This window comes from Humulus lupulus, chromosome 1, assembly GCF_963169125.1.
Source record: "Humulus lupulus chromosome 1, drHumLupu1.1, whole genome shotgun sequence".
Lineage (NCBI taxonomy): Eukaryota > Viridiplantae > Streptophyta > Magnoliopsida > Rosales > Cannabaceae > Humulus > Humulus lupulus.
Genome location: NC_084793.1, coordinates 191207792 through 191279880, shown reverse-complemented (window position 1 = coordinate 191279880; position 72089 = coordinate 191207792). Strand labels below are relative to the sequence as shown.

General features: G+C 39.9%; 2 protein-coding genes across 8 annotated transcripts; one reads left to right on the top strand and one right to left on the bottom strand.

Moving 5' to 3' along the window:
* The first annotated feature begins 21359 nt into the window (after positions 1 to 21359).
* LOC133801826 (E3 ubiquitin-protein ligase RGLG3) lies at positions 21360 to 26046 on the top strand. Of its 4 annotated transcripts, none has more exons than XM_062240074.1 (12): positions 21360 to 21551; positions 21878 to 22065; positions 22869 to 22953; positions 23036 to 23176; positions 23264 to 23377; positions 23626 to 23723; positions 23823 to 23902; positions 23984 to 24089; positions 24942 to 25069; positions 25152 to 25293; positions 25388 to 25444; positions 25685 to 26046. In XM_062240074.1, the coding sequence occupies exons 2-12, from the start codon at positions 21892 to 21894 to the stop codon at positions 25766 to 25768; spliced, it is 1209 nt and encodes a 402-aa protein (XP_062096058.1). In that variant the 5' UTR covers positions 21360 to 21551; positions 21878 to 21891; the 3' UTR covers positions 25769 to 26046. The 4 variants fall into 4 exon arrangements, with proteins under 4 accessions (XP_062096058.1, XP_062096045.1, XP_062096052.1 ...); XM_062240061.1 differs by having other exon boundaries at positions 21875 to 22065; XM_062240068.1 differs by having other exon boundaries at positions 21361 to 21551; positions 21890 to 22065.
* A 214-nt stretch (positions 26047 to 26260) lies between these two features.
* On the bottom strand, positions 26261 to 44696 carry LOC133801809 (DNA polymerase delta catalytic subunit). Of its 4 annotated transcripts, XM_062240048.1 has the most exons (30): positions 44300 to 44689; positions 44044 to 44154; positions 42038 to 42144; positions 41778 to 41937; positions 41237 to 41432; positions 40543 to 40678; positions 40278 to 40415; positions 39248 to 39325; positions 37903 to 37994; positions 37305 to 37371; positions 37096 to 37167; positions 36714 to 36800; positions 36042 to 36161; positions 35854 to 35952; positions 33461 to 33568; positions 32455 to 32550; positions 32218 to 32283; positions 31897 to 31953; positions 31711 to 31798; positions 31525 to 31604; positions 31197 to 31310; positions 30905 to 31019; positions 30649 to 30821; positions 30430 to 30501; positions 28989 to 29063; positions 28776 to 28865; positions 28478 to 28638; positions 27548 to 27621; positions 27353 to 27440; positions 26261 to 26867 (listed from the first exon to the last, which is right to left on the bottom strand). In XM_062240048.1, the coding sequence occupies exons 1-30, from the start codon at positions 44550 to 44552 to the stop codon at positions 26780 to 26782; spliced, it is 3261 nt and encodes a 1086-aa protein (XP_062096032.1). In that variant the 5' UTR covers positions 44553 to 44689; the 3' UTR covers positions 26261 to 26779. The 4 variants fall into 4 exon arrangements, 1 of the variants encoding a protein (XP_062096032.1); XR_009877000.1 differs by lacking the exon at positions 26261 to 26867 and having other exon boundaries at positions 27399 to 27440; positions 28468 to 28638; positions 44300 to 44695; XR_009876993.1 differs by lacking the exons at positions 26261 to 26867; positions 27353 to 27440 and adding an exon at positions 27867 to 27974 and having other exon boundaries at positions 28468 to 28638; positions 44300 to 44696.
* Positions 44697 to 72089: the final 27393 nt, after the last annotated feature.

Genomic DNA, 72089 nt, shown 5'->3' with positions numbered 1-72089 from the left:
GTGTCCCGCTCACGTCATGAGGAAAAAGGAGGGAAAGCTAGAACCGCGAATTGAAGTTTGCATGTTTGTTGGCTATCCTAAAGGTACTCGGGGTGGACTTTTCTATAGTCATTCAGAAAATAAAGTGTTTACTTCTACAAATGCTACTTTTCTAGAAAATGACTATGTCCAGAACTTTAAACCTCGCAGCAAAGTAGTTTTAGAGGAGATGGTTAAAAAATTGACTCCAACTAATGTTCCATCGTCATCAACACGAGTTGATGATGAAATTCCCACTCTTCACGTCCAACCGACGCAAGTCGATTTAAATGAAGAAAGTACCACGATTCTTGAGCCAACAGTCACGGAGCCTCGTCGTTGTGGGAGGGTTTCTAGGAACCTAGTTCGCTATGGTTTGGAAGGTGAAACCAATATGGTTGTTGGTGACACTAGTGATGATGATCCATTGTCTTTCAAACAGGCAATGGCTATCCCTAAAAAGGAACTATGGCTCGAAGCCATGAAACAGGAAATGGAGTCCATGTACTCAAATTCCGTCTGGGATCTTGTGGAAGCACCTAGTGACTTTAGGGCCATTGGGTGCAAGTGGATCTACAAGAAGAAACAAGGTGTTGATGGAAAGATCGAGACTTATAAAGCTCGATTAGTGGCAAAGGGTTATACCCAAAGAGAAGGCATGGACTATGAGGAAACTTTTAGTCCGGTAGCCATGCTCAAATCCATTCGCATCCTCCTATCCATAGCAGCCGCTCTCGACTATGAGATATGGAAAATGGAGGTCAAGACAGCTTTTGTTAATGGAAAGCTTGATGAAGTCATTTATATGGATCAGCCAGAAGGATTTAAAGTATCTAGACAAGAAGGAAAAGTTTGCAAGTTGAATAGGTCCATCTATGGATTTAAGCAAGCTTCTCGTTCCTGGAATCTTAAGTTTGATGAAATAATCAAAACCTACGGCTTTGAACAAAATATTGATAAGCCCTGTGTTTACCAACTGAAGGCAAATCAAATAGTTGTATTCCTAGTTCTTTATGTAGATGATATCTTACTCATTGGAAACAATGTTAAGAAATTATCAGATGTGAAGAATTGGCTGAGCACTCAATTCCAGATGAAGGATTTGGGTGAAGCAAGTTATGTTCTAGGTATCCAGATCATTAGGGATAGAAAGAACAAACTTTTAGCTCTATCTCAAGCAACTTACATTGATAAATTGCTTGAACGTTTCTCAATGACAAATTCCAAGAAAGGGCATCTACCGTCCCGCCATGGAATTCATCTTTCAAAGAAGCAGTCTCCCCAGACTCCTGAAGAGGAAGATGCAATGAGAAAATTTCCTTACACATCTGCAGTTGAGAGTCTGATGTATGCCATGTTGTGTACTAGACCAGACATCTGCTATGCAGTGGGAGTAGTGAGCAGGTATCAGTCAAACCCAGGACCGGAACATTGGATAGCAGTTAAGCATATCCTGAAGTATTTGAGACGAACTAGGGATTATATGTTAGTCTACAAAGGTGGTGTTCTGAACCCTGTAGGCTACACCGATTCAGATTTTTAGACTGATGTCGATGACAGGAAGTCTACTTCTGGAATGGTGTTTACTCTTGGGGGTGGAGCTGTGATTTGGAGAAGCGTAAAGCAGTCTGCAATCTCATATTCCACCATGGAGGCTGAGTACATAGCTGCGTCAGAAGCAGCTAAGGAAATAGTCTGGCTAAAGAAGTTCTATTCGGATCTTGGTGTTATTCCAGAAATGGATAAACCGCTTGTGTTGTTTTGTGACAATACAGGGGCGATAGCCAACTCGAAAGAACCTCGAAGTCACAAGAGGAGTAATCATATATAAAGGAAGTATCACATTATTCAAGAACATGTGGCCAGGGGAGATGTGAAGGTTATGAAGATTGCAACTGAAGACAATCTTGCGGATCCGTTTACAAAGACACTACCAGAAGCTACATTTGATAAGCATATCAAGGAAATGGGATTAGTAGAATTAAGGCATTAGTTTCAATTAGTGCAAGTGGGAGTTTGTTGGGGTTTTATGCCCTAATTAAAACTCAAATTCTTTGTAATCTCATTTTATTATCAATAAAAGAATAGAAATCATTTTTTTTGACTTGGTTAATCACTTTGCTCACATGTTTTATTTTCATGATTATTTGTTTAATATAAACTTCTATTAAATCCCGAGCATATAGCTAATCTTATTTATAGTGACGTAATCACAGTCGAATATAAATATGATTATATGTTCAAAATAAGTTAGTCCTAAGATTAGTCAGTGCACAAGATTTACACTGACTTGCCAATCTACGATATGATCTACTTACACATTACAATGTTATGTTCTTTCCAGAACATTAGCAAAGTAGATAAGATCGGATGTATTTGTTACATCGGACTGGACCTATATTGACAGTTGATAAGAAAAGAAAACATACCGTTATTATCTATTTTAGTCATATCATATAGTTAACCATAGGTCAATTCAATCTCAATTCTGAGTGGTTAGTATTCTAACTGATTGTATTATTTGAGTTCTTTGACTTGTTCGTTACCAGCTTACCCTATGGACTAGCCCATACTTACATCTTGGGAACTCTGTAGTATAATTGAGTGGGAGTGTTAATCATAGATATGAACATCTATAGCTTCTGATGAAGAAGTGAAACAATGGTTTCCTTTTAGTTTGGTTCAATCTCATTTCAGTAATTAAATTAGTTTACTGAAATATCATTTACAAGGAACTAAGTGTTTTAAGGATAAAATACAATGAGGGGTAAAACGGTATTTTAGTCATATCTCATTGTAGACCGTCTATAGAGGATTGAGTGACAATTATGGTTGTAACAATGGATAATTAATTGCGTATCTATATTTGTTATAAAGTGTTCTATGAATTCAAGAGTGCAATTTTGAGTCTATAGTGGAGTCACGAGGAATTAATAAGTTAGTAAATTTATTTGTTAGATTTATGATAACTTATTGGAGCTTGATTTCATAGGCCCATTGTACCTTGGATAAAATCATCTAGATAGTCTCAATTAATTGATTTAATCGTCAATTAGAATTATCAAAGTTGATCAGGTCAATTTTGGATAGTTTCACAGAGTTGTGTAAGTTTGAGAAGAAAAGAAAAATTATGGCTGATTTATTAATTAAGATAAATTGGTATCTAAATTAATAAATAAGTTTAAATCAAGGTTCAAATTATAAATAATTAATTTGATAAAGGATTTAAATAATTATTTAATTAATTAAATCAATAGAAAATAATACATGTCTTGATTTTAAGTCCAATGATCTTATAATCAAATGGGAAATTTCACGGGCCCATAGCCCATGATAATTTCGACCTAGGGCTTTAAAATTGCTATTATTTTATTGATTTTTTAATTAAATTAAATAGCCTAATTGAGTCTATAAAAGGAGTGCTTAGTGAGAAGTCATCAGTTAAGATTTCTGAGACGACATAGAAGTTTAATCACTGGCTTTCTAATAGTATTAGATTATCTCTAAACACAAGTCATTTTCTAAGCCTCTTTGTTATTTTCTCTTCTTCTCTCTATATCTATCTCATGTGTTGAGAATTGCCCACACTAGTCTAGGTGGTTCTAATGATACATTGGAAGATTGTGAAGAAAATAGAAGATCGGTTCAGTTTCTTTATAATACTCTGCGACAGAGAGGATACAAGAGTTAGAGAAACTGAAGGAATGACTGTTTCATTCCGCTGCATATACTGTAAGTGTTCTATTCTTTGTTTCTCTTTGAGTTCAATTTTAGAAACATGTTTTAGGCTATCTCGTATTAATTTGTTTAATATTAGATAAACATGAAAATAATTAAATATCATGTATAAGCTATTCTAACAGGTCTTGCCCTAACGGCCTGCACTCAGCGCTCTCAACGCCGATCCCGACCCCTTGCCGTACCCGGCTTCTTTCCATTCTTGGCCTTTGCCGTTCTCAGCCTTCGTCGTTCCCGGCCTTCGCTACTCACTCACAAACATGCATATCATAGCATAAAAATCACAGATATTCACAAATATATTAAGCATAAACAATAGGGTCGCGCCCTGAAATACAAACAATAGGGTCGTGCCTTTCTTTACGGGTACAACCGTTTTCTTACCTGTGTCCCGAGTAGGTAAGCCAATGCGATCCTGAGCACAGCCCCCTAATCTGAGCCTCGTTGAAAACCTAGTCACAACGCATTCATAATAATCATCCATCAATCCTTAAACCAATAAATAACTTTGGAATATTAATCTAGTCTCCAAGACCATGGATTCTACTAATCCGGGTAGTAGGATCCTTCCCAAGCCTTAACATTCAAGTTCCCAAGCTAAAAAACCCCATATTCCCCTTTCTTTCCATTTAGGGTCGCGACATGCCCTTTAGGGTCGTAGCCTGCTACTAGACAGAGGGCAAATCCCTCCCTGCTGAAGGACACGGGTCGCGACGCACTAAGCCCTGCGTCGTGGCTCCTGGGCAATCTCAGGCCTCCCTATGCCTTTTTGCACACACGGGTCGCGGCACCTGAAGTACAGGGTCGTGTCTCATGCCCTAGAAACCCAGAAATCCTCCATTTTCCTGCATTTTTCCCTGAGCCTAAACCATTAATTCTCACCCCAAACACCAATTAAACCCAGAATTATTCCTAGAATCCTTATTCACATAACCTAAACATCACAACAAATCCATAAACAACTCCATACACTCATCAAACACCCAAAACCAATCTTAGAATCCATTTCACATGCAAGCCTATAATTCTAACAGAATTCAGCAGAAACTCAAACAATTTAGTGCCAAATTTCTTACCTCTGTTATAAATCTGGCCTGAGTTAATTCCAAGTCTTCAAGCTTCAATCCTCACAAGTTCTAGCCTTGAATCCTCAAGTTCCTTCAACAAACTTCAAGCACCAAAGGAGAGAGGGAGTGAGCCAAGTATGAGAGAGAGAGAGTTGGGAATTTCCTTTTGTTTCCTTCTAACTCCTTCTAGAGTCTCAACAGCCTAAGTGTTCAAATCTATCCCTAGTCAAAATTCCAAAATACCCCTTAAGCTTATCTTAATCCTCAAGTGCCACTAAGGGAAATCTCGTCAATTGACACACCCCGCTAAATCCTTGAGTGTTCCTATAAATCCCTATTTAATCCCGACATGTTCAAATAATTGCTAAATTACTACCCGTTACCACCTAAATCATGAACACCAACTGTGTTCCCAAAATACCCCTAGGCTCCTCCCTAGCCGGGTATTCAACCCCATTGTGACTATTTAGCTAAACTGCTCCTTAGGACCGTCTCGAGTCTTGCATCACAAATATATCACCATTCACCTGTGGTATCAAACTCAATATACACATATATCACATTTATGCCCTCAACGGGCTAAAATTACAAATACGCCCCTAATAACCAGATGGGGCCCACATGCATATTTAATTCACCTAAACATGCATTTCTAACCACATAATCATTTAATTCACATATTAGCATAATTAAATCAATTATTGCCCTCCCGGCACGCTAACCAAGACCCTAAGCCTTATTACCAAATTTGGAACGCTACAATGTTATTTAAAGTATGATACAAAATAAAGTGACCAATTATGTTATAAGTGTCATAAGGTATTAAAATGTCATGAATTTAATGTGTCAATGTCATTAGTTGTATTTATAATTTGATGAGGGGCCTAATTATAAATACCCAAAACTAATTTTATAATATGCGAATATAAATATAAGTAGTGGTCCCCAAGAAACACAAGGTCTTTTATTCTCATTCCCCGTCATAGAGAAATACACAAAAAAAAAACAAGTGTATTCTTGGAAGATCCATACCTTCTAAGAAATCTTTAACAATGGCTTCAGATTAGAGCAATGGCTTCAGATTAGAGCTTCCGCTCTTAAGCTATTCTTCTCTTCCGGTCTATAGAAATATAATTTAGAATTTTACATTAAAGCACTTTTAGTAGAATAATTAGGATCTGGAATTATGTGTTGAAATATTTATACATGTTTTTTGAGTGTTTTACAATCCTAACCAAAAAAACCTAACATTTCACCCCACACATATATGTATATTAAATGTGATTGTTTTATCCATGGTAAATTGATTCTTGTTATTTATTTTATTTAAGTCGTCCTTTTCCAATTATTTGACCATGAAATAGTAAGATGAGTGTGGATTTTTTTATTGAGAATCTTACATAAAGTGCCAAAAATGACACTATTCTAACAATTTTACTGCCATGCAGCATTTTTAACATATTTTCTTTTCAATGGTTTTTTCTTCATTTTTACAAACTCCCTTGGCTACCGCATATTCAGACTCCATCTTCTCCGATGAGGCAACGGCAAAGAACCCAGGCATCGAATGGCGAAGGAGAGGCGAGGGGTTCTCGGCTTGCGCAGAGGACTGGGTCGACTCGGGTGCTGGTGGAATTGTGGTTGTAAGTGGTCGAATGACGACAAAATTGCGCCTAGGAGGTGTGGATTGGGGCTCGCGAATTGTAGGGGTGCTCGAACCTTGGGGATCTCACGACATGGAGCCGAGATGGGGAGAGGCGAGGGGTCTTAGGCTTGCGTAGAGGTCTGGGTTGGCTCGGGTGCTGGTGGAATCGCCCATGCGAGTGGTTGGACGACGCTACTGTATCGCGCATTGGCGGCGGAGCTTGGACAGGGCTCGCGAATTGTAGGGGTGCTCAAAGCTCGAAGCATGGTGCAACAAGGCTCGATTTTGGGGATTGGGTGAGAATGAGGCTATGGGTTATGGGTTCACGGTTGGCTGGGCAGTGAGGACTGGGTGCAAGTTCTGGGTTTTTCTTCAATGTTGTTGTTGTGAAGTTTTTTTCGTGATGCATTTAAGTTGTTTTTTTATATTAAATTGCACTGTGTTGCTTTTTTGAAATGTAATGGGTTACATTGTGTTGTTGTGGGGTTGTTGTTTTTGTGTTGTTTAGCTTTTATGTATAATTTTTTTTCATGTTTTTGTTGTTTAAGTTTATATATAGTTGTTTTATTGTTCAGTTGATATCTATTTGTTATTTAGTTGTGTTGACGCGGTTCTTCGGCAACAGATAATTAAGAGAAGAAGAGAAAGAGATTAGTACTAAAAGTAGAACCGTCACAGATATGAAATCTTTTGGTAAGAACTAGGTGACTCAAGACACGTTTTTAAGTGGTTCGAAGGTTAAAATCCCTCTACTCCACTAGTCAATATTATTGATCTTCTCTGGGTATTTGGTTTACAAAGTATATAGTTCTTCAAAGACTATTTTTTCCAACCCCTATCAACTCCCAGGGTCTCCCTATTTATAGGAGAAGGCACCTGGAAGTTGGTAGGGAGGTCATCCCGTGACCTTACCATTTGTCATATCAAATCTGTGACATTCATGATTAATTCCTAAACCTGACACACAAGTGTGGTCTAATCAGCATAGAAGGAGATAATGGGCCGCACGGCCCAACCCGTCCGTGGGTGTCTGAATACGCACGTTCCTGCTGCGTGTCCGAGAAGTCAGGGGGATATCGGGCACGTGATGGCAGGAATATGCACGTTTATCTTGCGTGTTGACTTCCCATAGGGTCGGAGCTTCCTGAGAAGCTCATGGCCTGAGCAGTTCGTAACCCGAGCTGCTCCCGTCCGTGGCCTTCGGATGTCACTCTCAGCTCCTGGGCAACAAATGCGAGCTGGAAACAGAACCTCCGGCCTGCGGGAGCCTCGGACTAAACCTGATTAGTCCGAGGCTCGTCCTGCTAAACAGCCCGTGGGAAAACCAGGGCGTACATCTGCCCCCCAAGCTCCTGCTCGTGGTCTATGACGTCATATACAGGAGACCACAGTAGGGGCTTTTAGACTTCCCCCACAACCCTTCGCATTCCATTCTTTTCGCAGGCGTCTGATACGTGGAACGCCGTGGGTGGCGACGGTACACTCTACGAGAACCGCATTAAATGGCCTAGCCTACTGTCCAGCCGTCGTTTCACATTTCGAGTGGAGGGTCTCCCAAGAGCCTTTTACACGTGATCCTTCCCTTGTATAAAAGGGGGTGGTCATCCCACGCACGGGCCACCTTATCATTCAAAAAAAATTCCCAAATTTCCTTCTTCTTTCTCTGACCTTCCAAAGAACGAAACCCTCATCTCTGCTGTTCTCATCTTCTCCATTCACGAAGCTTAAGCTTACGAGTTTCTTCAAAGCCTTGGAGGTCACTGTACCAACGAAGCTTCTACCAGTGCAGCAATCTCGCTCACCATCCAGCCACTTAGTGTAAGTTCTTCTGACCCTGTTCACTTTGAAAGCATGCCACTGTAGCTTAGGTAAAAAATACTACTGTAGCCACATGCAGGGGTTTTCTGAGTTGCGTGAATACAGAGGGTGACAGCCCTTCTTAGGTTAGGGCACGCCTGCCATGGGACACCGTCTTAGAGTATGGGTTCATGGTGCTTCTTCAGGGACAATTTCTGGGTAGGCCCTTTAGGAATTTTGGGTGCAAAACCGGGTAGCTTAGGGAATACGCCTCAAAAGCGGTTTTGCACGTTTTTCCTGTTGAAACTTTCCCCCCAAGGCAAATTTTTACTCTGAGCCCCCTGACACACGAATTCCAAGTAATCTGGGATCTGTTGAGGGCCTAGGCGCGTGTTCATTGAACCGCGTGGTTCCACTCTCCGCGGGCTGGGCTTACCCCAGCTCGTGTAATTAACATTTGCCTCAGCCTTCTGCTTGGGTCGCCTTTTCTAAAGTGTTTTCTTTTGTTCGATAGGCGACCAGATGGCCCCGAAGAAGAACCTGCCCCAGAAGAACGTGGGAAGCTCGGCCTCTCAACAAGATAAAGGAAAGGCGGTGATGCCCAGCTCGCTGATTCCCCACTTTGGCCCGGCCGTGGAGAAACAGGCCGAGGTGGCCCCTGACGCGTTTTTCGAGGCGGAGAGAATCGTCTCGAAGATAACCGAGCAGGCCAAGATCACCAAACTCTTCATCACCCACAACATTCCCTTGGGGAAAGCCTCAGTGATTGCCCGACCTGCCGCAGAGGGCGAGCGGAGCTGCACGCCGCTCGATGAATCGTTCGCGGCCTGGAGCGGTGAACACTTCAAGGCAGGGGCCTTCCTCCCCCTGGACCAGTACTTTGCCGACTTCCTGAATTATGTGGGGTTGGCCCTATTTCAGCTCCCTCCCAACTCCTACCGTCTGCTGGCGGGGTTGAGGTATTTATTTCAAAAGCACGAGTGGGAGGTCCCCACTCCTGCTGATATTCTATACTTCTTTTGCCTCAAAGCCAGCCCGGATCAGCGGGGGCGAGGCGACGGGTTCTATTACTTAACCCGCTTCCCTAATACAGCAGCGGTCATCGAGCTGCCGAGCCATCCGAACGACTTCAAGGACCAGTTTTTTATGTCAACTGGGTTCCGCAACTGCGATCATCACTACTTCAACCGTCCTCGTAAGTGATCCTTGATTTAGCCCTCCTTTTAAAGGTTATCTTATTTTAGCTCTTCCTTTATTCCACTTCTGACTTCAACCAACCTTGCAGCCATCTACGCGAGGACCGAAAAGTCTGCGACCCTCAGGGGTTAATACGACACACTGGTGAACTTGCCTCCTAGTGAGAAAGATTACCGCGTGCTCGTGACGGACGAGACGATGGTATTCTGCAAGCTGATTTTCCCAAATCAGACTTTGAATTTGAAGAGGCCCCGGGGGCCTCCCCCAGCCCGCGACAACAGACCGATCGTCGCGGAGGGGATCGCCGACGACGAAGGCGAGGAGGAGGGTGATGAAGTTCCCCTCGTGATGAACAGGAAGAGGACCTTGGAGGTCGCCCAGGGTATGGGCGAGGAGAGGGTCCAATCCGGAGCAGCCGCGGGTCCTTCCGGCCAAGGTAACCCTTACTTATTTAAGAATGTAGATAGGGCCACTGCAGACCCCCGGCTGGTTAGGTTCAATCCTAGGCAGCTCGTCCATCGTCACCCGAGGAATCCGGACCTGGACACGCTCTTGCTCCATTGTGTTGACCAGCTCGTGCTGGACAACCAAGAGAGTCGGCCTAGGGGTACCGTAGTAGTAGATAACACCCTAGCTTTTAGGTCGATCCTTTTTTAGGAGTATGGGACCAACTTACGCACGTGGCCGGCGCTCCAGAGGGGCATCTATGCCCCGGGGATTAGGCAGTATGTAGAAGAGTCCAGCCCCGAGTCGGAACCGGACCTAGAACCTGCGCCAATTCGTGAGACAATCGTCTTAGACTCTTCTAGCTCGGGGGGTAGGGCTCCCTTAGTATTCGCTTACTCATTGCCTTTAAACCTTTTGCCTCTATTTCTGCATGATTGCTACCTTGTAATAACCATGTTTTTTGTTCTTGGCAGAAGAGATGTCTCAGCCCGGAGGTAACCTGCGGGGCGTGGTCTTCGACGGGAACCCCCCAGCGAGGCCAAGGTTGAAAAGGCTTCGGGAGTCCAAGAGCTCGGCTGGGACCTCCACCAAATCCCCGGCTAAGGAGAAGGAGAAAGCCCCTCCATCCCAGGTCGCGGGGGCGATCCTTCCTGTTGCCAGGACAGGGCCCATGCCCCCGCCACCCCAACGATCTCCATTAGCCGCCCAGAACGGGGTAATAGAGATCGGGAATCTGGCCGCGGCAGCCCCGGATGTGCGTATCCCGGTCGATCCCCAGGCTTTGGAGAAGATGCCCGAAGCATTCCGGGGTACGGTGTATGAGTCGGCTAGCTATGCCGTCAGCCATTTCTACAATCTCAGGGAGAGGGAGCTCCGGGCCATCGAAACAACGAGTCCAGTCCGAGTTATGGAGTCTTCGATGGACATGACCCTAACGGTAAACTGCCCCATTCTTTTAGAGCTTTAACATTCACACGCCGCCTTTTTTTCTTCCAGTTAGTTAATTTATCCTTCCTTTCTTGCAGGGCATTGCTGCCGCATACAGAGGCATTGCTAGGACCAAGGTCCAGCTCGAGGGTTTGGAAGCTGAGCGCCAGACCGCCCTCCAGGAGGTTCAGGAGGCGAGAGACGCGCTGGCGGCCTCTAAAGCCGAGCTAGAGAAGATCCGCTCCGAGAACCGAGAGCTTAAAAACTCCCTGGCCGCATCGCGGACAGATCTCGAGGTAGCCAAGACCGAGGCCCAGGCCGCCATGGAAGCCGAGCGGGCCGTTTCGGAGCAGTCCTTGCAGGACCTGTTTTATCACTGCTGGTCCCACAACCCAGATGCGGACTTTTCTTTCATGCCGCCGGACCTCTGGGCATTCTTGCTACCGAAGCTCCAAGCCCGCCTAAATAAAGAGGTACCTCCCTCGGAGACTGGAGAGGCCTCTGTCACGGCGGAGCAGGACGAGACCGCGACCTCCAAAGGGCCAACTGATGGGGCTTAGGATACTTCTCTTTAAGTATTTTGAACTATTTTATTTTCCGTTGTAATTTTTCATGAGGTGTTTCCTCCTTGAGACAATTTGCTCAGCAACTTTAACAAATATATATATATATATTTTTATGCTTTTGGCTGCAATTCATCTCTTTATTTTTATGAACTCAGTTCGGGTTAACCGTTATTTATATCCCGGGCTTTTAAAGAAGAGCCACGATCAAAATAATAGTTAACCCCTATGTTTTATGACCTGGTTAAAACCAGGAACTTATTTTGAAAACTTAGTTTGCGTCAACTTTTATCCATATCCCGGGCTCTTTAAAGAAGAACCGCGGTCAATAAATTTTAGTTAACTTCCAAGTTTTATGACCTGGTTAAGACCAGGAACTTATTTTGAAAACTTAGTTCGCGTCAACTTTTATCCATATCCCGGGCTCTTTAAGGAAGAACCGCGGTCAATAAATTTTAGTTAACTTCTAAGTTTTATGGCCCGGTTAAAACCTTTTGAAAACTTAGTTCGCGTCAACTTTTATCCATATCCCGGGCTCTTTAAAGAAGAACCGCGGTCAATAAATTTTAGTTAACTTCTAAGTTTTATGACCTGGTTAAGACCAGGATAAGGCTTAGTTTGTGATAACTCTTATCCATGGATAAAAATTAACACCTAAGTCGTTAAGGAGACCTGGTTATATCCAGGTACCATATGCCCCCCAAGTAACTGGGAAAGGGTCTTTCGTGGTTACTTTAAAATCACACTTGCAAATAAAGAGAAACATTTGATTTTTATTTATACATGGAAGGTGACCTTCTAGGCCTTACAAGTGGATCATTGATAGTATTTCTTTAGGTGGATAGCATTCCAAGTCCGCGGGACTGCCCCTCCACCAAGTCGAGCTAACTTATAAGTTCCCTCTTTGATGACTTCGATGACCTGGTATGGTCCTTCCCAGCTTGGTCCCAAAACCCCATTTTTGGGATCTTTCCCGGCCAGGAAAACTCTCCTTAAGACCAAATCACCGACGCTAAAGGCACGTCTTTTGACCTTAGTGTTGAAGTAGCGAGTGATCTTCTGTTGATAATGGGCGAGCTGGAGTTGTGAATCTTCTCGCCTTTCATCTACTATGTCTAGGGAATGGCATAGGAGCTCGTGGTTCCTGTCTTGGTCGTAGGACTGGACCCTATGTGACAGAACTTTAACCTCCACGGGGAGGACTGCTTCACTCCCAAAGGTTAGGGAGAAAGGAGTGTGACCCGTGGGAGTCCGATGTGAGGTCCTATATGCCCACAGGACTTGGGGGAGATGTTCTGGCCAGACCCCCTTTGCCTCATCTAGCCTCTTCTTGAGGCTCGCCTTCAGAGTTTTATTGACAGCCTCGACCTGGCCGTTCGCCTGGGGATAGGCCACGGACGAGAAGCTTTTCACAATCCCGTGCCTTTCGCAAAATTCGGTGAACAGATCGCTGTCAAATTGAGTGCCATTGTCGGAGACGATCTTTTTAGGTAGGCCAAATCGACATATGATGCTTTTAACCACGAAGTCTAGCACCTTTTTCGATGTTATTGTCGCCAACGGCTCTGCTTCGGCCCACTTGGTGAAGTAGTCAATGGCTACTACGGCGTAACGGACCCCACCCTTTCCGGTAGGCAGGGCGCCTACCAGATCTATCCCCCAAACGGCAAATGGCCAGGGAGACGAAATCATTTTTAGCTCGACCGGAGGAGCTCGAGCAACCGCAGCGAATCGCTGACACTTGTCGCACCTTTTTACATATGAGATCGAGTCTTTGGACAGAGTCGGCCAGTAATAACCTTGCCGGAGAACCTTCAAGGCCAGGCTTTGCCCCCCAGTGTGGTCTCCGCAGAATCCTTCATGAACTTCTTGCAGGATGGCCTTCGCTTCACTTGGAAGAACGCATCGGAGGAGAGGTAGGGAATACCCACGTCGGTACAACACCCCTTCGACTAGCGTGTATCTCGGAGCTTGATAAAGGACTCGCCGTGCATCGTTGCGCCCTTCGGGTAACTTGCCCTCGATGAGATACTCAAGAATGGGAGTCATCCAGGTCGGCCTGATGTCAATCATTTCAATTTCTGCCCGATCCCCGTCTATGCTAGGTTTCTCCAAGAACTCAACTGGCACCAACCCCAGGGTTTCTGTCTCTCCCGAGGTGGCGAGCTTGGCGAGAGCATCTGCGTTGGCGTTCTGCTCCCGAGGTATCTGTTCGATTGACCCTCGCCCAAATGCAGATAGCTCGGACTTTACCTTTGCCAAATAGGCGGCCATCTTGGGTCCTCGCGCCTGATATTCACCTAGAACCTGATTCACCACGAGCTGGGAATCGCTGAAGCATTGGACAGAGCTCGCCTTTAGCTCACTAGCTATCCTAAGTCCAGCCAACAAGGCCTCGTACTCTGCCTCGTTGTTAGACGCCTTGAACCCGAACCTTAGCACCGAGTGGAATCTATGCCCCTCTGGGGATATCAGAATGATTCCGGCCCCGGAGCCATTCTCGTTAGATGAGCCATCAACGAAGATCTTCCACGATGAGCGTGAGGGGGCGACCTGAGGTGAGTCTTCTGATGGAATCTCCTGGAATCCTGCGCATTCAGCCACGAAGTCGGCCAAGGCTTGACTTTTTATGGTAGTTCGGGGAGTATAGAAAATCTCGAACTGACTGAGTTCGACCGCCCACTATAGCAAGCGTCCCGATGCTTCAGGCTTTTGCAAAACCTGCCTTAAAGGCTGATCGGTCATGACGTGTACAGAGTGGGACTGGAAGTACGGCCTGAGTTTTCGCGAGGCCGTGATTAGGCAGAACGCCAGTTTTTCCATCATTGGGTACCTTGATTTAGCTCCGAGGAGTCTCTTGCTGATGTAATATACCGGTTTCTGAGCCTGGTCCTCTTCTCGCACAAGAACAGCACTAGCTGCATCCTCAGTGACGGCCATGTAGAGGAAAAGAGGTTCTCCTACCTTGGGCTTTGATAGCACAGGCGGTTCAGCCAGATGCGCCTTCAGATCGAGGAATGCGCTTTCGCACTCTACTGTCCATTCGAACTTCTTATTTCCCCGGAGTAGGTTGTAAAAGGGCAAACACTTATCGGTCGATTTGGAAATGAACCGGTTCAGTGCTGCCACTCTTCCTGTGAGGCCTTGGACATCTTTCCGCGACCTGGGGGAAGGAAGCTCGAGCAGTGACCTGATCTTGTCAGGGTTTGCCTCGATTCCTCGGGTATTGACTATGAAACCCAAGAATTTCCCTGATGCGACACCGAAAGTGCACTTCTAAGGATTGAGCCTCATGCCATATTCTCGCAGTATGTTAAAACATCCTTCCAGGTCGGCAACGTGGTTGCTGGCAGTCTTTGACTTGACGAGCATATCATCGACGTACACTTCCATGCTTTTCCCGATCTGGTCTGCGAACATTCTGTTAACTAGCCTTTGGTAGGTAGCTCCGGCATTCTTCAGACCGAACGGCATGACCTTATAGCAATAGACATTAGTCGGGGTCATGAAGCTGGTATGTTCCTGGTCTGCTGGATTCATCGCGATCTGATTGTAGCCCGAGTACGCGTCCATGAAGGACATGAGCTCGTGCCCTGCCGTGGCATCCACCAATTGATCGATCCTCGGCAATGGAAAGCAATCCTTAGGGCAGGCTTTATTCAGGTCGGAGAAGTCAATACAGGTCCGCCACTTCCCATGGGACTTTGGAACTAACACAGGATTGGCAACCCAAATGGGAAATTTGGCTTCGCGGATAAAGCCACACTTTTTGAGCCGGGCCACTTCTTCTTCAAGGGCTTCGGCTCGGGTTGTCCCTAAACGTCTCTGCTTTTGAGACTTGGCAGGGACGCTTTTATCTAGGTGGAGCGTGTGCATGATGACGCTTGGACTGATCCCTGTCATATCCTCGTGCGACCACGCGAATACGTCTAGGTTCTTCTGCAGAAACGTAGTCAGCTCCGCCTTTCTTTTATCGCAGAGGTTCTTTCCGAGCTTAACCGTCCGTGACGGGTTTTGTTTATCGATGCTTACCTCCTCGAGCTCTTTAATAGCTTGGAGCTCGGACCTGTCCTCGCCTACTCGGGGGTCAATGTCCTCGCTTAGGGCGAGCTTTTCGCCTTCGGGAATCTGAGGTTTTTCAATCTCGGGAGCCGCCTTGGGTCCCTGAGATTCCCCTTCGTCCTGAATGGCCATCGTCATCTGCCCGGGTTTAGATTTTCCCTTCATGGAGATGCTGTAGCATTCCCTGGCAGCGAGCTGATCGCCCTTGATAGTACAGACCCCTGTTGAAGTGGGGAACTTCATGGCGAGGTGCCGGATGGAAGTGATAGCCTCGAAGGCTATGAGTGTAGGTCGGCCCAAAATGGCATTGTAGGCAGCGGAGCAGTCAATGACCACGAATTCGAGTAGTTTGGACACTGTCCGGGACTCCTCTCCTAGGGTGATCACCAGCTCGATTGTCCCTATCGCTGCTGATCCTTCTCCTGAAAAACCATACAGCATCATCGAGGTTGCCTTAAGCTCGGCAACAGTCAGACCCATTTTTTCTAAGGTGGATCGGAACAGGAGGTTCACCGAGCTCCCATTATCCACCAATACTCTCCTTACTTTCCGGTTGGCGAGCTGGACTGTTACGACCAAGGGATCGTTATGAGGGAATTGGACATGGCCTGCGTCTTCCTCCGTGAAAGTTATCGGTTGTTTCTCTAGTCGTTGCTGTTTTGATTGACGCTGTTCCGGGACGAACTCCGCTCCATTGTGGGCCTTTAATTCATTCACATACCTCTTCTGGGCGCCCCTACTCGTGCCGGCCATGTGCGGTCCTCCAGAGATGGTGGATATCTCTCCCTCGACCACGGGGGGAAGGACGTCCTGATCTACCCGAGGTCCAGGCTGACTGGCTGGGATCTCCGGAGCGGGTCGACTTGTCGGGACCCTGTTCCGCGAGTATTGCGCCAATGGACCTGCTCGGATGAGAGTCTCGATTTCATCTTTGAGGTGCCTGCAGTCGTCGGTGTTGTGCCCGACGTCATTATGAAAACGGCAGAATTTGGAAGCGTCTCTCTTTCCCTTAGGGTGTTTCAATGGCTCCGGCCTCCTCCAGGGGACTCGAGTAGCGTTGGCCAAGAAAATATTTTCCCTAGTCTGGGTGAGCTCGGTATATGTTGTGAACACGGGCTTGAATTTATCCACAGACTTATTCTTCTTTTGACCGTGCTAGCTGTTTTCACCATTTCCTTTTCTTTTGCCACCACCGAGCTTGTTATTCTGCGCAACGTCGGGAATCGCCACTACCATCTCTGTTCCCGTCCCAGCGGGCTTCTCGGGGGCCTGGCTGGTCCCTGCGGCTGAAGCTTCAGCTTCTTCCAAGCTTATCCACTCTTGGGCTCTGTTAAGGAATTCACTAACTGAACTGACCCCCCTCCTTTGAATATCCTTCCACAAGTCTCCGCCGACTAGGATCCCGGTCCTCATGGCCATGAGTTTGGAGCTATCGTCAGCGTCTCTGGCTCGAGCAGCGACATTTGCAAATCTGCTCAAGTAGGCTTTCAGCGTCTCACCAGGTTGCTGTCTCACGTTAGCTAGGGAGTTGGCCTGGACTCGGGCGGCCTGAGAGGCTCTGAATGCCCTCTTGAAGTCAGCCAAAAATGTCTTCCAGGAGCTGATTGACTGCCTTTTACTCTGCTTGAACCACTGCCTGGCGGGCCCAGTTAGGGTGGAGGGAAAGATCAAGCAACGCAGCTCCGGGCCGATGTTATGGGCCATCATTAGGGTGTTGAACATCCCTAAGTGGTCAGACGGGTCTCCATCCCCGTTGAACTTTGACAGGTGGGGCATACAAAAGCCAGAAGGGTATGTCGTCGCTGCTATATTGGGGGCGAAGAGTTCCATCTCATCCCCTGAATCATATTCGTCTTTTTCTTTTTCCGATAGGAGCTTCTTCATCAGCTCCTCCATCTGAGTTAGGCGCTCTAGGGTTTTGTCCTGAGATCCTGGGTTATTCTGGGGCTGTTCAACAGCTCCGGACCCGTTGTACATATTAGGCGGGTTGTTGCCCCTCCTATCTTGAGATAGGTCATTTGGGGCATTTCCACCGTTACGTACTTCGGAACAGATCCCCACTGAGCGGGCCTGGCTACCATCCCTAACTCGACCCTCTCTGTGAGAATTGAGTCGATCTCGAAGGTCACCTCCCTGGGTAGTATGGTGACTTTGTGCTGAACTTAGTCGCTGGCGCAGGTCTCCTCCCGAGAGATCACTCCGTGCACTGCCGGTCCAGTGACTCCTACTGGACAGGCTCGGGGTGTGTCTTTGGCGGCTCCGACCTGATCCATCCCCCGGCACCCTGCTGCGCCGGGAGGGCCCGGCTGATGGCGGGTCCCTCCTACTATTTCCGTAGGTCGGGATGTCTCGGACGTGTTGAGGAGACGGATATCTGATGGGAGAAGGAGGATGCCTGACCGGGGAGGCGATCCTAGTTCCGTCCGGTCGGACTAAACTCGGTGGGACCCTCTCAGCCCTGCCAGCTTGCTGGTCCCGCGCTGGGCGAGCTGGACGAGGAACTGGACGTTCTTCGGGGATGGGCTGACGCCTCTGGCTCTCCTCGGCCCTTCTCCAAGAATTTCCTCGATCTCTTCTGGGCGTCCTCGAGGAAGGCTGAGAGCTGGGGGTTGATGTCCTAACCGAACGGCTGTACTGCTGCTGTCCGGTCCGAGGCATTTCCCTGAAGTTCGCCTCTTGATGGTGTGATGAAGGGGCGGAGTTAGCTGCAGAAAGTCGACCTGAACAGCTACGTCTGGACCGATTACTCCGGCGAGACTTAGGAGCCTCGCCTTGCCTCTCTCCAACGTTACCGTTGGTTGTGAGAGGGGGTAGTCGGCTCAGAATATCCTGGAGTTGCTGACCAGCTGCTGCTAACTGGCTCCTCAGCTGAGCATTCTCCATCTCCACCGCAGTGTAATAACATGGATTCGGATTAGGCGGCCGGGGCGCTGAACTACCAGTGTCGTCTTGGCCCGCCGGCTGCTTCCCTGGTCTCTGCTGGACTTCAGGATCTTGCTCATCAGGGAGGGCAACCTGGTGGGCCTCCTACCCACCATGCTGTTCTGTCTCGTTGCCATGCCTGGATCGAGTGGTCACCATAGTTGGATGTTTGTGGTAGTACTAATCGAACTTGCTCTCAACGAAAGCACCAAACTGTTGACGCGGTTCTTCGGCAACAGATAATTAAGAGAAGAAGAGAAAGAGATTAGTACTAAAAGTAGAACCGTCACAGATATGAAATCTTTTGGTAAGAACTAGGTGACTCAAGACACGTTTTTAAGTGGTTCGAAGGTTAAAATCCCTCTACTCCACTAGTCAATATTATTGATCTTCTCTGGGTATTTGGTTTACAAAGTATATAGTTCTTCAAAGACTATTTTTTCCAACCCCTATCAACTCCCAGGGTCTCCCTATTTATAGGAGAAGGCACCTAGAAGTTGGTAGGGAGGTCATCCCGTGACCTTACCATTTGTCATATCAAATCTGTGACATTCATGATTAATTCCTAAACCTGACACACAAGTGTGGTCTAATCAGCATGGAAGGAGATAATGGGCCGCAATGCCCAACCCGTCCGTGGGTGTCTGAATACGCACGTTCCTGCTGCGTGTCCGAGAAGTCAGGGGGATATCGGGCACGTGATGGCAGGAATATGCACGTTTATCTTGCGTGTTGACTTCCCATAGGGTCGGAGCTTCCTGAGAAGCTCGTGACCTGAGCAGTTCGTAACCCGAGCTGCTCCCGTCTGTGGCCTTCGGATGTCACTCTCAGCTCCTGGGCAACAAATGTGAGCTGGAAACAGAACCTCCGGCCTACGGGAGCCTCGGACTAAACCTGATTAGTCCGAGGCTCGTCCTGCTAAACAGCCCGTGGGAAAACCAGGGTGTACAAGTTGTTTTCAGATATATTTTGATTTAAAAAATATATATATATATATGTTGGCATGCAGTGGGTTAGTGTTTAGTTTTTGTCTTATTGTTGTTTTTTAGTTGTTTCATTGATATTGTATTTTTGTAAATATAAAACTTTAAAAAACGTATTTTTTAAAACTTAAGGTAGTATTTTTGAAAGAAAAAAACAGGGCCCGTAAAAAAGTAAAAAAAAATACCAAAAGAGTATATTTTTGAAGAAAAATCCCTTTTTTATTTGTTTATAGTATTGTCATATCACCAAACACGTTTGCATACAAAGAAAAAGTACATATTAAAAATAACATGGTTTAAGAGCATCTCTAATGGAGTGCCAAATTAGTGATTCATTCCTAAAATATAGCTCACTTTACAAATAATTTGCTCCAATAGTGTGCCAAAAGTTGTGCCAAATTTGGCACATGTTAAAAGGTTAGCCAAATTTGGCACACAATATAGCATGGTGCATATTTTGCATCATCATAAATGATACACATTTTTATTTACTTTTATGTCATTTTTATAATTTTAGTATTACTTTTATCTATTTTCATTAAATGTTATATTTTTTACCTTATTATTTTATTATTATCATATACTATCAACAATAAAATATAAAGAAAAATGATGATTATTTTTTTTATATTTTCAATAGAGAGAGAGAGTTTGAGACATTAGAGAAAGGGAGGATGATTTGAATGACAAGAGTATTTTTGTCCAAAAATAAGAGAATGTCATATTTTTGGGATGTTAAATTATGGAGGCTTCTTATAAATTAACTTGTATACCCTCAAATTTCCCTAAGAATAAATGGATCTCATTATTATTTTTTAATATTAAAAAAATAAAAAACTCAAAAATCAAACCCTAAAAACTAGGGAAATTTCATGTTCTATGCATAATAACTTAGTAAAAATTTTTAATATGCCAACATAAGTTACTATCCCAAATATATGATAATTTCAATTTTTTGGACAAAAATACCCCTGCCATTCAAACACTCATTTTCTCTCTCAGTCCGAACTCTCTCTCTCTAACGTCTCTCATTCTCTCACTCTTTCTCTCATTCTAATCTTGTAGATCTCAAAAAAATATCAAAATTTAAACAAAAAAATCATCTAAAACTGAGATTTTAGTAAAAAAATTATGAACCTTCAAAGTTTTCGTCAAATTTCAATACAGAGCATCGAAATTGCATTGAAAAAGCTTCGTTTTGGCCAAAAATCAAGTTTTCATGATTGCATCGCAAAAGCATCGAAACACCATTGATTTTGCATCGAAAAAGCATCGTTTTGGCAACAAATAAAAAAACAAGTTTTCATGATTGTATCGCAAAAGCATCGATTTTGCATCGAAAAATCGTCGTTTTGGCCAAAAATCAAGTTTCATGATTGCATCGCCAGAGTATTGAAATTGCATCGAAAAAGTATTATTTTGGCCAAAAATCAAGTTTTCGTGATTGCATCGCAAGAGCATCGAAACACCATCGATTTTACATCGGTGGTGTTTCGATGCTCTTGCGAACAATCATGAAAACTTGATTTTTTTTTTCCAAAAGGATGTTTTTTTATGCAAAATCGATGGTGTTTCGATGCTCTTGCATGCAATCATGAAACTTTATTTTAGGTCAAAATGATGCAATTTCGATGCAAAATCAATTGTGTTTCGATGTTTTTGCGATGCAATCATAAAAACTTTTTTTTTGCCAAAACGATGTTTTTCGATGCAAAATCGATGGTGTTTCAATGCTTTTGCAATGCAATCATGAAAAATTATTTTTTGGCCAAAACAGTGCTATGTCGATGCAATTTCGATGCTTTATACAGAAATTTGACAAAAATTTTGGAGGTTAATATTTTTTCACTCAAATGTATGTTTCAGAATTTTTTTTTTTTAAATTTAAGTATTTTTTTTAAATCTATAATAAAATAGAGTAAGAAAATGAGAGAAAATATTCGGAAAGAGAGAACATGAGTGTTTGAATTCCAAAGGTATTTTAGGGTAGTAAGTTATGTTGTTGGCATATTAAAACTTTCAGCAAGTTAAATTTCCCAAAAGCTATCAGCTTTATAGATTGCCTAAAAAGTCTAAAGAGCATCAAACTGTAGATTCTCTTTGAATCTCACATCATATCTACTCAGCAATCTCTTTTCCATTTCCAGTTGCTGCTCAGTTTTCTTAGCCTCCTTTGTCAATTTAGGTAACTGCTATTACTTCAATTACGATTCGTGCTTATTTATTATACTATTCTCTGATTGCTTAATTAACATTTAAGTTCCGACAAAAAAATATAGCATTTAAGCTTTAGTGGGTTTTTTTTTTTCTTAGTATGATTTTCATTTTATGAACATCTAAGTTGGGAAATAAGTAAAAGTAGAATATTTTTAGATTTTTTCTTGTTTTCTTTTTTGTGTGTGGGTATATAAAGCTTGTGCTAATCATTAGAAATATATATAGTCAGCGGCTAATTTAATTGTTGTGTAATATGTAATTCTGATAATTGATTTCCTTTTTGACTTAAAGAAGACTTAACTGTAGATATGGGAAATGGGGAATCAACATTTGAGGATAATTCTCATGAAGGTATTCACTTTGCTTCTCACCACCAACCACCACCTTCTTATGCAGATGCAGGGACATCGATGGATCATCACCATTCCAGATATATGCATGGATCCACACGTATTGCCGATAACTACAGCTCTTTAGATGAGGTTTGTATGCCTGATCTCATTCTTAATTGAATATCAGCATCTAATCTTCCTCTTCATTTCTAAATTGTTTACTGCTGAGATTGAGAAACATGTGGGGTCTGGTCTGGTGAACAATGATTCTCATTTTTTATATACTTACTTTAGGAGGAAACGAATCATTTGAAAAATTCGGATGTCAAGTATCTTCTGTTGTGCTCTTTCAGTGTATGCAATGGAATGTGATTTTAGTCTGGAGTGTCTTAAATTTATCTCTTAAAAATCTGTAGAGATATAAGGTGAACCCAAGTTTTCTACTGGTTAATTCATTTTAAGCTCAGTTCTATTAATTTATATCACTGCTGGATCACAAGAAACATCTTCTAACTTATCGGGTGACAGTTCATTTGTGATTTTCCCTAAGAGCTTTCAAAATTGCTGATGCAGTTATTTTAGTTCCCTTTTTCGCAATTTTTTAATCAGATTGGTCTAAAAGCATTCAGAATGCTGATTCAGGCTGCAGTTACCGTAGTCTGCTTTTAACAGCTTTGCCCCGTCAATGAGAAAAATAAATCTGATTGGCTATGGTTATTAGTAAGCAATCAACATCTTCTATCAGCCTATGAGTGCAATCTTCGAGAGATCCATAGTCAACCACTCAGTTTTCCATTGGTCTGACATTTTCTCAAGAGTATATACTAGGCTGGGCATATGTGTATGGAACATTATCATTTGAAAGAATTAAGCTGTTTTGTGTTGTTAAATGGAATACATTCATTACAGCTTTCATTTCACTAGGAACTGAGAGCTTGTGACCAACATGCTAGGTTGTCTCTGCTTTAAGAGAAGCTGGGCTTGAATCGTCAAATTTAATACTTGGTATAGACTTCACAAAGAGCAATGAGTGGACAGGTAATATATTATTGTTCACACATTGTTAAAACTGTATAAACTCTCATCGTAGAATATAATTGGCTCTTTACAATCATTGCAGGCAGGCACTCATTCCATAGGAAAAGCCTTCACTCAATTGGTAGCAGGCCTAATCCTTATGAACAGGCAATCTCTATTATTGGTCGGACATTGTCCCCGTTCGATGAAGATAATCTAATACCGTGTTTTGGATTTGGCGATTGTTAGTAACTTTTCCTAAATCCACTTCTTGTTTGGAATTGTGTTATTCTTTTATGGATCAGTAATTTGTGAAACTTCTCTCCTGTAGCATCAACACATGAAAAACATGTGTTCAGTTTTTATTCTGACCACCGACCTTGCAGCGGTTTTGAAGATGTTCTCAGAAGATACAGAGAGATTGTTCCCCTACTAAACTTGTCAGGTTTTGGCAAATTTCTGTTTTTGCTGTATTTTATAAAGTTTTCTTCAACAAGAAGAAACTGTAAGAATACTAATAAACAATTGATTTCTGTGATGATTAACCTTTCATGATTCAGAAAAGGATCTAGTTCGAATAACCAGGATGAAAAATGTTTTTTCATTTTTCAATCCAGAATTACCTGAATATTTTTTTGGATCAAGCATCCCATATGTTTTATGACTTTTATGCTCACCTGTCTTTAATCTTAGGTCCAACTTCATTTTCCCCTATTATTGATGCTGCAATTGACATTGTTGACAGAAGCAATGGTCAATATCATGTCCTTGTCATTATTGCAGATGGACAGGTTCAGATGCTCATTTTTCATATTGATTATGTGGCTTGTTTTATTTTCATATGCATCATAACAGTTTGATTAAAACCTTCAGTTTGTATCTGTAAATAGGTTACTAGGAATCCTGATATACCACCTGGAAGGTTAAGTCCACAAGAACAAGCAACTGTAGATTCCATTGTCGCAGCTAGGTAAAGCTATGCCTTGTGAATTATTGCTTAATAATTGCAGTGTCAATGTTTGGTGACACATCATTGATGTATTCTAAACAGCCGATATCCTCTTTCAATCATTTTGGTCGGAGTGGGGGATGGACCTTGGGATGCAATGCAACAATTTGATGATAACATTCCTCAGCGCTCATTTGACAATTTTCAGGTCATTATTATACTTTATAGTTTCTATTTTTGGTTTCTTTGTTTTTATATATTATATTATATTTATTATATTTTTTTGTTTAGTTTTTCACAATCCTAAATAAGTCAATTACAAAAGTTTATATGTTGATGGCTTGTTACATTTTTCCATTCATGCTAACTAATCCATTATATGATATATGGTTGTCCTAGCTTTTAATTAAGAAAGCCAGGTGAACAATGCCAGAAGTTGAATCCCCTTTAAACATTTTCTGGTCTCTATGGCTCATCTCCTTCCCTTTCTCTATTTTCTGTTTGGAAGCCAGATTACCCAAAAAAAGATTAAGAATAGCAAAATTTTGTAAAGAGAACTTCACAGGAAGTTGGGAAAATGTTTTCTCTTCATCCTTTTCTCTAGTGTTTTCCTCCACTATTTTCTCTTCTCAGAAAATAAATGATCTGAACATGGCCTTAATGTTCTTAATTATTCTCTGTAGTATTTTGTAAAATTTGCTTAACTTGTTACTTATTTATTGTCAAAGTTTTAAGAGATTGCATAAAGAGAATAAAAAGTCTTGACCATGTTCACATGGAAATTATAAACCATTATTCATTTCCTTTTCTCGTGATTTTTCTTTTTCAAATCTTGTTCCTTACCAATTCATTTGGAAAACTATGACCCCCACAAAATTAAAAGATTTTGCTTTATTATCTGGTTATATTTGAATATTATCTACTGATAATGTTTGAATCTGTTGGTATGCCTGCACAAATTACAAAAGCAACATTAGACAAGTTTCTGTATGGATTTCCATTAATATAATATATTTTCCATGAAATTAGAGAAATCTGATGATTTGAATTTTCCCTGCAGTTTGTCAACTTCAACAAAATCATGTCTGAGAACTCAGAACCATCCAAGAAGGAAACAGCTTTTGCACTTGCCGCCCTCATGGAAATTCCATTACAATACAGAGCCACTCAAAGCTTTGACATTGCTTAGTATGTTCAAGCGGTGAAGTTTCTAGTTGTACTTTCAACTGCACAAATTTCTGAAATGTTAAAAAACCTTTTTCTTGTGCAGTAACGAACACTCGAGTGGTTGGCGCGCAAGTCTACTTCCACCACCACAAAGAGTGATTGATCATGACAATGCAATCAGATCAATCCCAAAGATGACAGACTTTCCTTTAACTGAGGCAACATCTTCAGCACCCGTGGAACAGGTATTTTTCTCCTCTGCCTCCCCCGTCTCCTTGTTCATTTTGTTTATGCTACTTAGAGCAAGCATCTGATTTCAAGATATCTTCATTGTTGAAGGTCTGCCCCGTTTGTCTAACAAATCCTAAAGACATGGCTTTTGGATGCGGCCATACGGTAACTGATCTTCAATATATTTATTGCTCATTAGATGCTTCAACTACACACTACTGTTGTATGCTTACAGGGATCAACAAGTATTTTGGCTATAGAAATCCCGTTTATCTCAACGTTGATCTCATAGCTCACCTTGAGTACATTTTGGTTCTAATGAGTGTAGATTCCACTTTATGAAATTGTTTCAAATATGTTTTGTTCTTTTGAACTTAACCCTTTGATGTTTCTGTGTTGCTGAAGACATGCAAGGACTGTGGGGTAACGCTCTCAACATGCCCCTTGTGTCGAGAGACCATAACAACGCGACTCAGACTCTTCAATTAAAATCGCAACACTGCCTTCTCTGTTGATGGATTCCGTCGGAAAATGTACTTGATAATAACATCCATGTCTGCATATCATGCCCATTTAAGTGGTCGTCCTACCAAAATTGCTCTACTGCTTAAGCTGTAAAAACTTATTTAGTATGTGCTCCCTCAAGAACAAAACATAAAAGATATCATTTTATTTCCCAATTATGTAATATACTACCATTGAAAAAAAAAGAGAAAAAAACGGCTTTTGTAGTTTATTAGAGAAATTCATTCTTACTTTATGTTTTATTTTGGCTGTAGCGTTAACAGGGTGGATTGCTCATGGTGGAAATTCTCCTCTTTGTTTTAGCCTAATTTTCTAAATTGGGGGGGGGGGGGGGGGGGGGGGGGTGGAGTATCCTGGTTCTTTCACAATTATATTCATTCCCCCCATCCCACTTCGATCGAATAATTAGTAATTACATTTGCATTGAAAAGACGCATACTTGTAGAGTTATCGTGATAAACAAACAAATGTGACACTTTCCAGATGTCGAGAATGTTACCATCATCACATGAAACCCCAACAATCAAATACATACATACCGTGGGAGACTGCAAAAAACTGGTACCACCGTCGTAATTGTTTCTCTAATGAATCATACTAACTAGTTTTAAATAAATGAACATTGGGCATGGAAGCATACAATATTTCCATACATGTACATGGCATTATGCCCATACACGGACTACATCCAACCATTTTTTATCAAAAATCTATGTAACCATGAGACTGATGAAGCTGATTAAACTGTCACTCTATGGAGCTACGTGACTGAAATATCTGGTAAATAAAAGAAGCTATCTTTCCAGGCAGTTTGGACATTGATTACGAGCGTCATTCACATACCGATCAAAATGTTGAGATAAGTCGAAAGATCCCATTGGCCACAATTGACAACTAACTTCCTTGTAACTAATAATTTCAAACTCTAAATGCCATCTCATGGAAGAATTAAGGGACTCCCCCAAGGAAAATCTCTCAAAAGCTCCAACGATCTAGTTGTTGCTTGGCTTCAGCCATGTCTTTTTGTGCCTTCTTTCTTCGATAAAATATTGGACAATCTCGACTGAGAATGAAACATGTCATCAGAAATACAGTAAATAATGTTAAAAGTCCAACCATGCATAATAGAATCCAGTTGCACGAAGAGAAATTGGAAAAAGTGCTCTCTTTGAAAGTGCCTTCTAGTAGAATTTTCGAAACTCATAGCAAATAGTCCTTTTGAGTTATAGTTTGATCTAGAGCCTGGATGAGTACTGAACGGTAGATAGAAATGGAAATCAAGGAAGTGTTTCTCTTGTCTATTCATTTATATGTCTGGTTGTGAAACGAACACTTCAACTTCTTATTCCTTTCTATTCATTTCCAAAATTTCCTTCCAGGATTCTTTTTATTATAGACAAAACACACATGCCACTAAAATATTATAATACGTTTCAATGTTCACATCCCAGTTACAATCAAAACATGTATATGTATATGTACAAGACCCTCGTACTAGACTTAAATATTAAGTAATGTACAAAACCTTAACACAGAAGAGATAAATACCTCGTGCACAGCACATCCTGATGCAATGAGCCTTGGCACTCTTGGCATTGTGTCCAAAGTTTCCCAAAAAGCGTCTCTAGCTCAGAAACTACAAGCATTACATGAGCCAAGCAATTTAGTTAAAAAGACAGTTTGATTCAAGTACCCAGGAATGTCAATGACACGAGAAGACATAAATTTACAAGAGAAACCTACCATTTGACACTGATTTGCAGTACAGTTCAGCCTCTCTTCCCTTACAGTGCGAGCAGAGAGTTCGATCTGTCTTACTGTTACAGAAACAAAAACTAACATAGTATCAGGATTTTCTTAAAATTTTGACAGGTAAACGTAAAGACAAGGTGTAATCCATACACAACAGCACATAAATATTTGTTCACTACTATTAACCTCGTAGAATTCAAGTGATGGAATATCCTAAATTTTGTCATAGTTGCAAGTTGAACATTAAATGAAAGCACGTAGTGTATAATGTACTAATACAAGCCAATGGCACAAAAAAGCTTTCTCTCACTCTGAGAAGATGCATAAACCATAAATGGTCAGAGTGCTGGAAGAGAAAAATTGTACTTAATTCAAGAATTCTTCAGTAGGTTCCCATGATCCTCATGCTTGCAAAAGCCTGATACAATATAAGCCCTTCAGTAAAACTTTCAGGTTCTGAACCCACTACCCTATGAACAATTATATGTAAAAATCCCATGAAAATCCTATTTATAAGGAGACCTTGGGAAAAAGGAATAGCTATGATGAAGAGAATTTTACAGTCAATTATGTGCTTCAGCATGCCATAGTGGATTTTATGGAAAACCATGCGTACATGTTTTTTACCAGATTATAAACTCATTCCAGAAGAATGTAAACGTATACATTTGTGCTTCACTAGTACAGTTTTTTACCAGATTATTATGTACATTTGCAGCAAAATAATGATCTCCACTGTCACATTTAGAAGCTACTTTTTGGTGTTACTTGCAGAGTTGGCATTGGCCACCAACAATTAGCTCAGAAAGTTCAAAAACAAAACTTAAAAAAACTCTGTAAAATAGAATCCACAGATAGTAATAAATTGAAACTATAAATAGAAGCTATAATATGGTAGCCAGAGAACTAACTAAGCAATACCCAAGTAGAGCTTTGCAGCCAATGCAACTAAGTTGCTTCTTAGCAAATTTCATTATGCCACTGTTTGAGGGTGTAGAGATGGAGATTGATCTGGTATGACTTCCATGGAGAAGCTCCTTGCTGGCATTCTTCAAAATGGGATCGAAAATTCTTAGAAGTGGCTGAAACACAAAGATTAGATTTGGTGTGTTAGTATATCAGCAAACGTTATGAACTGCAGGCGCGCACGGTCAATAAACAGGATAAACATACCAATGTAATTTCAATATGGTACAGGAAATCAATCAATTGAACTAACCTTACTAATTTGATTTTCAAGATAGTACTGAGGGTCTATTGGTATGTTATTCTCCAAAACATAGATGGGATCCTCTGACTTTTCATACGCCTGATCATTTATTTTTAATTTTATATTAATTAAATGCCATAAACACAAAAAATAAAGGATAACATATATATATATATATTAAATCTAAAAGATAAAGAAAAAGAGAACTAAAAGAATGATTACCTTGGCACCTTTGGCTGCTTTGATAATGACATATGGTACTCGATCTCCAACATTTGGAGCAGTGGCAGCATCTCTCTGCCAATACATAATAAAATCAAACGTTAGTTTACTTATTTTAATATTCCATAAGTTGCTGTTATATTTGTCCTTTGATTGTTCAGACAAATCAACATCTCTTACTTATATGAAGCATACCAACTCCACTTAATTGTATATATTTCCAGATCATTCAGATCAACAAATGGTGTCACGGGGGAAGAAAAGAAAAAGGACAATGATAGTTTAAAATGATCCCTGGAGCAAGTTGAAAGTTGTAAAATTACCTTGGCACCTTTAGCCTCTAAAAATGTACAATTTATTATTTCTTAATTTTGGGACCACAGGAAATGAACTCTGCTATCTCAGGAGATTTTTAATTATTCTTCCTTAATCAAATAATACACCATACAGATATATAGGGGAGAGGGGAGTCTTACAAATAAATAATATAGCCCGACCTACTCCTAGGATTAGTCCAACTCACTACCTACCGAATATACAAAATACAGTAATTCATTGACTCAATCATAGATTCTACATGTTAATCAGATCTTAGGAATCTACTGCAATTTAAACAACAATAACTAACTATTGCTTCATTTTCTAAAGTCAGTTACAGCAAAGATTTATTGTCAGTTGAATTTGCATTTGGCCAGAACGAAATATTGCATGAACTGGACTCGACTTAACGGTTACAAAATTTAAAAGCATCAACATCTAATCTAATCAATTTAAATATTGTGGAAATTAAAGACCTTGTCTAAATCATGGAAAAACTAATCATAACCAAACTAGCAGCCAAACTGAGTTACATTATATTGAGTGTCATTACCATATGAATATCTCAAAATTATATGTATAAACTAGTACATATACTTATATATATGAATCAATACTTAATAGTTACTTTAATATTTATCCATAAATGGTTAAATATGTTTTAGCCCTTGACTTTTATTCATTGGTTGTGATCAATATAAGTTTGAGAAATCTTATATATACGGCCACTAGAACTGTCAACTCAGCATCTGAAATTAATGGTGATACATTTTTATTTTTAATGTTGAACTGTAACTACTATAGAGATGTAATCATTTAAAACTCTTCCATATATATACATATTTATACACAAAAATCATGGTGCAATCTGATGTTGCCTACAAAGAAAATTGATTTTCTGCAAATATCATACGCATGAGCATGAAATTAAGCATGTCACTCTTGTTTACAACTAAATATAAATTCAACTTCCATGAATGTATGTTGTTTGACTTTAATCAATTATCATACATTACCAAATATATATGGGGACAAATTATGTTATATGACCACAATTAACATTACCATGAGGAAACTACAACTCCATTAACAAGAATGAAAAATCAATAATGCACAAACCAACCTTACGCATGCGTTCAGCAAGTTCAACATGAGCAGCTTTTACTTCATAATCATCTCCAGTCTTTGTTAGACCCTATTCAATCAAATTTGTTGGCACAAATCAAGACAACTTACAAAGCCATTGTCACAATAAATGTTCGCTAATTGGTGAAAATAGACCTTCCCTGAAAATTTACTTGGGCTATTTTGCCAACTGAACTTAAAATAAATTATTTTTCACCTTAGTTATAACCAGAAGTGACAAATCCATACGGTTCATAAGAAGATCTGAAATAGTGTTCTTGACATATTGGACTGCTCCAGGAATGTCCCTGTCGATTAGTATTTTGTGCAAGCACTCATTTACCAAGTTTTTTACCAATAAACAATTGTCTCTTCGAACAGTTTCAATACCTGTAAATGATCGCAAATATATTAACACCAAGTCCAATAAAAAGTAAGGAAGACAGCCCAGTTCAAGAAAGTTTAATTTCTACCTTTGGTATCCATTTTGTCAAACTTGTCTGGGTTTGTCCAAAACAGACCAGCATATCTCTTCTTGCTAATGAGAAGATATGGATAATAAACCTTCTCAAACTCTAACTTGATAGGCTTCATTGAAAAGCCATAACAAAAGAAAATGAAGACAAAAATTAGAGGGAAACTAGTTACAACTTACAACAATAATGTCAAATATAAGATAATATAGCAGCACACTAGGCCCTACAAAGTTAATAAATTCAAGTATGAAATTACAGATCATTTCATGACCAAAGTAATAACTCTTACTTTAATGAAAGTTTCACTAATAAAATCAGCAGCTTCTCTCCCTAAAATCATTGCTTCTTCCACAGAGGGCACACCAAATTGGACCATAACTGAATCTGTATCTCCATATATGACCTGATACCGTAACAATGTCACAAAAATTATATTGTTATTTACAATATTTTCATGTTAAAGAAACCAGTAGAAATATGAGCAATGGAAATTTATCAATAAGGAATGCTATCAAGTTCTACAAATTAAAAATGTGTAAGCAAAAGGAAATCGGAAAGTCCAATCTGCATCGAAATTAATTATGGCATTGACTGTAAGAGAAACTGTAACCACTCGCCTCAGCATTGTGTTCATATCCCCCAAGTGTAGTAAATTTATCTTCTACATGTTTTTTTGTATGCTCAATCATTTGTCGACCTTCACAAGGCACACAATCCATGAGACTAAGAAGAAATCAATAATATATATGTTACAAGACAAACCAGAGAACTAATATTTTGAAAAATAATCAATAGTCCAATACCATAGCTTGTAACACTTGAAGATATCTCTAAACATGGTAACTGACCAACAGTAGCTCCAGTAAATCCATACACAGAGTTTGCACTTATCTGAAAGGACAAGAATGTTATCGAGTTTAAAGCAAACAAAGTGGAATAAGGAGCCCATTTACACAAACAAACAATAACTTTGACATTGCAAAGCTTACTTTTAATGCTAATTGCCGACCATCTAGCACAGCTTTCTCAAGAGGATCCTTTGCTTTCTAGTATGAAGATGAACAAAATAAGGCCTATCAGTAAAGCTAGACATTGTACAAAAATAGAAACAGCAAAAGCATGCATAGTCTGCAGTTAATTTTTTTAAGGAAACACAAAACATTATTAAAGAGGCAGAGGGCATGCAATAAGATTGACGGCCAAAGGTCCACCAACACAGAACAGACAAGAGGAAACCAAGCCATAATTATAAAATTACAAAAAGTCCGAAGGAAAGGAAGGTTCTAGAATCATTAGCAAAAAGAAAGTACCTTCAAGTCTGCTTTTGCCCTTTTACGAGCAGTTAATAGTTCTTCAAGAATTTCAGGAAGTATTCCCTGAAAACAACACCATGTAAATTCTGTTCATGTCATCAGTCTTAAGATAGATGTTATTCCCGCAAAAAAAGAGATACATAGATGTTATGAATAAAGCATTAATTACTTTTATAAGAATCATATATCCCAAAAGAAAAGAAGAAAGTTCAATTACATCACTGGAAGACTCACCTTCTGCAAACTGGATTTAACAAATGTTTCACCAGATGGAGTTTTGTTAACACATTCTGGAGGGAGGTTGAATTTGCGAGCATCTTCTGGTGTAACCTTTAAGCAAGATGGTAAGAGGTAAATCTTTGTCAGATTTGTTCTCAGCTACATGGGCGGAGGCATATTATGCCACCCCCTTCATATTTCATAAAAATGTATTTTAAGTTTTGATTAAAATTAATCAAAATATTATTCCCCCCCTTCAAATTTAAGTTCATAGATATCTCCAAAAAAAATTCAAGTCATATAAATTTAGTAATTTACTCATAAAATTTCAGAAATAATTTGGTCACAAATTTAGATATACATGTTATCATCTTTGTATTAGTGGACTTTATAAATATACGTGTTGTCTCAACTCAAAGACATGTATTTTGAAACTTAAGAAATTATTTAAACCAACACATAATTAAAAATAAAACAACCCGAAAATATTTTGCAAACTAATTTTTTTTTCTCCAAGTGTGTTTTGGAAAACAAAACACCGATTAAAATTACTTGCAAATTGCCTACAACACAAAAGCCATTTGGCAATTTAATACTTTAAATGTATCTTCCTAAAACTAAATATTTTATACGCTAACTTAATACTAAAAATTATTTGAGGCAACACAATACAAAAATTAGACATTTAAATATTACAACCAATATTATATGAGATCATTGAGCTTGTTTTAATTTGTTCTGCAAAGTCTACGCAATGTTTATGACTCTGCACAACAAGTTTGCATTAATATTTTGTTGTGGTTTTGTTTTTCATTTGCTTGATAGTTTTATATTTTATTTGTATGAGAAATCATAAAGTGCAACTGTAATATATTTAAAATAAATTGTGCATTTTTTAAACTCTTAGAATTTTGCACTATGTCGCCCTCAACTAAAACCCTAGCTCATGCCCCTGCTCAGCTAGTTCCAAAAATAAAAACTGGGAAATGGAATACAACAAACAATTTGTCTAAAGAATTACCAGAGTACAGTAACACAAATTATATGCCATCATGATTGACGGGTACAAGGATGCAAAATCCAACGTTGCAATTGGCTTTTCATAAAACCCTGATTTTGCCTCTAAAACCTGCAGTTTAAAAAAAATGAATGATAAATAATCAAATGCATGAAAAAAAAAACCGAGGATTAAAGCAGTGAGCACTGAACAACCTCAAGCAAACAAAACTAAGCCAAATCTCAATTCTGTATAGAAAACCTTTTCTTGTTTAAAGACAGAGACTGCTAAATACAAAACCTATCAATATATATAAACCTGCATTCTAGCTGATAAGATAGTATCTTTTGATGGACACAAGTTAGTTGCCACACATAATGGAGACAAGTTAGAGCCTTTAAACTTGCAACAGATTCATTACTTGCAAATTTAAATGAAATAGCATGTCCAATGGAATGGTAAAATTCGTGATGCAATGCTATATTTTAGGATTTTTGTAAAAAATGCTTCTCCAATGATTTGTTAATAACTATTCCAAATTTGGCACAGCAATAAATATGCCCTTTTTATTTACAATGTTGTCATTAAACATTAATGAGAAACTTTAATACACATTTTTTTTAATTACAATATTGCCAATAATTATTTTTTTTAAATATTTAATTTATTAACTATCATTAATGGTAGTTACTTTTTATATCAACTTGCATCATCTTAAAATGTTATTGTGCTAAATAAAACATTTGTTCATGTTTTGTGCCAAATTTTGCACTTATTTTAGATCATGCATTTGGAGATGGTCTTATCTTGTAAGCTTTATCTCCAAACCGAAAACAGTCAGTCAACGTCACAAAGGAAAAATTATAGTAATCATCTAGTCCCTAGTAACTACAGTAAACAAGATAATGCTGTCAGCAGCCTCTGTAATGGCAGGAGAAATAATGACTTCCTCTTACCAAAGAAGAATAATTATTTATCTAAAGGAGAGAAATTGATGCAAGACTTCTTTTGGGAGGGGTGACTTATCAGGATCTGAACATCTGGTGGCTTGGGATATGGTGTGCAAACCTAGAGATCAAGGAGGACTTAGAATAGGTAATTTGGATGAGAAACAAAACTTTTCTTATGAAATCGCTGTGGAGGTTCCCTAAGGAAGACAAGTCATTATGGCATAAAGTAATAAAAAGTAGATATGGCGCTGCTGATAACTTCTGGGATACTAGAAAAGGTGAAAGGCTACACTCAGAGGGCCTTGGAAAGGTATCGCAGCCTTGTACGAAGAGTACCTTAGTTTGGTCGTTTCAAGGTTGGGAATGGAGAAAGAATCAGATTTTGGGAAGACACTTGGGTAGAGGATGTTGGTTTTTCGAACTTGTTCCCCGACTTAGCACTAGTTTCTAAGGCCAACAATAAAAGCATTAAGGAGATGGTGGTTGGGGATGAAGGGATGTCTAGCTCCAATTCAGGGTGGAATCTTCATTTTAGAAGGAATTTGCAAGATAGGGAGGTTTCAAGTCTGTTGTCACTGTTGCAAATACTAGAGCAAAATCCAATCTTCCACTGGCTAGAGGATTCAAGAGTATGGACCCCAGGAACTAGCAGGATTTTTCATGTAAATCAGCTTTTCACAAACTTGTTTCCGATAATACAATTAGTGTCAAAGGATGGGCCAAATCAGCTTGGAAAAGTTGTGATCCATCCAAAATTAAAGCTTTTGACTGGCTTCTAGCTTAGAAAAGTTGAACATTCATGAGATATTACAAAAGAGAAGGCCATATCAGGCCTTGTCTCCAGGCTGGTGCGTGTGTTGTAAGAGAAATGGAGAAACAATATCCCACTTATTCCTGGAGTGCCCATTCAGCCAGCTTATGTGGCAGAGTTTGTTAAGAGAATTTGGTATTCAGTGGTGTATGCCCCAATCTTGCAGTCAGTTGTTGTTGCGTAAACTAAAAGGGGGCAGGAGGATCTCCAAATTGTGGGCAGTTTGGACAGAAAGAAATGGAAGAATCTTCGAAGGTTTAGGGAAAGGCTCAATAGTTTTGTGGGAGAAAGCCAAATTCTGGGTTGCAACTTGGGTTTACAAGACTAAAGGTTTTGAGGGGCTTTCTTTCCAAGATCTTAGCAGAGAATGGGGAAGTTTTATGCAATAAGATTTCCTTTCTTTGGTTTATCACCTATGTTTATTTTTGGATCTATTTTGATGTATTGTCTTTGGTGTGCGTTTGCTGTTGTATTTTGTGTTAGTGTTTTGGGTTTTGTACTATTATTTTACCCTTTTTTATGCTGATACTTGTAACCACGGTTTTCCTCAGCCACAAGTGAGGACTCTCAATAAACTTGGGAGGACGTCACTAGTGGACATGTGACCTTTGTCTCTTTTTCCAAAAAAAAAAAAAAAAGAAGAATAATTAACTTACAGTGGCACCTTCATATGTCCCTTGTTCAGAACCTGCATGTTTGGCATTTGGAATTACAAGGTTCTTTTGTTTTGCCTTCCTCAGAAGTTGAGAAAGCACCTGAAAGCAAAATATTAAATGTAGACTTCACCAAGTTTATCATTATGCAAATGACTAAAAGTTCAGCATTTGGAAATTATTGTATTAACCTTGATGCTTTGACCCCTGGAGAGAAGAAAAGAAATGGGAACTCCCGTAACTCTAGCCATCTCCACATAATTGTAAATGAACATCAGTTTGTCCAAGAGCCGCTGAGGAAGATAAGCATCCTGCAAGGTAACAAGATATATGCCTATTCTTTAGATGATTCTTTTCAATTTAACTCAGAATTCCCAGCCCTCAAGGTTTAAAATCGGAAGCATCTACCAAAGCATTGGTAAGCATAAAATTTGTGGTTAATCTCTAGGCGGTTGTCCTTGAAGAATGGAATCTTGAATCATGGTGGAGAACACCAAAAGTATCCCACTCAATTAACCCTCTAATGGTTTATTTATGTTGAATGAATTGAAATAAACATGTGAACAGCATTGGTAAGCATAAAATTTGTGGTTAATCTCTAGGCGGTTGTCCTTGAAGAATGGAATCTTAAATCATGTTGGAGAAAACCAAAAGTCTTCCACTCAATTAACCCTCTAATGGTTTATTTGTGTTGAATGAATTGAAATAAACATGTGAACATAACATCTTTTTATTTTAACAGATGCATGGTTCACACTAACAGTATTGGCTCATACAGAGCACAAGACAACAAAAAGCCAAGACAGCGTATTAACTGTAAGAAGGAGAAGCAGTGTATGATCCTGCAGATACCATGTATATACCTTCAGACAATATACTGCAAGTCGCCTTCTAGTTTCAGCATTCCCATTCTGGAGATCAGATATAATTGAATGGTGAACATCCTCTTTCTGCACAAAACAAATTAATATCAGAAATTTAAATCTCCAAAATAATTCTACAAGAGAGTTGAAATGAGAGAAGATAAAAGAAACTCTTTCTTCTTTAGATGAAGGGGCAAGGAGGAGGGAAGAAACAGAATTTTCAAGATTAGCCCATGAAATACAAGCCTCTATAAGCAAAACTACTTGCTCAATTTACCATCTTTGCTATTTATAATATGTTCACCATAAAATAGACACATCCTTGATTACAAATTTAAAGGGAAATATTTCACAAAACATCCAAGAAACCCTAATACCTCACCTGCTCAGAAAGGAAGTGTGCTGAGACAGAATTCAAGGAGTATGAACTCAATTTATAATCTCGTTGCATAATCTACAATGGGAACAAAGATTAGAAACTTACTTGAGTACCAATAGCAATATGAACAAAGTTCCCTTTGACCACTAATTTTAGATGATTATAAAATATATATTATATGTAGATATATATATATTTAAAAAAAATGGAACCTGAAGCAAGTCAAATTGAACTCTCCCTTCAATTGTTACTTCTTTACTCTCCCGGGTACCATACTGTCTGCGACCATTTAAGTGGCAGTTAGCCAATTGGCTCAATGGTAATGAAGAAAAATAAAATATATATATTTATATAATAAAAAAAAGACAAATTCAGCAGATTCACATAATAGAAAGGTTGTGACTCTAAAATCTAAAGAGTTACAGATGATAAGCAAGCTTATATGTCAGCAGGCACCTTTTTTTAATTAAGAAACCAAGAATATTAGATTGAAGAAAAAAAATAAAAAATAAAAAACCAATAGATTTACAACAGATGATAAGATATCATCCACACAGGGAAAAAGATAAACAATCATCTAAGTAAACAAAATTTACTTATTGACATGGATTGCACAATAATCCTGAAATTCAAGAGTTAGTCCCCAATATGTTTAACTTTGAGATAATATGCCAAACTACCTAATGTTCAGGTGCTATATGGACCAGTTAGCTCATGCTCACATTTATTCTAACTGATCTGTAAATATAAATATAAATAAATAATATATATTTATATATAGAGAGAGAGAGAGAGATAATATAATATTACCTAGAAGAGAAGGTAGTATCTTTGACCCGAACCCGACTGCTTCTGATGCGTCCCAGTATTGGAAATTCAGCTATCCCCAAAGTCTCAGCTCTCTGAAACATAAATTGGGATTTCATGCACATACAAATAAATAAATAAGCAGAAGCATTTCTACAAGATATAAATATTGTATTGTGTCTCCTCAGGCAAGATTTGGATGCCAGAAATCAACCATGAATGACCAAATTCGAAACACTCAAATAGGATTATATCCAGGGGGTGAATTGATATTATGCAGTAGAAGAACCAAAAATTTGGGCCAACTCGTTACAGGGGACGAACTGATATTGCAGTAATAGAATCAAGACTTTTTGTTTCTCGTTACCTTAAACTATGTTAGGAACCTTTATTTAGCCAGAACATCAGAGAAAGAGAGAAAAGGCAGGCAAAAAGGAAGGGGAAAAAATTATTTTAATCCACAAAAATTTTCATTTATCTCTTGATGCTTTTTAGATAACTCTATGTTCTCCAAAATGACAAAAAAAATTCCCCCTGTTTATCTGAAGTTTATTTTTCTTCCTTCTGGTTAAAATCCGAACACAATAAAAGGACAAATTTTGTCCTTTTTTTCCATCAATAGAATTCAGGCTCCAACCAGACCCTAAAAAAGAGTTGTAATCTGTTAGGGATGAGTTGTAATAGGAAAGCTGTCATGGGTGGGAATGGCTGGGTTGTAAGCAGGGGTATTTGGATGTTTAAGATACTATAAATGTGGCGGCTGAGAAAAGGGGTACAAAATGTGTGAGTGAATTGTGGTGAGATTTGAGCTCTTGGGAGGTTTCCAGGTCACTCGGCAAACCTGGGTAGTTTCTTTGTATTTCCTTTCAATTTAAGCAATAATATTCTCTATTTTAGCCTACTGTTTCTCTGCTTGGTGTTATTCTAAGTTTGTTTCTTATCATAACCATATGATACCTCAGAAAGGGCATAACGTAATCTTATTATAACTAAGACTAGAAAATAAATAGAAGGAAAAACACACACATACATATTTACTTAGTACTTCCCAATTTGGATCATATATTCCCGACTCCAATTGCACCAAACCAGTAAATACATGAGAAAATTAATTGTTAATGGTTCCAGTTCTATATTTTCAACTAACCTGAACAAAATCAACATCATCATCTGATATTAGATGACCAAATACCTTATTCGCTGGATTTTAACTTATGTATATTTCTTACACTGCAATCTAAACTAGAACTCAATATGAATGAAAATATGGAATATTACAGGAATCATTACAATTTTTAACTTTGGCAACTGCATGGAAACAGCACACAGAATTCAACATGTCACTTACCTCAATGAGATATGGCAAATCAAATTTGCAAATGTTATATCCAATAATGATATCAGGGTCCACTTGATTAATAAAATCCTGTAAAAGAAATGTACATTTCAGACTCTAAACATAAATTCAAGCTAATTAATTAGCTCCAGAGAATAACCACAATTTCTCAGCATGTTTGAGATGATAATAAAAAATGCCATGCATAAAAATACAATCAAAAACCAAAAGCAGGTGTAATAATTCCATTACCAGTCAGGCCACTTACACCTGATGTTTACATTATTTACTAGTTTAAAATGTTAACCAATATGATTAAACAGCAAGAACGATGGTGTATATTGCTCTCATAGTTATAATTTCACAATTTAAAATGCATAAGCACTTTTTTTCCTTTGTACAAATTACGAAGGCATGTAGGCACATGTTTCTGCCATACAATCAACATATAATGTCCCCTATTAATATAAATTAGAAAACCATAACTCAGAACAAAATAATTTAAGCTAAAATGCAAGATAAGATCAGTTAATGATGCAAAGAATCACACATGGTAAAAGGTTCATTACCATGCATTACCAATTGAAAATGAAAATAGCATTTGGCTGATTGCCTTTGACTTATACACAATATGTGAACAAACTAAAGTTGTTATAATATATAACGAAAATAATTTCATATGCACACACACGTGTTCTAATATCCCAGCATAAATCCCTAAAACTTGCTTGGTGGGTTCAAGTTCAAGTCAATCCCCAAAACTTGCTTGGTGGGTTCAAGTTCAAGTTCAAACTTGCTTGCTTGGCTGATTGCTTTTCCAGACTAGAATGAAAATTATGTTTCACTATGGCCAGAGAAATAGTTTTCTGAAGCTAGAGCTCCCACCATAAGAGTGAAATGAAAAGGAACCTATAAATGAAAATCCCTAAAAGTATGAAAAATAAGATATAAATATTGAGAACAGATTCATAACAAATGCACCTTAACAGTATTAACAAACACTTTTCATTTTCATAAAAGAAAAGCAATGCAAAACTAATACCCTCCAAGCTAGCAAGACTTCTCTTTCTGTATCAAAGGACATCACGTCGACACCAACTATAGGAGAACATGACTTAAGGGTCATGACATTACGGATTAATGGCTCGGTATTTCCCTGTAAAGTTAACAGATTTGCAATCTACAAATAAAAGAGCAATATCAGTTATCATTTTTCTTATAAACAGAATGAACAATATGAAAAATTAAAATAAATAATTAAAAACCAGTAAATTTTATATAAACTATAACAGATGAACATGTCCGACCTGGATAACAGGATCATGGCCAGGCTCGGGAAAATGACCTTTACGACCAGCACATTCAATGTCAAAACTCAATATGCGAAATGGAGCCATCTTGGAAAATTCTCCTTCTGGTGCATGGCTGATAAGTTCTGAATATCTAAAGACATTTGTAAAGGAAATGTTTATCTAGGAAAAAAATCATCTTTTTTCAGAAAAAAATATAAAGACAAGAAAGTAAAACTTTCAATTAAAACTGAATAAACAAATCAGAGAAAGAACTCCTAAAAACTAAATAAACAAATCACAATTGTCCTTCCAACTTGGCGTATATTTTCAAGATTTGTGCCACAACCCAAAAAGCACCACAACATTTCCAAAACAACTTCACCCTATAACCTCAACATAAACCAATCATCATTACCATGAACAAATTTACAACTTTGAAGAGATCCCTGTCAAACCTGTCTCTCTAGTAAATATATGTACCCCACATTTTCAGCCCCTTTTAGGGACCAAAATCAATCATCAACGTTATTATTCTTGTGACCACACCAGGAAGGTAATAGGTAAGCATAATTATCTTAATAATCACAAGCTAAGTACCATCTAAAGCACTTGAAGTCTTGCGGCTACAGTAACATTCCTATACAAAGTGAAGAAAGAAAGAAAAAAATTACATGTGAAGTATAAGTGCTCCTCACATTTATAAGGATACAGGCAATCAAACTCTAACTGACAGTATGACAAATGTTTAGCTGTTTTCTTATATTTTCCAGCAGGTACTTCAATCCAGTTGCCACCAACTATGTTGCAATCAATCATAAAGCGAAGAGCAAATAGAACATTGCTTTCATATGTCATGAAGCTCTTCATACCCAGTCCATCAATTTGTACTCCTCTGTCAAGTATGCCTGCCAATTAATTTGAAACATTAGGCTGGAAAACAGCATAAATCATATATAGCAGTTAATCACAAGCCTGGAAAAGAAGGTGATAGCACACATCAACAATTTGCACGGAAAAGATGAAAAAACCCATTTGGTCCAATAAATGCCAATTTAAAATCATTAAAGGACTAAAAATACCACCCAACTAAAAAAATAATCAAAAGCGTTATAATGGGACTATTGCATGATAGTACACTAGCCACTTCCTCAAAGTAGCAATACAATTTTTTTTATTATTAAAAAATAAATAAATAAAAGCCAGCAGTTTACATCTGTATTAACTGCATAAGAATAAAGGCAACACTATACCACGACAGCTTGTAACCATTGTTGGTAGAGCAACAACAATTTTGAGAAAAGGGTAAGACTGCTGCTGCTGGTAGTACATTATGCTCTTTTTCTGGACCATCTCAATACGACGGATGAACTTAGGTACCCTACTGTTCCTATTAGCCTCCTTCATCCTTCCCTGAATCACCATATAATACATAGTTTCTAGTATAACTGATCACAATAAGGAACACACTAAAAATAGCTTTCTAATTAGGTTAAGTGTTAAATCCAAATACCTCCAAAATTTGATGAAAGTTGGATATATCGTCAGGTCTCATTCCTGAAGGGCAGCTGATGTAGAAGTATGGCTCAAAGCCATGAACATTACAGCACACACTATGTCCTATAAATGAAAATCACAAAAATTTAGATGAACTCATCTTTGAAATTGAAAGTAATTCTCATTGGAAGGGTTTAACAAAAAGTACAAGACTATAGTAACATTCATAAACTTCACTCAAGCCACTTGAACATAAAAATTCCATGCACAAACATAGAAAATAAGATTTATTGCTTTCCAATCGGAAAGAATTTTTCTTCATGCAGTAAAATTGGTAACTCATCACGTATAAATGCATTTAAAAAATGCAAAATTATGGCCAAACTCTTAACAGTTTTCTTGAAGCACTACCTCCTTAACTTAATTAAATATCTACCATAATTATATATAATTCCTGTTCTATCCATTTGTACACATGACATAAAATTCAATCCAAAAACAACACACTAGTGCTAATTCCTAACTCTTAGTCACTATACCCAATTTTCTGAATTCACTTTAGAAGAGTTCCTGTACGTAAAAAGACCGGGAAAAAAATGAAAGCAAAAAGTGTGGTATCTCATTTTATTGCTCCTGCTAGTAGTTACGTTTGGCTAGGAATACTACACAGTATACCACATTGTTACTCAGCACCTCACATTAATTGATGCTAAAAGTGTGACTGGCTTAAAAAGATTCATTCATGATTGCAGAAATTACCTGTTAAAAACATATTCTTCAATGAAATGTTTTCAGGAAAGATAGAAGGGTTTGGCTGCAACAGTGATTTTTTAGTTAAGGAAAAGCAAGTTTTCAGGGAAGAAAAGAAAGGAAGCGAGGAAATACAAGAATATTTGAAGATCCAAAGTGATTTTCCGAAAGCTGTAACAGGAATACATGGGGAGATATAGTCAATATTTTCTCTACAATGGGTTTTTGGAAATCACTAACAATTTCAGATCTGAAATTGGAAGGAAAAAAGAGGACAATCAAAATCCAAAAAGGAAAAATGTCGGAGAGTTAAGGAATTTAGAGTTTAATATTAATTATGAAGGTAGAAAGGAGTTAGGGGGAAATGCAGGGTCATCATGAAGATAGTTACATGGAACATTAGGGGAGATGGTGAATAATGTTTTATAAAGAAGAAGACCTTACATGACATTATCCCCAGATTGGTGTGTTTTGGGTAAGAAGAATTCTGAAAATGCAGATCACTTGTTCATCCACTGCCCGGTCTCAATCCAAGTTTGGTACAAGATTTTGGAAGAATTTAAAATGGTCTGGTGTGTTCCAGCAAACTGTCTAGGTGCCTTTTTGTTTCAGGTGAGTGGCTCAAAGGTGAAGAAGACTCTTTGGCAGATAGTAGTATCAGCTATCTGTTGGGTTATTTGGCTAGAGAGGTATAAGAGAATCTTTGAGGAAATGGAAAACAGTGTGGAAGAAATTTGGGTTAAAGTTAAAATGAGTGTTGCTCTTTGGGTCCACTCAAATAAGGACTTCAAAGATTTTTCATTCACAGATTGGTTGAGAGAGTGGAATTTTCGTTGTAATGTTTTATTTTGTATATCGATGTTGTGGTAGTTAAGCTACCTGTTTATTTTTTCTTAGATTTTGTTTTCCATGAGTTTCCTGTGGTTGTTTTCTCCACTCACTTGTATTGTATATTCTTATATTAATACAAGATGTTTTGTTTCAAAAAAAATGTATTCTTCATTTTTTTTTTCTCTTTTGGTATTAAAAAAAAGTTAATAAAGAAAAATGACAATAACAATAGCACGAAACACTGATCAAATGTGAAACAACACTACTACAAAATTACAAGACATCCTTCCAACTCTACTTAAAAGCAAAATCATAGAAACTTATACCCAATTAAAGAAGACGTAAAGGAAGATAAAATTTAGTATTCCGAAAACAAATTTATCTGTATTAACAAAAATGCTTCATTTTTTTCCAAGCATAAAACAAAAAATAATAGCTTGCCTTCTTTTGTGACACCGAATATTCTGATAATGGCGGCAGGTCCTGAAGAATTGGGAAGCAATGCTTTATGGCTCTCCCCGATCACATAATCAATCTCCAACTGCTGAAATACTAGAACCCATAATATACAAAATTAAAATTATATTAATATAAATGATCAGATTTATCATATAAACAAAAACCCTAGTGACCTGTTTCAGGAAAAGCAAAAAGAGAACAAAAAAACTCAGCTAAGAAAAAAAGCTCAGTAACTGACCAACATTTCGGGAGCCAGAGATGTAATCGTCGGAGAGAGGGGGCCGCGCCCACTTGGAGAGGCGGGAAGCAAGTGCCTGGCGCTCCTCAAGGTCTCGGAGGATGAGGGAGTCTTCATCCTCGATGAGGGTTTCATCAAGAAAGACATCTTCGTCGAGAAATTCCTCTTCTTGCGAGGTGGCCTGCTGCTTGGGAGGGTTCGCCGGTGATAACTGCGGTGGTGGAGGTGGACGTTTTCTTCCGCCGTTGTTCATTTTGGTCGCCGGAGATGAAAGCAGGGCAGGAACTGCTCGCAGAGTACAAGTGAGCGAAGAATAAGAGGGATGAAATTCCCGCCAGTTTTGAGCGGGGGTTTTATTAGGGGTTCTATCACGTGATGCCGCGGCTGCCTTTGGGAAACTCACGTGTGAGGGGTAGATTAGGGGCATGCAGCTACCATGGACAGGACTGTGTCCGTACATATAAGGTCCGTTCCGAACTGAAGTAAGTAATTATTAGATTTACAAATCTCACAACACTTAACTCTTGATCAAGATGAAAGAAACTTACCCAAGTAAAATCTCTCAAGAAACTAAGTAAATAGTAATGTGAATCAAAACTTCAAATCCCTATTATGAACTACAAATTTAAAAATAGATATCTCAACAAAAAAAGTCCACATAACTTATTTTTACTCAGAAATACTCATTGTTATTGGTGTAGATAAATTGAAATATGTAAGACTTGTTACTAAATTGTATTAAGATATTGGGTAAAAGTGAACATTGGGCCCAAAAAACCTAAAAATTCGGCCCGAACAATTGCAAAACCTATTTTTGGCAGTTTAAATCCGACTTGAACCTGAGTGGACTCGAATCGAGTTTGGATCTGTAATATTCAAAAGACATATCTAAACTCGAAAATAACTTCAATTTAAAAATATAAATGTATATATATTTACTCATTTCCTCTTCCAAACCCTAAAATCCCTCAATTCCCTCTCTCTTAGCTGCCACACACTCTTTGAGTTCTCTCTCCCTCTCGTTCAATCCATATGTACTCTCACTTAGATCTTGTTCCAGCTCTCTCTCAATCACTCCCTCTTATTCATTTGCTCGCTCACTCACTCTCTACCTCATTAGCCTCTCACTTTCTGTGGTCTCTCATTATCCCGCTGTTAGCTTCTCCCTCTCGTTCTGTGGGTGCCTTCGTCATGACTCATGGTGGGTGTCATCGTCGTGGGTTCGTCTGTCACACTGTTATGGTTCTAGGCTAATTAATTTTTGAATATTGATTAAGGATATTGAGCCTTGATTATTTAAAAAAATATATATGTTCAGGACATTAAATTGGATTTGGTAGAGAATTCTTGCTTGGGTTTGTCTTTCACGCCTAGATCAAGTAATAGAGTTGCTCATTGTATTGCAAGACATGCTCTAAGTGTAAAAGCATTGGCTATTTGGGATAGAGGTTTCCTTTTGTTGCTTCTTCAACAATTTGTGCTGAACAAGTCTTCCTGTAATTGCTTCTCTTGTGTTATGTATTAATATTTTGCTCAAAAAGAAATGTGGCAGAAAATAAATATTATTTTAACATAAGAGATCTAATATCTCATTAAATATGTTATTTTGTAAATTAATTAAAATTTAAAAATAGTTTGTGTAGTGTCTCGGAATTTTACTTAATTAGATAGTAGTAGTATTTTAATTTTCGTGGTTATTGGTTCAAGTTGGGATTTAGTTGGAAACTCATAGAAATAGTTATGGATTTTATAAGTTTAACCTATAGTTTAGAAATATTAATTTTTACATAAGGTTTTATTAATATAGCTGATCCTAGAAATATTATTAATTATAACCTAAGGTTTAGATAGAATAATTAAGAGCGTGACATTTGTAACAAGCATGTTTATTAAGGATTTAAGGATTTTTTAATGAATAATTTAATTAAGGATAAATCTAGAAGCTCTAAAATCTTCCAGCAGTTGTTAGGATTATGTTTTACTCAATCAAAGTTGTTTTAACAAACTTCAAATATGTTGAAAGTGTGCAAAAACGTATTTAAAATATTATCGTATGTCGATATATCGCAGCTATAGGGCCAATACATCGCCTACGGATATACGGAAAACACGTCGACTTCACACGAACGAAACCACGGAAGCTCGGGACATAGGTAGGGGCGATATATCACCTAGGGTAGGCGATATATCGGCTCATGGAGCCATTTTTGAAATTTTGTGGATTTAAATTAGAAACAGCCTTCAACCACTTGGACTTGCTCTTGAACATTTTTGATCGAGTTCTAGGCATCTGTTGAACCGAAAATTCAAATTTATTCAATTCATATTCATTTTAAAAGGGTTAGTTTCACTCCTTGAACTCTATAAATAGGAGCTAGTACTCAGTTATTTCATTCATCATTCAAGCATTCTTCAGAGGCTCCAAGCTGCTAAGTTATTCTAAGAGAGAAAACACTAGGGTTTTGGGATTTAAAAGCTTTTCTAATCTAAGCTTTTCTAAATACTTGGGAAGTAAGATAGATTGTTATTTCGGTACCGATGTGTAGATCAAAGTTCTAGTCATTCAAGGTATTCTCATCCACTGAGTTAGTTCATCATAGTTCTTTTGTTTTCTTTCATTTTCTTTCAGATCCTAACTCATTATTATGGCTTTTGGTTAGGTGTTTAATTTCTTGAAACTTAAGGTTCTTTGGTAAGTTTCTATCTTGATGGTTTAGATCTCCTTTTTCATCTCCATTTCTGTAGAAACTCATGATTCTTACTATTGATTTTAGGAGTTTTCCAATCCCATTCTTGTCTCCAATATCCCAGTTTTTTGTAAGGAAAATAGGTTAGATTATGAGTTATGATATGTTTATATGCTATGATATGTTATGTGCTATGTATATATGTATGAATATGTTTTTAGTCGCTTGGGGCTTATAGTTGCTTAGATAGCAAACTTCAAGATTTTTATCATTATTGTGGTTTAGAGTTATGATTCACCCTACCTCGATTAGTAGACAGAGGACCTAGATGGGTAATCATATACTACTTTCTGATCTAACCTACCTTGATTAGTAGACTAAGGACCTAGTGTTAGAGAATATATTTTTATACTCAATGGAAAAATCAAAATACAACTCTATGCAAAAAATACAATAGACAAGGTAATTGATTAAATAAATATTACAACTCAATTGCTCAAAATACAAATAAATAGATATAAGAAAAATAAGAGAATTATAAAAACTAAAACCCTAAAACAAAATGCACCAATAAATATGTAAATAGAAATAGGAGTAGAGGATTACAAACTCAGTACACTAATAATACAAGAAGAACAACCGAATGAAAAGATCAATGGAAAAAACAAACTCTCACACAACTGATTAGTGCTCAAAAATATCATTTTATTAATCTTAAAGTGTAAAATTAATTAAGTTTTAATTAATATTTTCATGGATTTATTGTCATATATTTTATATTTGAAAATATTAATTTTAATTTAATTTGTATTTAATTTTCAGGAAATAAAATATATTTTTGACACAAAGAAAAAGAAAGGAGAAAGAAAGAATTAAAATTGAAAAAAATGATGATAAAGTGGTATTTTTGAAGAAGAAATAGGCCCAAAAAGGAGCCCAAACCCAAGTTTCAGCCACTCCCTCTCGCTGCCACGTGTCAATCTACCATTCGTCCACTCTAGCTGACGCCAGCCGAGTCGAGCCGTTCCACCAGATTGCGACACGTGTCCCACCAGCAGCCTGACGAAGCCGCCGAGCCGCATTCCAGCTGAGCCTCTGACAGCCGCCACTGCCACCTGACACGCGTCCTGTCGCCTAACACGAGCAGCTGCTGAGCAAACCACGGACTGCCACCTGTCCCAGCCGCCAAGCCGCAGCCGCCAAGCCGCCACTGCCCCACCTGCCACGTTCTGACGCCACTGCCCCACCTGACGCGTTCTGCCATTCGTCAGTCCGTGTCTCCCACTTTACCAGCAGCCACTTCCCATTTTCATCAGCATTTTGAGCCACTTTCCCACTATTTTATACACGGTTTTGCACGTTTTTGGGTCCTGTTTACACTATAAATAGAGTACCAAATGGGGTAAAAATATATCAGATTGTGTAAGGAGAGTGTAGAGAGTATTGGAGAGAAAAACACTTACTTTTCCTATTTTTCTTTTACATTTTCTTGAGTGAAAACAATGCCTATTTTAGGCTAAATTTTCTTGTGGAAAGGCTAGAGTGGAGTTCATGTGTTACATTATATTTTTAATATATTGATTCTTTATTTTGTTCTTCATTTCTATATATTTGTTACAATTAAATTTATTTTCTTCTAATTTTTGTTCTAAATTTATTATTATCTTTTACATAAGTCTAGTCATGCTCTTCTTATGTAATTTAGGTTTTTAATTTAATTTAGAATATTTGTTATATTATATGCTTTTTACTGCATTCTGCCATTGGTATTTTGTCGCTCTAAAGTATATAATATGATAGGTTTTAAAATTAGAAGTTAGTATAATTTAATTAAAGAACATATTTTAAGGTGAGCTTTAATATATATATTTTCCAACTATAATTAATGGTGTAGAATTATAGTTGAGTATTATGAATCAATTTTTAAAATATATATATATGTTTGCATGAATGAAACTTATGCCTTCCATACTTTCTTTCTGATTCTAATTCCTCGATTTTATTCATTTAATGTTTATATTCTTTTTCAAATTCACATTTTTCCAAAGTTTATGATTTTTAATTTACTAATCTTTCTTTTAATTTTGTATTTTACCTCTCTGTGGATACGACATAGCCCGATTACTACTGCGACCGCTTAGGAATTTATTGGGCGATATCAACAACCAAAGTGTAGAGTAGTAGGGATCACCAACTTGAACAAGGTTCAAAACCTTTGTCCAAAAACTTATTTCCCCATATTCTCTAAGCACTAAGGGATCTCTTTAGGAAATAGCTCTCTGGAATTATCAAGCCTCTATGGTGTATTTTCTAGCCAAGTGATTTGTGGATGGAAAATGGTGTGTCTTACAAGTGAGCATTAGGCTCCTATTTATAGAGTTTGAGATACCCTTTGAATTTCAAATTCCACCAACCACCATGGCTGTTACCAATGTTTAATTGGATGTTTATGGAATTAAAATGGAGATTTGGGAGTTATTTGGGATGTTAGAACCGTTCAATTTGGAAAAAACTAAAAAAAAAAGTTGGTTGTCAGCCTCACTGGCCGCAGGCAGGACTTTTCAGTGGCTGCGGCCACTGGCTTCTGTCCCCCAGGTCGCGGCCACAAGTTATTTTCAGCACAAAAAAGTTATTTTTCCAAAACGTCCCAAATCCTTTCCCACATGATTTTGTAACCTCCAAACACCTATTGGGAGTTAAAAACATGCCTCCAACAGCCATATTTCATCATGACTTTGTGAAATCTAATATCTAATGTGTAACATATAATATTCACATTATTGGGTAATATTTGGGAGTTACAAATTTGTAACTGATTTTGTAACTCCAAAATATGTCACATTTGGGCACACACATGTGTCTAATTTTGTGACTCTCAATAATATGTTACAAGGTGTGACAAATCACATTTGTGTGACAAATCATATTTTGTCACATTATTTAATCTAACATTATATTATATGAAATAATATAACATTCCCCCACTATATTAAATAATCACTTTTTGTAACACTTATTTAATCAATCAAATATTATATTAAAATATAATATTCCCCCACTTGATTAAATAATCACTTTCTATAGAAACCTTTGCATTGGTGCATAAATTAAAATGTCTTTCGACTTGAATTTTACCTTAGTGTAATTATCGCAAAGTTTGTTGAAATTTTGGTTGTCGAAGCATTGAACCACTATCCCCTGATAACAAATCGGTGATAACACACACACACATTTGCTGTGTTCACTTAAGACCTCAATGTCTCGCTTTTGCACCGTTAATGGCCATGTGCACATTCCATTCATAGACTTTTCTTGAGAATGACTCCCAATTCTCATGAGGGGCGGCACCACTCCTAAGTCTATATAGGTAGAACTCTTACAGTATTTTATTACTCTAAAATACTTGTCTTTTCAAGACTGGGTTCTATTAAAAAACATTTCGGTTTTAACCCTAATTTTGGTAACACACTTGTACTCATATCTCAGATGGGACAAAATTTGAGTACTACTACTATTCACTTGATTGACTTGTTATTACCTATTGAATATAATACTAGTTTGGTGACTAGTATTAAGATAGGTTACCATCAACTGTGAATCTCTTTAGGGAGTCTAAGTCCCACCCCTTGAGATGTAGAAATGATTCAATTTGAATAATTTCTTTTCTCATGTATGCATACTTTAAACACTCTCTTTATTTTATTCAAACTTTGTTGCTAGCCATAGATTGATTAAAATAGTTACCTCTTTAAAATAGTGATTTTGACCATAGTCAACACCCCCACTATTTTATAGTTTAATATCCAATATAAACATTTTATTTGAATATTAATTATAGAAACCTCTTTGTTTCTAAAATTCTCCTTTATGTTTTAAATTGATTTCTTCTTGAATCAAAATATTACAAACAATGACTTTAGACACCAAACATGTCTATATTTGTCTGTTCTATACGCATATAGTCAATGTGATTTAGAATGTGGAATTCCAAATTATCTATTTGATAAGATGACCAAATTAATCAATTGAATAACAACAAAATAAATGGATTAACTTTGGAGCATCACCCCCATATTTCTCACATAGTGATAATAAAATATCACTTTAAAATAGAAATCTCTTCATTTTTATTAAGTCATTTATCCTCCAAGATAAATCTAGATCTATGATTCTCAAATTTCATCATGAGTCCTCTATGCCACATGATAAATTCTCAAGATAAAACCTCAATAGTTATCTTGATTTATTTACTTGCTAAAGCAAGAAACACTTATTTGAAAGTAACTTTCACTTGGTTGCTTTCTTTTATATATTTCACAAAATAAAATATGAACACAAATGTAATGTGAGAATTTCTCAAACAAATAATCACAAATTTTCATTTTTAGTTGTCTAAATAATCTTAAAATCACTTAAACAACTTTTGTGTATTTCTTAAGAGTCTCTTTGAGATTCTTTTGAAAACATCAATTTGACATCATTGATTTTCTCATCAAAATCAAAATGAAAATGTCAATCTTTTAAACACTTTAAATCAAAGAAAATAAACCCTCATTGATTTATTTAAACACTTTGATTTCTTATGTTTTTGTTTAAAATTATCTCTTCATTGAGATTAATTTAAACATATCACCATCTTTAACCAAAATGAATAAAGTTCTATTTTATTCACCATTGGTGTAAATATTCAAAATTGCTTCTCCAATTTTGAAATGTCTCCTCATTGAATATTTAAGAATTATTGTCACTAAATAAATATTCAAATATATCTCATTTGATCACACTCTAGACTATAAGCCTATTGAGTCAACATGTCATCCCACAATTTTTGAATCCACTTTCATCCATTTTTCTTGCAATGGCAAGACACAACCATTAAAAGATGTAACCCCCTTAGGTTCATCTTTTCTTATCTCATAAAATGAGATGCTCATCTTTTAAATGAGAAAATTTTAAATTCTCAAATAATTTTTTTATTCACAAATCACATACTAACAATAATATTGGATAAAACCTATTAACATCTCACAAATATTTGCATGATTATATTTAAATATAATTTCACATTGTTGTCAACATACATGACTAATATCATACTAATATGACTCTTTATTAATATGAAAACATGACTTACAAATATCATACACATATGATTTTACATTTCTATTGATTCACAAAATCATTATATAAGCATGTCATATAAAACTCATAAAATTGTCATTCTAATAACTTATCATTATCACATAATAAGACAATTCTATAACATGCTAGCATTTTACCCAATAATTTACTAGATTATTTACATATTAATCACATATAACAAAAACTCAATATATTATATTATCTTCTAATCTAACCACTAAAAAACAAAGGAGATTAGAAAACAATGAACCTCATTTATAAACTTTTCTTCTTCTCGTTTCTATCACTACATGAAAACCATTAGATCTTCTAAGAAAACCAAAGAAGAACATTACCTTATCTTACCATCTTTTTAAAGTTGGATCCTCATATGATCTCCATGGTTTCTCCATCCATTGAAAAAGGAACATAAGCTTTTGATTGTTAGAGAATATATTTTTATACTCAATGGAAATATGGAAAAACCAAAATACAACTCTATGCAAAAAATACAATAGACGAGGTAATTGATTAAATAAATATTACAACTCAATTGCTCAAAATACAAGTAAATAGAAATAAGAGAAGGAAGAGAATTATAAGAACTAAAACCCTAAAACAAAAAACACCAATAAATATGTAAATAGAAATAGGAATAGAGGATTACAAACTCAATACACTAATAATACAAGAAGAACAACAGAATGAAAAGATCAATGGAAAAAACAAACTCTCACACAACCAAAGTGTAGAGTAGTAGAGATCACCAACTTGAACAAGGTTCAAAACCTTTCCAAAAGCTTATTTCCCCATATTCTCTAAGCACTAAGGGATCTCTCTAGGAAATAGCTCTCTGGAATTATCAAGCCTCTATGGTGCATTTTCCAGCCAAGTGCTTTGTGGATGGAAAATGGTGTGTCTTACAAGTGAGCATTAAGCTCCTATTTATAGAGTTTGAGATACCCTTTGAATTTCAAATTCCACCAACCCCCATGGTTGTTACAAATGTTTAATTGGATGTTTATGGAACTAAAATGGAGATTTGGGAGTTATTTGGGATTTTAGAACCGTTTAATTTGGAAAAAACTGAAAAACAAAGTTGGCTGTCAGCCTCACTGGCCGCGGCCAGGACTTTTCAGTGGCTGCGGCCATTGGCTTCTGTCCCCCAGGTCGCGGCCACAAGTTATTTTCAGCACAAAAAAGTTATTTTTCCAAAACGTTCCAAAACATCCCAAATCCTTTCCCACATGATTTTGTAACCTCCAAACACCTATTGGGAGTTAAAAACATGTCTCCAACAGCCATATTTCATCATGGCATTGTGAAATCCAATCTATAATGTGTAACATATAATATACACATTATTGGGTAATATTTGAGAGTTACAAATTTGTAACTGATTTTGTAACTCCAAAATATGTCACATTTGGGCACACACATGTGTCTAATTTTGTGACTCTCAATAATATGTTACAAAGTGTAACAAATCACATTTGTGTGACAAATCATATTTTGTCACATTATTTAATCTAACATTATATTATATGAAATAATATAACACCTAGATGGTTTTATCGCATGCCACGGTAATGAGTTAATGGCCATTAATATTGTAGTCCTATATGATATACGTTTTTACGTCATATGTTTTATAGTATATATTTTATGATATAGTCTTATAATTTATGATATATGTTTTTAGTAGATTTTCCTTACTGGGCATTAGGCTCATTCCTTTTATTTTAGATGGTGCGGGAAAATAAACTTGGAAGGCGGGATGGATTCGTGGCAGCTTTGGCATGTGTATTGGGATTGAATGGACTGCTGGAAGATCGAGGATGAAGTTGATTCAAGTCTTTTAATTTATGATTTTATGTATTTCCGCACTTCGTATTTGAACAATTAATTAAAGTTTATGTTTATGTTTTTTTTTACAATAATGGGATCCCATACCATAATTTGTATTTCGTATTGTATTTTGGATTTTTAATAAAGTTCTAATATTTTATGTATATATGTATTCCAAAATAGTAGCTATGTCTTAGTAGTTTTAATGGTCTGAAGACTATAATTAGTTGGGTTATTACAGTTGGTATCAGAGCCAGGTTTCGATCCTAGGACCTGTGGGTTATGGGCCCACCACACTTTTAGAACTCGATATGGACATTACGAGTTTCTAGTTATGTCTTTTGGTCTTACCAACGCTCCAGCCGCATTTATGGATTTAATGAATCGGGTCTTCAAGGATTACTTGGACAAATTCGTCGTAGTGTTCATTGATGATATTTCGGTGTACTCCAAGGACGAAGTAGAGCATGGGGAACATATAAGATTGACTATGCTGCGACTAAAGGAGCATCAACTTTACGCCAAGTTCAAGAAGTGTGAATTACCAAAGACAGCTTTTAGAACTCGATATGGACATTACGAGTTTCTAGTTATGTCTTTTGGTCTTACCAACGCTCTAGCTGCATTTATGGATTTAATGAATCAGGTCTTTAAGGATTACTTGGAAAAATTCGTCATAGTGTTCATTGATGATATTTTGGTGTACTCCAAGGATGAAGTAGAGCATGAGGAACATTTAAGATTGACTATGCTGCGACTAAAGGAGCATCAACTTTACGCCAAGTTCAAGAAGTGTGAATTTTGGATTTCGCAAGTAGCGTTCCTCGACCATATAGTATCCAAAGACAGAGTCGCAGTAGACCTAGCTAAGATAGAGGTTGTGAAGGATTAGCCAAGACCTAAGAATGCGTCAGAAGTTAGAAGTTTTCTCGGGCTAGCAGGCTAATACCAGAGAATTGTAGAAGGCTTTTCTAAGATAGCCACTCCGCTTACCAACCTGACCCGGAAACAACAAAAGTTCAACTGGACGGATATATGTGAAGAGAGCTTCAAGTTGCTCAAGGATAAGTTATCCTCAGCACCAGTACTTTGTGTACCGATACCCAACGACAAGTTTGTAGTATACTGTGATATGTCAAAGTAAGGTTTGGGTTGTGTGCTGATGTAAAATGACAAAGTGATAGCCTACCCCTCAAGGCAGCTGAAGGAATACGAGCAACATTATCCAACACACGATATGGAGTTGGCTACGGTGATCTTTTCATTGAAAATCTGGCGCACTATCTTCATGGAGAACAGTGTGAGATTGAGTGCTCGCGCCGAAGAGGAACCCGAGTAGCAACCCCAAGCGTCTCCTCCGCGGAGGAGACCAACTGGGGTCACGATCAGGGAACCTGCTAGCACTCCTCGAGCAGAGAGGCCCTCAACTCCCAAAGGAAAAGGAAAGTAGAAGGCCACCGAGCCTGCCAAACTCTCTAACAGCTCGTCGGATGACAACGGTATAGTAATTTCGCTTTTAAACAATTTGCCAATTCCCTGTCATCTGTTCGACGGGGACGGCAATTTTAAATATGCTCCACACTTAGGGCCAGACTTCTTCATATCGAAGAATGAGTGTAAGACTAGTAGAGTCTGTAGTGTAGCGACCAGTAATAATAGCTCCGGTATTGGACTTTGCAATCCTTTTTTGTTTCTTTTTCTGATGCAATGTGTTTGGCTATTCATGCTATCTCATGGTTTGAATTTGTTCTTGCTTTTTAGGTATCGACTCCTCGAATGTCTTCGACCTTTACAACAACCCAGAGGCTACTGCTGCCCCTCCGAGCAAAAAGAAAGCTAGCAAGAGACATGCTAGGGAGAGCAGCAAGGGGCCTGTGGCGAAGAAGGCTGAGGATGTAGGTTCTCCAGAGGAAGGGCCTTCTGCCACCGCGACTCTGTCTTCCCCCCGCGAGCAGCAGACTCCATCTGCTGCGGCCGGGTCAACTCCTTCTCCTGCCGCCCCATCTGACCAAACCCACCAGGAAGGTTCTGCTTCGACTGGGAACCTGATGGTTGGCCGCTCCTTTAAATTGATCAAGGAGAGGCTTACCAAAATCGCCAAGCACGACCGCTGCCGAGCAGAAATGGCAGCTACGGAGACGATGGGTGTTGACCCAATTCTGAACCGAGCCCTGAATGAGTTCACCAGCGTAAGTTGTCTCCTTTGTGAAATCAGGTCTTCGGCAATTTATTTTTTGTTTAATATTTGTTCTGAATGCAGGCCATGCTAACCCTCACTGCTGGCCGCATCCGCCTGGGTGCCATTGCCGAGGAGGCCAAGACCTCGGGCCAACGGCATGAAGCCGTCAACCAGACTCCTCCCTAGGATCCTCCAGCTCCTCAAGCTCCATGATTTTTTTTTTATATTTCTTTTTTAACTACACGACCTATGAGTTGTGATGTAAAGACAATATAATTTTTCTTTGGTTTTGCTGCACGAGCAGCTTTTACTTTTAATTTAAACAATTACATCCAAGTAGTCACTGCTTGCGGTGTAAAAGGATCGCTTTAATATTATAATATATTTGCATATTATAACATCTAATTGTTCGCATGACCGAACTTAGCATAGCACTTTGGTTTGATTTAACAAAATACTAAAATTTTGAAAAATACTCTAAGTGTCGTAGCATGCTTTCCCTTATTTTGCTCATGTGTTTACATACCTTTTAACAATATGCTTTGCTTACTTGTACCTCGTATGCCCCCCAAGTGATCGGGGAGCTTTAGGTCCTTGGTCACTTACCTTGACTAGAACCTGCCCGAACGTTACTACTTGTAGCAATGTGATTAGAATTAAAATACAGCAAAACAACACACGTAATGAGCAAATACTTGTAATAAGTACAATAGTTGGCAAGAAATGACTGGCTGAGCACAGTCCCTTTTATTCTCGTAGTAAATGGACTAAACATGTCTTTACGAGTGACCAATAAGATCTTACACAAAACTTGTAAAAAGTAAAATTTATACAAGCCAATTCTTTAAGAAGAATTGTTCATTGATAATACTTGCGCAGGTGTTCTCCATTCAAATATCGAGGAACAAGATCTCTGTTTAAGCGTGCAAGTTTATAAGTGCCTGAGTGAAGGACTTCATCAATTTGGTAAGGCCCTTCCCAATTTGGCCCGAGTACTCCAGCAGCTTGGTCGCGGGTGTTAAGAAAAACTCTTCGGAGCACAAGGTCTCCAACATTGAATTTTCTTTCTCGAACTTTGGCGTTGAAATACCGGGCGACCTTCTGCTGGTATGCAGCTGTTGACCCTGATTTTGGCCAACTGACACGGATTCAAATTTGCTTGATGTGGACAAACACGTTGGAAAGAATGTGATGGAAAAATAATAAAGAACACAAGGGTTTATAGTGGTTTGGCCCCAGAATCTGGTAATAACCTACGTCCACTTGAATTGTTATTGATATAGGACTCAAAGGAGTGATCAAAGAACTAGGGTTCAATGAGTATCACCAACCTCTGAAGAACAATACAATATATCAGATAGGATAACTCTAATATCTAATGATCAGAAAGCAAGAAAGAAGAAAAAGATCCCCCTCCCCCTTCCCTTGAGCCCTCCTTCTCTATTTACAGGCTCAAGGAGGATTTACATTAATTTGTTACAGATATCATTTCCTAAATAATCGGATACTCGGGAAATCATGGGAGATAATTTCGGATACTATCATAACTGCATAAGATCTTTTCCGCGCATAGCATTCGTACGACCAGGCTGGTCGTATGAAGAGATCGAACGTCGTGACACTAGATGTCTTCCTGGTCGATAGTCGAGCATGAATTCTGCCAGATGTTAGCCACGTGTACTAAATGTTTGCCATGTCATCCATGCTTGTTTTTTGGATAACATTTGCCCCCCAAGTTTGTTTAGTGCGACTAGCAATAAAGAAACTTTAAGGAAGCAACCGTTCATATCCCCACGATGTTTGTCAGAATCCCCGTGCGTTTTTGAAAATCGTGACATGATTATGTCTAATCAAGCTCTTTCAGTTTCCAAGAAACAAATTGACGGCTTATACACTTCCCCACGTTTCGAGAATTAAAAAAAATAATGACTACTACTTTTTAGCCATACCTCGGTCTCCATAAATACCTCATTTTCCTTCTCAAAAAAGTTTTTCTTACCGTCTTTGTCAAGAACTTCAAGAACTTTGCCTTCAGAGCTTTGAAACCAGACAGTCGCCTAGTCGAGGATCTTCCCGACTCGAACTTTTTCATTGTCTTCCGAACCTCCATCTTCGCCTAGGTAATCACTCTGTCTTTCTAAATTTTTCATTATGCCATGCACGCCGTTTCTATGCTCTGTGATTTCTGTGTCCTTGAGTAGGGTTTTATGAGGATATTTTTGTATCAACCTTCCATTGTTTGGTAAAAGGGCGTCTTTACGCCTTGTATAGGTTGGGACCTAGTTTGATAGTTAGGATCATAGGTTTAGGGCGTAAGATCGACGTAAAAATTCAATCTTTAAGCTAGGTGAAAAAACTGAGTTTTTTCCCGCCCTTTAGGAGTCGAAACAGTTCTCTTTCAGAAAACGGTTTATTTCCTCTTTGATCCATTTTTCAAACTATTAGTGCCGAATCTTAGTGTAGGAGTAGGATGCTGCTGGTTTTTTAGACGCGAGCAACGTTATCCCAATCTTCTACACTACTTCCCAAATTGTGTCTTATCTCCTCCATTGTCTGTTTGCAGTTCTTATGTAAGACCCTTAGGGAGGAGAAAGACCTATTGAAGACGATCTCTTGGCCCAACTACTTGAAGGCGAAGAGAACCCATCTACCTTGATACAGGAAATCCCTTTTTCTCGCCCTAATTCAAACCGTCCTCCAGTTCCCAACCAAAGAATGGCCCGAACAAAAACAAAAGGTCGAAAAAGGAACAACCCTAACTCCCCAGGCCAGCCTTCTGCTGATGCCCCCTCGACCAGTGGTCGAGGCGAATTCGCTCCGAAGACCAATGTCCAAAGGCGTGCCCGCCCCCGCCATGTCGACCAGCCAGATGTTGCGTGGCACGTCGTCCCTCAAAGCACGGTGACACTGCGGATGATTGCCAACTATTTAAATAGATACAATCTGATGGGTGTGACCCTAGTCAAACCATCTATCGACCAGCGCGCCAACTTGCCAGGCGGAGCTTACAGCACCTGGTCGAGGTTCCACATTGAGGCAGGTGCCACTCTGCCTTTTCACTCGTTTTTTCAGGGGGTGGCTAATTACTTCGGAGTAGCCCCCTTTCAAATCACCCCAAACGGGTATAGAATGCTGGCCACACTCTATATCCTTTATAAACTTAAAAAATGGCCAGTACCTTCCCCCCATGAGGTCAATTTTCTCTTTGACCTTGTAACGACCCAAAATAGCTAATAAGGCTTAAGGGCCTTGATTAGCGTGCCAGGAGGGCATGATGGAATTTATGTGTGATTATTTTATGAATTAAATGCATGGTTATGAGTTAAAGCATGTTATATGACTATTTGTTATCTGAGATGCATGACTATGTATATTAGTATGCATGTAGGCCCGGATCGTGTTAGAAGGGCATAATTGTAATTTTGGCCATGTTGGGCATAACTGTGTTGATTGTTGAGACCCCAGTGGTATGTGGGTGTATCTGTGCTTTGTGACTCGAGGCGATCCCAGTGAGCAGGCTAGCGGAAAGTGATGACGGGAATTTATACCCGGCTCGGGGCGAGCCAGGGGGTATGAACAGGAATTCAGAGAATAGATTAAGATTTATTTTGATGATGGGGGATATTTATTTGGTGGTTTATCGGGTGTTGGAGAGCAACGGGAAAATACTAGAGACACTTGAGGATTAGCGGGAATTGGGTGAATGACTAAAATGGCCCTACTTGAACAAAAGGATTTAGAATTTATAGGGAGGGCGTTTTGGTCATTTGGCTTTTGGAGATAGGTTGTTATAAGGCTTTATAGAGAGTGGGAATGCTGAAAGAAAAGAAAAGAAAGAATAAGGAAAGAAAGAAAAGAGAGAAAAACTGATGGGTTTTGCAAGGGTCGGTTTGTGCATTCTTGCACCATTCCGCTCCATTTTTCTTGGAGCAAAGCTTAGTGGAGAGCAAGGATAGGCTGAGCATCAAGGATCTTGGGTTAGACTTGAAGATTTGGCAAGAACACATCAACTTTTGAGGTATGTTTTAAGAGATTTCAGTTTTAAGGGTTTTGATGGTTTGAGCTGTGTTTTGAGCTGAGTTGATGGGAATTTTAGGGAATTTCTGAGCAAGCTTTGATGATGAACAAGCTAAGGAGGTCTAGGGTTGATTCAAGGTCGAAATTTGCATCAATGGTAAGAATTCTAAGCCTTTAACTTGTTGTTGACTGAATTTCTGAGTTTAGGGTTGTTCATGGTAGATTTTGAGATTTGGGATAAATGTTCTTGGGATTTGAGGATTTGGGATGCTTGGGATGGATGGAGAGTGTTCATAAGCTTGATTTTGAGTTTGGTAAAGATTTGGGGAAGTTTGGTTTGAGATTGGGTGAAAGAAATCGCAGAAATGCGATTTTGGGTTTTCTGGGCTGCAACTAGCGCTACAGCGCTAGTCAGTGGGCGCTGTAGCGCTAGTCCCTGTTTCTGGGGGGTGCATTCTGCTTATAGCGCTACAGCGCCCTCTTTAGAGCGCTGTAGCGCTACACTGTTCACAGAGGGGAATTTTTGGAGTTTTGATGAGGGATTTTGACCTAGGGTTCGGGGCTTGTTTCCGCCACTTTGTTTTGGGGATTTGGGACTTCCCGGGGGCTCGAGATTGGTCCCGAGGCTAGGTATTCGGACTTGGGGTTCGGTGTTGACTTTGACCTATGTTTGTGCCTAGGTGTGCGCTAAGGCTCGAGTGGGATCGTGCTCAAGGAGTCAGGTGATTTTAACTATCGAATTGTCAGGTAAGAAAACCGTAACACCCGATAATAGGGCATGGCCCCACTGTGTGATTGTAGGGCATGGCCCCGGATTGTATTATGTGTAAAGGTCTAACCTTAAATGAACCGTGATGTGTGTGAATGTTTATTTCGAATGTACTATATGTGTGATTATGATGAAACGAACGGCAAGAGCCGAGTACGGCATAGGCCGGGGCGGCCGTGGGGCCGAGTACGGCGTAGGCCGGGGCGGCCGTGGGGCCGAAAGTAACACCTAGCACATGGGATGCTATAGTCAGGGCGGGGCCCGGTGGATACATGTGTTATGCTATATTCAGGGTGGGACCCAAGGGATACATAAGTTATCCTCGCGGTGAGAACCGATACCCCAGGCTTCGGTAAGGCTCTGGGGCGGCATGGCCGTGTTTGCTTAGTCTAATGGTTGACTTGCTTATTTGTGGATTATCTGTTATGATAAACTATATACATTGCATATGTTATGTTCTGCATGAGTTTTCTTGCTGGGCTTCGGCTCACGGGTGCTCTGTGTTGCAGGTAAGGGCAATGACTGAGTCAACCAACCATGAGTACGGAGAGCGTGAAGCGACGCGTACATGTTTGGCCTGCCCGACTGCTTTGGTTGGGGGTTTATTTGAAAATGGCTGTAATAATCTATGATTTTATGATTTATCAACTGTAAACTTACTTCAAGATGTAAATAGTTTTCAAACCTTATTTTGGGATCCCAAATGTTTAATACTAGCAGTTTTAAATGAAACGACGCATTTTCTAAAATTACAGCCTTAAATTTTAATTAGTCACACTTTTGTCTCAAAACCTCAGTTAGCGAGTTCATTGCACACTGTTTTGTCTTAAAAAACTCACTTAGTAACGGCTCTAAGGTAGTAGGGCATTACAGACCTTAAATCCAACCCCAACCAAGATGGTACGAGGTTTTTTCACTTCTGCCATCAGGAGTCCGGACACACTTTTTTGTCCGACACCACCCATATCTCTAATGTGGGGAAGTATCACCACGAATACTTCCTCACTCCTAACCTTGCTGCGGACAACCTGGCTTTCACCTGAGGAGGTAAAAATTCTTACGCGAGTAGCTTCTTTACTTAGTGTCTTTCTGTCATAATATCTTGACATCTATCATGTTCCAGGCCCGTGGCTACGTCCAACCCCTACTCCAGGTATGGAATCAAGGGCAACACTCTTAGCCAGCATGCCAAATGCTGATAAGAGTGTAAAAAATTTAGTCAACGAGGCCAACCTTAGACTGGTCGGCCTTTGGGGCTCTCAATCTGCGATGAACGAACCTTCGGTGGGCGATGTTCAAGCCGACGCGGAACCCGAACAGGAACCTGAGCAGCAACCTCAGGCGCCTCCTCGGAGGCGGCCAACTGGGGTTACGATTAGGGAACCTGCCGTCCCCCCCCCCCCCCCCCTCCCCCCCGAGCGGAGGAACCTTCAGTCCCCAAGGGCAAGGGAAAACAAAAGGCTGTCGAGCCTACCGAACTTTCTGACGATTCGTCGGATGTAAACGGTACAATAATCTCACTTTTAAATAATTTGCCAATTCCCTCTCATCTATTTGATGGGGACGACAACTTTAGGAATGCTCCCTCTTTAAACTCGGATTTCTTCTAGGATCTAGGTAGTTCAGTAAATATTGCTACGACCAGTAGTTGTAGCTCGAGTACTTTACTTGTAATCCTTTTACTTTTATCTCTATTCCCCCTATGACCATTTGATCTCACTGCTTGAGTTGTTTCCCTTTGTGCAGGTATGGACTCTGGAGATGTCTTCGCTCATTACGAGGCTGCCGCTGCCTCTTTTGTCCCGAAGAAGGATAGTAAGAGGGCACGGGGGGAAAGCAGCAAGACCCCCTCGAAGAAGGCTCGAACAGAAGATACTCCAACCACCGTCCCTTCCAAGGAGAACATGACACCTCCACCCCCATCGAACAGTCGACGCCCACGCCTGTGAATCCACAGCCCTCCTCCAGGGCTGCTGACAAAGGGACTTTGGACAACCTGTCCGAAGGCTCCCTGTCCAGCCTCGTGGTCGGGTCGGCCAGGGAGTGGATATATAAGCTCTCGAAGCACGGACGCAGCCAGGCCACCCTCAATGAAACTGCCTCAATGGAGGTCGACCAAATCATCAATAGAAAGGTTGAATGAGATAGTCAGCGTAAGTACTGCTACTTCACCATTTATGTCTGACTTCTTTTCCTTACTTTATCTCATTCTTTGTTTTCAGGGGCTTCTGTCTTTAACTGCTAGCTAGCGCCGTGCCGGGGCGTTGGTTTCACAGGGACAGAACTTCGACTCCAGGCTTGCCCAGGCTAAGCAAGCTCTTGAGGATGAGAACAACAAGTTGCTCGAGGAGAACAAGGAGCTGTCCAAGCTGAATGAGCAGCTGTGCGAGGACCAAGCCACTCTCACCAAGGAGCTTCAGGACAGCCAAGGGGCCCTGAAGAAAGCCAATGAGGAGCGGCCGAAATGGAGGGAAAGTTCTATACTTGTGACCTAAGAGTGCAAGCAGCTCAAACTCGATCTGACCGCCAGCAGGGATGAGGCGAAGAAGCCTGAAGAGCGGGTGCGGGAGCTCGAGGGGCGAGTGCAGGAGGTTGAGGAGGAAGGGGTCATGAACTTGAAGAAGTATAAAGAGGCCACCCTCCTCTGCTTTTATGACTTCTGGAAGCACAACCGGGAGGCCAACTTCAACTATCTTTCCGAGCGTTTGAAGAGAACTTTGATGGCGCAGTGCGCCACCCGGTTGGAGGCAGAGGAGAAGGCTAAGGCTAAGGCTCCTGCTGCTAATGCTGAAGCTGGTCCTCCTGCCGACCAGAGCACACCCCCTAATCCTCAAGACCCTCCTGCCCAGTAAAATTTTTCTTTTATTTTGTTTTTATGGCCCACTGGTTTGTTTGTAAAGACAATTTATTCTTATTGCTGCAAGGGCAACTTTTTTACTTTTAACTGAACAATTACATCCGAGCGATACTGCTCGCGGTGTAAAAGCGTTTTACTTTTAATTGAACAATTACATCTGAGCAATACTGCTCGCGGTGTAAAAGATTGCCTTATTGACATTATAATTTTTTATTATAATATCTGTTCGCATGACCGAACTTAGCATAGTACTTTGGCTTGACTTAACAAAATATAAATTTTGAAAAATACTCTAAGTACCGTAGCATTCTTTCACTTATTTTGTTCATGTGTTTACATACCTTTTGGTATGCTTTGCTATCGATGTACCTTATATGAACCTCAAGTGATCGAGGAGCTTTAGGTCCTTGGTCACTTGCCTTGACCATGACCTGTGCGAACATTATTGCTCGATAGTAATTATAACACTTGTAATACAACAAAACAACACACGTAATGAACAAATACTTGTAAAATAAATTTACAAAGGTTGGCAAGAATGACTGGCTACGCATAGTCCCTTATAATCTCGTATTAAAATGGAATAAACATGTCTTTACGAGTGATCTTAAAAAGATCTTACACTTATAAGCGATTAGCCATACAACGTGGCTAATCCTTTTTTGAAACTTGTAAAAAGTAAAAATTAATACAAGCCAGTCCTTTAAAAAGGACTGTTTATTGATAGTACTTGCGCAGGTGTTCACCGTTCCAATAGCGTGGAACAAGATCTCCATTTAAGCGTGCAAGTTTGTAGGTGCCCGGATGAAGGACTTCATCAATCTGGTAATGTCCTTCCCAATTTGGTCCGAGCACTCCAGCAGTGGGGTCGCGGGTATTCAAGAAAACTCGTCGTAGCACTAGGTCACCGACGTTGAATTTCCTTTCTTTGACTTTTGAGTTAAAATACCGGGCGACCTTTTGCTGGTACGCAGCAACTCGGAGTTGGGCTCGTTCTCGTATTTCTTCAATTGAGTCTAGGGACTCCATCATTAGTTGGCTATTCTGGCTCTGGTCGTATGTAATGCATCGATGTGAGGGGGGATCTAACTCGACAGGTAACATAGCTTCATATCCGTATGCTAAGGAAAACGGGGTATGACCTGTCGCTGTTCGATGAGAAGTTCTATACGACCAGAGGACTTCAGGCAGCTATTCTGGCCATGCTCCTTTAGCATCTTCAAGCCTTTTCTTCAGGGTGTCCTTAAGCATTTTATTCACTGCTTCGACTTGCCCATTTGCTTGTGGATGCATGACTGAAGAAAAGCTTTTAATAATCCCGTGCCTTTCGCAGAAGTCGGTGAATAAGTCACTGTCAAATTAGGTGCCGTTGTCTGAGACAATCTTTCAAGGCAAGCCATATCGGCAAACAATGTTCTTGATGACAAAGTCAAGAACCTTCTTGGTCGTTATGGTAGTGAGTGGTTCAGCTTCGGCCCATTTGGTGAAATAGTCGACTGCTACAACTACGTACTTCACTCCGCCTTTTCCCGTTGGCAGGGACCCAATCAAGTCTATACCCCATACTGCAAAAGGCCAAGGACTCCGCATCTGTTTTAATTCATTTGGAGCTGCGCGTGGGATTTTGGAAAATCTCTGACACTTATCGCACTTTCGTAAAATCTCCATTGAATCTTCGTTCATAGTCGGCCAGAAATAGCCCTGCCTTAGAATCTTTTTCGCCAAACTTTGCCCCCCAGCATGATCCCCGCAGAAGCCTTCATGTACTTCCCTCATCAGCTCCTTAGCTTTCTCTGGTGTAATACATCTGAGTAGTGGCATGGAATATCCTCTTCGGTACAGAACACCATCGACTAGTATATACCTAGCAGCCTGCCTTTGAAGAGTTCTGGCTTTGTTCCTATCTGCTGGTAGTACTCCATTTGTAAAATACTCTAAGTAAGGCGCCATCCATGTGTCTTCCATCCGGATTTCCATGCTGGCTTCATTTGCTCGTATGCTCGGCTCGCTCAATCTTTCTACTGGCACAATATTCAAAGTGTCAGCATCTTTCACGCTCGCGAGTTTGGCTAAGGCATCTGCGTTTGAATTCTGATCCCGGGGGATTTGCTGGAGGGTATACTTCGTGAACTGGGCTAACAGGTCTTTAGTTTTGTTCAAGCAGGCCACCATTTTTAGGCCTCACGCTTGATATTCCCCTAGAACTTGATTCACTACCAGCTGTGAATCACTGTAAATATCTAGCACCTTTATACTCATGTCCTTTGCCATTCTTAATCCAGCGAGGAGTGCTTTGTATTCGGCTTCATTATTCGACGCGATGAAGTCGAACCTAATGGCGCAATGAAATCGATGCCCTTTTGGCGTTATCAAGATCACTCCTGCTCCTGCGTGAGATTCGTTTGACGACCCATCTGTGAATAACTTCCACAAAGGAGCTTCATCTTGAGGCTCAGGCGCACTAGGTTTTTCACACTACTCGTTGTCTGGGAGTTTGGTGAACTCTGCAATAAGATCAGCCAAGACTTATCCTTTTACTACTGCTCGCGATGAATATGTAATATCGAACTACCCCAGTTCGACTGCCCATTTTAATAAATGCCCAGCCGCCTCTGGTTTTTGGAGGACTTGCCGAAGGGGCTGGTCAGTTAAAACTGTAATAGGATGGGCTTGGAAGTAAGGACGTAGCTTCCTTGAGGCCAAAATTAAACAATACGCTAACCTCTCGATGAGAGGATACCTCAATTCTACTCCGATTAGCCTCTTGCTTACATAGTAAACCGCCTTTTTTACGCCTTCTTCCTCTCGTACTAGTACCGCACTAGCAGCAACTTCAGTGATCGCCAGGTATATGAACAAAGTTTCTCCTTTGATAGGCTTTGATAAAATAAGAGGTTGTGCCATATGGGCTTTTAAGGCCTGAAAAGCTTGCTCGCAGTCTTCTGTCCATTCAAACTTCTTGTTGCTCCTAAGTAGATTGAAGAAAGGGACTCATTTATCCGTTGACTTGGAAATAAATCTACTTAGGGCTGCAATTCTCCCGGTTAGACTTTGTACATCCTTGATCTTCTCTGGCAATTTCATGTCGATCAGGGCTTTTATCTTGTCGGGGTTGGCCTCGATTCCTCTTGAGTTAACAATGAACCCCAAAAATTTCCCTGATCCAACTCCGAAGAAACATTTGAGAGGATTTAGTTTCATCTGGTACTTGTTCAATACATCGAAACACTCTTGTAAATCCTTCACATGTCCTTCTGCCTTTTTTGACTTTACTAGCATGTCGTCCACGTACACCTCCATGTTTACTCCGATAAACTCTTTAAACATGTGGTTAACCAGTCGCTGGTAAGTCGCACCTGTGTTTTTCAGTCTGAAGGGCATTACTTTATAACAGTATAATCCCGTATTGGTCCGAAAGCTGGTGTGATCCTCATCAGGGGGATGCATGCTAATCTGATTGTAGCCTGAGTATGCATCCATGAAAGAGAGGATCTCATGCCCTGCAGTAGCATCGACTAGCTGGTCGATCCTCGGGAGTGGGAAGCAATCCTTCGGGCAGGCTTTATTGAGGTCTGTAAAATCCACACAGGTCCGCCATTTGCCGTTAGGCTTGGGAACCAGTACTGGATTAGAGACCCACGATGGATAAAACGCCACCCTGATGAACCCATTCTCCTTTAATCTTTCAACTTCTTCTTTTAAGGCTCTCGAGCGATCCTTATTGAGCAGCCTCCTTTTCTGATGCACAGGTGGAAAACTCTTGTCTATGTTCAAGACATGGCTGATCACTGCAGGATCTATCTCAGCCATGTCTTTGTGCGACCAGGCAAAGACTTCCTGGTTTTTCCGCAAAAACTCCACCAGTGCATGCTTCGTGGTTGGTTCTAAGTTTTTCCAGATCTTCATGACTTTGGTCGGGTCTTTCTCATCGAGTTGGACCTCTTTTAGGTCCTCGACGGGTCCAACATTTTCTTCAAAATCCCCAAAACGAGGATCTAAATCTCTATCCTCACTTTGGGCAACACCCTATTTGGTGACTTCATCACCGGATTGGGCTTGTGTATCAATTGCCATCTGCAACCTATCTGGGGGAGTGATTTTTGACGTTCCCTTCTTTGCCTTCGTGACTGAGGCGTTGTAGCATTCCCTAGCCTCCCTCTGGTTTCCCAACACGCGTCCTACCCCTGCATCTGTCAGGAATTTCATGGCTAAGTGCCACATAGAGGTGACGGCCCATAGATCAAATAGTATAGGCCTCCCAATGACGGCGTTGTACGCCGAAGGACAATCGACTACTATAAAAGTAGCGAGTAATGTCCTTGTAGTAGGCATTGTACCTGCTGTCACTGGTAGTCTGATTGACCCTGCGGGGGCGAGTCCCTCACCAGAGAAGCCGTATATTGTTTGGTTGCAGGGTTCTAGGTCCTTAACGGACAACTTCATGCGTTCCAGCGAAGACTTATACAGGATATTCACCGAACTTCCTGTATCAACCAGCACTCTCTTCACCATCATGTTGCCCATTTGGATATCTACGACCAGCGGATCGGAATGTGGGAACCGGACATGTTGGCATCGCTATCAGAGAAGGTTATTTCGCCTTCAACTGATCGAGCCTTTTTCAGCGCGCGGTCATCCACAGTCATCATCTCGATGTCCTGGTCGTGGCGCAGAGTCCGAGCATATCGTTCTCTGGCTTTTCTGCTGTTTCCCGCGAGGTGCAGGCCTCCACAGATGGTTAACAATGTGCCAGTTACGGGGTCAGGCTGCAAAGGTGGTGAGCGTTGGCGTGTGGGCGCTTGCTCGTTGCCACCTGGAGCTTCTCGTTGGGAATTTCCTGAGCCGTATATATCTTCTCAAGTGTCCTTGTCTAATAAGGAACTCGATCTCATCCTTCAGCTGGTTGCATTCGTTGGTATCATGTTTGTAGTCGTTATGATAACGACAGAACTTGGTAGTGTCTCTTCTCGAAATATCCTTTCGAATGGGAGCAGGTTTCTTATAAAGCACGCTGGAACTCGTGGCCTGATAAACTTCTCCCCGAGACTCAATAAGGGCAGTATAGTTAGTGAACCGAGGTTCATAACGGTTACCCTTGGATCGTTTTTTGTTAGAGGTGGAAGGCTCGTTGTGTGGCCGTTTCCCCCCATTCTTGCCATTGCCATTGCTGTTCCCGTTGCCTTTGCCGTTGCCGTTGGGCTTGGACCCATTGGCGGCTTTGGCGGGCTCGGCAGTCCCCTTATCCTTGCCTGGGGGCTTCCCTTCATTGGCAATAGCATCTTCGAGCTTGATGTATCGATCGGCTCGATCTAAGAATTCCTGGGTAGTTCTAACCCCATGTTTTCTGAGGCTGTCCCAGAGAGGCGTGCGGCGTTTAACCCCTGCGGTTATGGCCATCATCTTGCCTTCATCTCCCACTTTTTTTACTCCAGCAGCTGCTCGCATGAAGCGCTGGACGTAGTCCTTCATTGGTTCTCCATCTTGCTGGCGTATTTCAACCAGCTGGTTTGCCTCAGTCGGGTGCACACGACCCGCGTAGAATTGTCCGTAAAACTCTTTTACGAACATTTCCCAGGAAACTATACTTGCAGGAGGGAATTTGTAAAACCACTCCAGTGCGCCATCAGAAAGTGTTGCAAGGAAGATCCTGCACCGAGCGTCCTCGGACACTTTCTGAATGTCCATTTGTATCTCAAACTTGTTGACGTGAGATACCGGGTCACCATACCCATAAAAATTTGGAAGTGTAGGCATCTTAAACTTGCTAGGAGTTTCTGCCATAGCTATCCTCTGGATGAAAGGAGTGCCTTTTCTCCTATCGTGGTCGATATAAGATGTCCTTCCCCCGACCAGCTGCTGCACTGCCTGGTTGAGGGCATCTATCTGGGCCTGCACGGCGCCAGGAATCGCCGTGGCCTCTGGTGCTGGGGGACATACTCAACGTGCCGCTCGCGGTGATCGTTGAGTACATCTCTCAAGTCCTCGTCTCTCCTCCGCTGCTCACTAGCTCCGAGTCGGTTGAAGACATTATTTTGTCTGGGATGCCCCCCAGCATCCCGTCTGTCGGGTTGGTCATCCCTAGGTGGCTGGCTTCTGCCAACACCTCTTTCTTCATTCCTCCGACCGACATTTCCTCTGCCTGAGTCGGCCTTGTTATAACCATGGCCGTCTCTGAATCTTAATTGGCTATGGTGGGATCGACTGTTTCCTCGATTGCCTTCCCGGGCTGGAACCTCCTGAGCATTAGAGGGTGGTCTGCGTTGGTCGTTAGGTCCCTGTGCATTATCATGCCGTGGGGGGCCTCGGACCACAGAGCCTAACTCTGAGTTCCTCCTGTTACCAGGAGGATGCTGTCCTCTGCTCGAAATATTAGGCTCGTCTCCCCTATGGCGTCTAGGACTGCGAGGCTGCTGCCCGACCCTATTCTGCCTCTGCTGCGGGGGATTGCTGCGACCAGTTTGGGATGGAGGCTGTGCTTCAGGGCCTCCTAGCAGGACATCGTCCTGAGGCGCCGGTGGCTGCTCGGGCCTTTGTGGGCTGGATAGGCGGGCTAGGATTGGGACCCCTGTGGGGTGGCCCATTTGCGGGTTGATCAGGCTGCGAGGCAGGTGCAGCTTGATTCCTAGCCAGTTGCAAGGCTGCCTCGAGGGCTGCCATGGCCTCCCTCTGGCGACAGTCCATCTCCGCCTGCCTTTCACTCAGCTCCAAGCGTTGCCGTTCAATTTCTTGTTGCTGCCGCGCCATGATTTCGGCAGCACTTTCCTGGCTGGCCCTCAGATTGGCCAGCTCCTCCTGTAATACCCCTAGGGTATTCTTCAGCGTCGCGTCGTCCATTTCTTCCTCATCAAATTCCAAACGTGGCTCATCCTCAGCCACGTTGGGAGGAGGAGGAGGCGGGTTAGATGGTGCAACGCCAGTCGCCTGTCCAGTTTTCCTGGTAGTTTTTGCCATTGATCTTTCAACGATAATGTATCAAGCTCTTAATGAAAGCACCAGAATGTTGACCCTGATTTTGGCCAACTGACACGGAGTCAAATTTGCTTGATCTGGACAAACATGTTGGAAAGAATGTGATGGAAAAATAATAAAGAACACAAGGGTTTATAGTGGTTCGGCCCCATAATCTGGTAATAACCTACGTCCACTTGAATTGTTATTGATATAGGACTCAAAGGAGTGATCAAAGAACTAGGGTTCAATGAGTTTCACCAACCTCTGAAGAAAAATACAATATATGAGATAGGATAACTTTAATCTCTAATGATCAGAAAGCAAGAAAGAAGAAAAAGATTCCCTTCCCCCTTCCCTTGAGCCCTCCTTCTCTATTTACAGGCTCAAGGAGGATTTACATTAATTTGTTACAGATATCATTTCCTAAATAATCGGATACTCAGGAAATCATGGGAGATAATTTCGGATACTATCATAACTGCATAAGATCTTTTCCGCGAATAGCATTCGTACGACCAGGCTGGTCGTATGAAGAGATCGAACGTCGTGACACTAGATGTCTTCCTGGTCGATAGTTGAGCATGAATTCTGCCAGATGTTAGCCACGTGTACTAAATGTTTGCCATGTCATCCATGCTTGTTTTTTGGATAACAACAGCTACTCAGAGCTGGGCTTGTTCACGCCTTTCATCAATCGAGTCCAAGGATTCCATGAGTAACTGGCTGTTAGAATCCTGGTCGTATGTTAATCTACGGTGAGAGGGCGAATCCAACTCAACAGGAAACATGGCTTCATACTTGTATGCCAAGGAAAATGGGGTATGACCTGTTGCTGTTCGGTGGGAAGTTCTGTACGACCAGAGGACTTCAGGCAACTGTTCTGGCCATGCTCCCTTAGCTTCTTCAAGTCTTTTCTTCAGTGTATCCTTCAGCATTTTGTTGACATCCTCGACTTGTCCATTTGCTTGGGGATGAGTGGCTAAAGAAAAGCTTTTAATAATGTCGTGACGTTTGCAGAAATCTGTGAATAGATCATTATCGAACTGGGTGCCGTTATCTGAGACTATCTCTTTTGGCAATCCATAGCGACAGATGATGTTTTTGACCACGAAGTTAAGCACTTTCTTCATCATTATGGTCGCGAGTGGCTCAGCTTCGGCCCATTTGGTGAAGTAGTCGACGGCAACCACTGCGTACTTTACACCACCTTTCCCCGTAGGCAAAGATCCGATTAGAACTATTCCCCAAACCGCAAAGAGCCATGGACTCTGCATTTGCTTTAATTCATTGGGAGCTGCTCGCGGGATCTTAGAAAACCTTTGGCACTTGTCACATTTTCGCACGAACTCCATGGAGTCTTC

What these genes read in the sequence shown, in the direction of transcription:
- LOC133801826 (XM_062240074.1), top strand. Translation starts at nt 21,892, where the DNA reads ATGGGAAATGGGGAATCAACATTTGAGGATAATTCTCATGAAGGTATT. An exon ending in GTGTTTTGGATTTGGCGATT is followed by an intron (nt 23,177 to 23,263) that starts GTTAGTAACTTT and finishes TCTCTCCTGTAG; the next exon opens with CATCAACACATGAAAAACAT. An exon ending in CTTTTGGATGCGGCCATACG is followed by an intron (nt 25,445 to 25,684) that starts GTAACTGATCTT and finishes GTGTTGCTGAAG; the next exon opens with ACATGCAAGGACTGTGGGGT.
- LOC133801809 (XM_062240048.1), bottom strand. Translation starts at nt 44,552, where the DNA reads ATGAACAACGGCGGAAGAAAACGTCCACCTCCACCACCGCAGTTATCA. An exon ending in ACTTTCATCAAATTTTGGAG is followed by an intron (nt 41,938 to 42,037) that starts GTATTTGGATTT and finishes ATGGTGATTCAG; the next exon opens with GGAAGGATGAAGGAGGCTAA. An exon ending in GCCATGATCCTGTTATCCAG is followed by an intron (nt 40,416 to 40,542) that starts GTCGGACATGTT and finishes TTTTATTTGTAG; the next exon opens with ATTGCAAATCTGTTAACTTT.